The sequence below is a fragment of the Xenopus laevis genome, chromosome 9_10L (genome assembly GCF_017654675.1).
Source record: "Xenopus laevis strain J_2021 chromosome 9_10L, Xenopus_laevis_v10.1, whole genome shotgun sequence".
Classification (NCBI taxonomy): Eukaryota; Metazoa; Chordata; class Amphibia; order Anura; family Pipidae; genus Xenopus; species Xenopus laevis.
Window position 1 is genome coordinate 34,562,352 of NC_054387.1, and position 72,089 is coordinate 34,634,440.

The window sequence follows — 72,089 nt, forward strand, 5'->3', positions numbered from 1 at the left end:
AATATTTATGTAAATATATATTCCAGTTTGGTAAGATTCTTTAATATGTCATTCAATTTGATATAAACTATCTGTTGCTTAAGTGTTCATTTTGGGGGTATAGTTTTCCTTTAAGGTAACTTTTAGTGTGTTATAGAATGGCCAGTTCTAAGCAACTTTTCCATTGGTCTTCATTATGTAATTTTTTTTAATAATTTATAGTTATTTGCCTTTTTCTTCTGACTCTTTGCAGCTTTCAAAAGGGCGTTGCTGACCCCCTCTAAAAAAATAAATGCTCTGTTAACGCTACAAATGTATAGTTATTGCTACTTTTTATTCCTCCTCTTTCTATTCAGGCCTCTCCTATTCATATTCCAGTCTCTTATTCACATCAATGCATGGTTGCTAGGGTTATTAGGTCCCTAGCTACCAGAATGCTTAAAATGCAAATTGATGAACTGCTCAATAAAAAGCTAAATAACTCAAAAACCTTAAATAATAAAAAATGAAAACTAAATTGTCTCAGAATATCACTCTCTACACCAGGGATCCTCAACCTTTACAACGTGAGCAATATTCAGAAGTAAAAGGAGTTGGGGAGCAACACTAGCATGAAAAATGTTCCTGGGGTGCCAAATAAGGGCTGTGATTAGCCATTTAGTAGTCCCTATGTGGATTGTCAACCTACATTAAGGCTCTGTTTGGCAGTACACTTGGTTTTAATGCAATAAAACTTGCCTCCAATCTGGAATTCAAAAATAAGCACCTGCTTTGAGGCCACTGGGAACAACATCCAAGGGGTTGGAGAGCAACATATTGCTCGCGAGATATTGGTTGGGGAACACTGCTCTACACCATACTAAAAGTTATCTCAAGGTGAACAACCCCTTTAACTTTTAGTATGTTATAGAATTACTAATTCTAGGCAACTTTTTAATTGGCCTTCATTTTATAGTTTTGGAGTTTTCTTATGCTGTCTTTACAGCTTTCAAATGACCACAAATCTGCTCTGTAAGGCTGCAAATATATTGTTTTTGCTACTTTGTATTGCTCCTCTTTCTATTCAGGCCCTCTCCTATTCATATTCCAATGTCTCATTCAAATCTGTGCATAGTTGCTAGGGTATTTGAACCAGATGGCTGAAATTGCAAACTGGAGAGTTGCTGAATAAAAAGCATAATAACTCACAAACTAAAAAAATGAAATTTTTCTCAGAAAAGCACTCTCTACGTCATGCTGAAAATTAAATGTAAACGCAGAACAACCCCTTTAATGCTTGAAGTGTTGATGTTAAAAGTGCTTGTTGTTGTTGAGGAGATATCTGGACTGGTTCATGAATATAGGTGTTAAATTGGAAAGTAGCAACTAACCAGAAAACTGGGTTTGAGTTGTACTACAAGATGGAAAAATAAATCAAAGATCTGACTGCGCCATTACAGCTGCCCAGAGTAACCAATTCAGCACTTTTTTTCAAAAATAAGCCAAAATTACATTTTTTATTTTTTTTTCTCTGCTTCAGTTATTTTTATTAATGTAGAATGGAAGGAATTGGGGATGTGGTTGAAACATTTTTGTGTAGCACTTTCTTTAGTAACGCAGACGTCAGTGTTGATTCACTGGATCGCCTTAAATCCCTTTTATTTTTAAGCCAACCTTGTCTAATACTGGAACAAGCCTTTCCCCTGTGGCAGGCTTTAAAAACATATTACTGGGTGACGGCCATTGGCATGTTTTGGCTGCTTCATCTCATGGCCAGTAGTTAATCAAAAAAAAACAGTATAATTTTAGGGTTAAAAGGGAATTGTCACTGATCTAACAATTTACCCTTGCTGCTCAAAGCTGAAGTCAGCAATTTGCAAGACCCCATTCACAATCAGCCTGTAAGAAATGGCAGGGCTTGATGCCCTTCATCCCAGATGCCATGATCATTCTCCTTAAACCCCTTTACTAATGGAAATATTTCTCTGAACGGTGTCGGTGGAGAAACGATGACATGTTCAGTTAGAACAATTTTGTTTATCATTACAGGTACCAAAGTATTTGTGATGCCAAATGGGATGCTGAAGAGCAATGCTCAGCTAGTGGAGATCATTGAAAAAGTAAAGCCTGAGATAAGAATGCTGATTGAGAAATGCAACACGGTGTGTATTCTTTTTACATGTTTTCTTTTTGGGGGGTAGCTGGAGGGAAATTTCAATCCAGACTGAAATTCTTCTGTGTTTAACAAGGATAACCCAGGGCACAGAAAGTGCATATGTGAAGAGAGTCCCTTCATCAGCATCTGTGGGAACTATCAAAAACTATAAAGGAAATGATTTTCCCTATACTGAACACTTAGCAATTAAATCCTGTCAAGAAATAACACCTTTCCATTTAAACCAGTAAGCTTAGAGCTAGATTTATAAAGATGCATTAATGCAGGTATGTTCACCTTGCTTTTGAATACAGAGTAAAATTGTTGTTTAAAAAAAAAAAAGCAGCTCAGATAGTAGTTATGTATGTAAGTTCTAATGCAGTTTTAATAACTAACATGTCTTCATTTTAATAACTAGTCTTTTTCCAGGTGGGCACAAAGCCATAGTACTCCATTACACACAAACTGCATGGCAGTAGCTCCCGTTTCTGGGTAAAAACAGATCAGTTATCCGTAAACCCATTATCCAGAAAGCTCCGAATTATGGAATGGCCATCTCCCATAGACTCCATTTTATCTAAATAATCCAAATTTTTAAAAAAAAATGATTTCCTTTTTCTCTGTAATAATAAAACAGGGCCTTGTACTTGATCCCAACTAAGATATAATTAATCCTTATTGGAAGCAAAACCAGCTTTTTGGGTTTATTAATGTGGATTTTCTAGTAGACTTCAAGGGGGTTTTTCAACTTCAAACAACTAGTTGTTTTCAGATAGATCACCAGATATTTTCTATGTGTCACAGTTTTTCTAATATTGAAGTGTAAAGTGTAATTTTCCACCTTCTAAAGCAGCTCTGGGAGGGGGGGTCGCCGATCCTATAAACTGTTCTAAATTGATACATTTAGTCGATACATTTCATATCTTTGTCCCTGCTGAGCAGAATCTCTGGGTTTCATTATAGGCAGCTGTTAGAATTGAAACAATAGTTGCTACTACTCCAGAGAAGTTGCTGAGAAATGTATCAACTAAATGTAAAATTGTAACAGTTTAGAATCTGCACCTGAATTACTGAGCTGCCTGACTCAAACACCACAGACAGGAACGTTCAACTTTAAACTTAGATTTTGGAAAAACAGTAAAAAAATAAGTTCTAATACAGTTTTAAAGGGCAACTAAAGTCTAAAATAGAATAATTTTAGAAATGCTATATTGTGTATACTAAATATAAACATGAACTCACTGCACCAGAAGCCTAATTATGGCGCTGGGGGCCATCATCTTGTAACTTTGTTAAACATCTTTGCAATACCAAGACAACGCACATGCTGAGTGTGGTCTGAACTTCAGTGTGGAGGTTAAGCTTAGGGATTGTCATATATGATCCAAAACAGCACAGGTCAAATTATATCTGCAAGAAGCTGATACAGCAAGACTGATTAATAATCAGAATATACAGACTGCACTGGGTCTGTGGATACAAATCTACACAGTTGTTAAAGGGAAACAAACAAAGCGGGTCGAGTTCTGGGAAGTAAGGTGGGGGCTCCCCCCTGTCGTTTGAAAGTATGAATGTTTCCCTGCACAGCAGTTAGGGACCGTCTGAATTCCTAATTGCAGCAGTCAGAGCAAGTAAAACGAAGGGTGAATTTCACTGCATACAGTTAGGTTTCTTATAAAAACGGTACACGTTTTTTAATTAAAGTATATTGGAGATAAAATGGGATTTTATTTTTTTGCCTTTACATCCGCTTTAATAACTAACTAACTAACATGGTCTTCATCTTAATAACTAGTCTTTTTCTAGGTGGGCACAAAGCCATACTACTCCATTACACACACACCACATGGCAGTTGCTCCCGTGTCTGGGTAAAAACAGAACAGTTATCCGTAAACCAGTTATCCAGAAAGCTCCGAATTTTGGAATGGCCATCTCCCATAGACTCCATTTTATCCAAAGAATCCAATTTTTTAAAAATGATTTCCTTTTTCTATGTAATAATAAAACAGTGCCTTGTATTTGATCCAAACTAAGATATCATTAACCCTTAATTGGAAGCAAAACCAACCTATTGGGTTTATTAATGTGAATTTTCTAGTAGACTTAACGTATGAAGAAAGACCCCGATCCAGAGCATTCAGGATAACCATACCTCTACTGTAGCTGTAAACAATCTTTATTTAACCACTCTAGATGTGTTTCAGATTTTCAATATTGCCTGTGTTTTAGAGTTGCCAAATTCAACCCAAGGTTTCCCATTGTCTTCAGTTTAACCTATAAATATATAATGTATCCTGCTATTGCTTCCTTGTGCGTATCATAGATTCTACCATTGATATACCACATCTGAACTACATAGGCTTCGCAAGACAGGTACACATAGGGGATTATTCAGGAAGCTGCAATTCACTAATTGAACATTGGGCATTTGTCTGTGAAGATCACGTTTTTAGCGCTGAACATTTGTTTAACTGCTATTCGCAAGAAAGGTAGACTACTGTTAACTCTACGATAAGAGTAGGGGCACTTGACTTGCTCTTGTCTCACCCCATTTAAGACGGTTGATTTATATCATTCTTTTGTATATCATTGTCTCTGTAGTCACACTAAGAAAATTCCATAAATCTTCATCGGCCCACTATAGCTTTATTTTCCTTCTTGTACCCTTTATAAGAAATAAAAAGTAAATCCAGAATCATTTCCTTCTTGCTTGACTACTTCAATGAAAGTCTTTCTGACCCACCTTGTTTACCACTCATCGTCTGTCTGCATTGCCTAACTCTAGTGTCCTAAGCTCCTTCAAAGAAGCCAGAAGGTCCAGGAGCTAACTATCAACAGTTTTTCACATTGGGAAATCACCAGCCAAAGACAGACAGCAATGTAATCATCATACATGCTGTTGCCTCATGAGCCACCTCTAATTTCAACACCTCTTCATATAAGTTTGTTCACACTAAATGCAATCACAGGCAGGAGAGAGCAGTCAGTCTGTGGAGTGTCTTAACTTATAAATACAAAAGAAATACTTTTTAAGCACCAGTTCTGGTATGAGTTTACCAGAATTCTATGTGAGAATCACATATAATAAGCACTTAAAACTAGGGATGCACCGAATCCACTATTTTGGATTCAGACGTATACCGAACCCAATCCAAATCCTAATTTGCATATGCAAATTAGGGGTGGGAAGGGGAAAACATTTTTTACTTCCTTGTTTTGTTACAAAAAGTCACGCGATTTCCCTCCTCGTCCCTAATTTGTAGATGCTAATTAGGGTTTGGATTTGGTTCGGCCTGGCATAAAGATACGGCTGAATCCCGAACCGAATCCTGAATTTGGTGCATCCCTACTTAAAACAGCAAGAGACTTTCAAGACCTCTAGGAAATCTGAGCCTCTAATGTTACAAAAAAAAAAAGTTTTAAGTTTTTGTTAACAAAAATGGTATAGAGTATAAAAGGGTGCAATTATGTGTTGACAATATGTAAGATTGTCCAGCTTCAGGGGCGTAACTACAGAGGAAGCAGACCCTGCGGCTGCAGGGGGCCCAGGAGGTATAGGGGGCCTATGAGGCCCTAATTAATGAGAAATGTCAATAAATATTGGTAAAACAGGACAACCTCTGGAAATGTTGGGGGCCCTAAAATTAATTTGCTGTGGGGCCCAGTAGCATCTAGTTACTCCACTGTCCAGCTTCTTGTACAGCTGTAGGCACTGTAAGAGCTTAAATATTGGGAAATGGCAGACCGTTTTATGTGCCAGAATGAGTAATACCTTTTTAGAGAGTTTTGGTTTTTTTGTGTCTTTTAACTGTTAACAAATATCATCATTGCTGTTTCAGGTAAAAATGTGGGTTCAGCTTTTGATTCCAAGAATAGAAGATGGAAATAACTTTGGAGTGTCAATTCAGGTACTGCATTGCAATCTGTGAAGTAACAAAAAATTATAAGCAGGAATGGCATCTGTTACCCAGAAAGCTCTGAATTACAGAAAAGCCGTCTCCCATAGACTCAATTTTATCCAAATAATCCAAATTTGTAAAAAATCCAAACTAAAGGTACTCATTAATCCTTATTGGAAGCAAAACCAGCCTGTTGGATTTATTTAATGTTTGAAGGTTTTTTTATTAGCCTTAAGGTATGAAGATCCAAATTACGCAAAGATCCGTTATCCATAAAACCCTAGCATTCTGGATGAAAGGTCTCATACCTGTACTATTTAAAGCTAATGTAATCCAGGGTTGTTTGTGGATCCCCATGTATAAAATGTGAAAATAAAGAAGTAAATGGCTAATTAACCCTGAAGTTTATATTTATAACAGATCAGTTATCCGTAAACCAGTTATCCAGAAAACTCCGAATTTTGGAATGGCCATCTCCCATAGACTCCATTTTATCCAAAGAATCCAATTTTTTAAAAATGATTTCCTTTTTCTATGTAATAATAAAACAGTGCCTTGTATTTGATCCAAACTAAGATATCATTAACCCTTAATGGAAGCAAAACCAACCTATTGGGTTTATTAATGTGAATTTTTTCAAAATGCATCAGTTAATAGTGCTGCTCCAGCAGAATTCTGCGCTTAAATCCATTTCTCAAAAGAGCAAACCGATTGTTAAATTCAGTTTTGAAATCTGACATGGGAATAGACGTATTGTCAGTTTCCCAGCTGCCCCCAGTCATGGGACTTGTGCTCTGATAAACTTCAGTCACTCTTTACTGCTGTACTGCAAGCTGGAGTGAGATTACCCCCCTCTCTTCCCCTCTCCCAGCAGCCTAACAACAAAACAATGGTAAGGTAACAAGATAGCAGCTCCCTAACACAAGATAACAGCTCCCTGGAAGATCTAAGAACAGCGCTTAATAGTAAAAGCCAAGTCCCACTGAGACTGATTCAGTTACATAAAGTAGGAGAAATAACAGCCTGCTAGAAAGTAGTTCCATCCTAAAGTGCAGGCACAAGTCACATGACTGGGGCAGCTGGGAAACTGACAATCTGTCTAGCCCCATGTCAGATTGTTGGTTGGAGTGGTATAGAGGTCACTGCCACTGGAATCATAAATTGCATTTCATTTACCGGTAGTCTTACAGAAAAGTGTAGCAGACGGCATGAGAAAACTACCTGCCTGAATGCATAATGTTAATAGTAAAGTTTGGTGGATGAGGAATAATGGTCTGAGGATGTTTTCCTGAGTACTTCCCCATGGACAAAGGGAGTGGGTTTGCTGAGATGGACGTTGCCTGCAAAGAGCCCTGACATAATGTTCCAAAATGTAGTGGAAAGCCTTCCCAGATGTTTAGAAGATAAAGGCTGGTGTAGCAGCAAAGGGAGGGAACAATTTCATACTAATGAAGAATGCCTTTTGAATTCTTTGTATTCTGGAGTCTCTTTTTTTTTTTTCCTGACTTTTTTTGCTTGTTGTTTAGGAAGAAACTGTAGCAGAGTTGAGAACAGTAGAGAGTGAAGCAGCCTCATACCTTGACCAGATATCCAGGTAAAACTCCTGAAAATGCATCAAAATCGCAATTGGAATGAATGTTTTATAAATTAACTAAAAAAAAAAATGATTAGTGTATTTTGTTTTTATTTATTTTTTTGGCTGAAAAAAGTTTCACAATTAAAGGCTATAATAAGCATTGGTTAACACTTACTGCATTGTTAAAGTAACCTTTAGCAATACAGGGGAGACTTCTTCACGATTTTAGAATTTGAAAAGTTGCTAATATCATGAACTCTTTAATAATAAATACTCAATGGAAAAAGTGCTCTTTTGGGTGGGTATATGTCCGCTTTAAGCAAATAAATATGTTTCCATGTAAGCTGCATCCTGTTAATCATATGCTGCATTTTTTCTATAGGCTTAGAATATAGAGATATGGAGTATATAGACGTTTTAGCAACATTATCCAGCATTTCTCACATAGATAACTTAAAAGCAGTATTTGAGAGTTGTTCTGTTGCACCTGGGGTGCCAGTGATTGGCTGTTACATTTTTTTTCTCCAAAGTTTTAGTTTTTACTCAGTTTTTCAAGTAAGCGTGTGTTAGCATGTGTGCTAGATCCTTTACATTTTGTATTCTTGACCCAGTTTTATATGTGGTAATATTGCACTGAAAATAAATGTCCCCTAACGGCACCCATTTTATTTCTCAGATACTACATCACTAGAGCAAAACTGGTTTCCAAAATAGCTAAATACCCTCATGTGGTAAGTACTGAGCCCTTCCGGTGGCTGATCGCGATTGATTCACTCATGTTACTAATAAAGCATAATATATGGAGAGTTTATCACCATCATTTTTTTCTTGCAGGAAGATTACCGACGTACAGTGACTGAAATAGATGAAAAAGAGTATATCAGCTTACGGCTAATTATTTCAGAATTAAGAAATCAATATGTAAGTATAAATATGAAAACCTTTTCTGTAGTGGTTTGCGATTTCCATATATGTAATTGACTTAAAGGGGAAGTCTGCCTTTCAAAATATATTTGGTATATTCTAGATCAGTGATCGCCAACTAGTAGCTTGTGAGTAACATGTTGCTCACCAACCCCTTGGATGTTGCTCTCGGTGTCCTCAAAGCAGGTGCTAATTTTTGAATTCCTGGCTTGGAGGCAAGTTTTAATTGCATAAAAACTAAGTATAGTGCCAAGTAGAGTCTCCTGTAGGCTGCCAGTCCACACCGGGACTACCAAATAGCCAATCGCAGCCATTATTTGGCACCCAAGGGACTTTTTCATGCTTGTGTTACTCCCCAACTCTTTTTACATTTGAATGTGGCTCACGGGTAAAAAAGGTTGGGGACCCCTGTTCTAGATCAACCTATTCTTTTCATTTAGGGGGTTATTTATCAAAGGTCAAATGTTTTGTTTTTTTTTTGTTTTTTTTTTTTATACCTTGAATGAACTTGCAACTCGAATGGTTTCTTATGTAAGAAAATGCTTAAAATTGAAAAAACCCCATTCTGCGAGTTCGAGTTTCGAAACAGGAAAACTTGAATTGATCAAGTTTTCAGTGGACAAAAAACTGGAATTGGTTGAGTTTTCGGGCAAAACCCTCCGAAAAAACTCGAACATGTTGAAGGCTATTAACATCTTCAAACTGTTCAAGGATCCTCTGCCATTGACTTTTATATGATCTCAACAGGTTCTAGATAGTGTATTTTCGGATTCGAGAACCCCAGGGTAGGGGTTTAAAGGGGTTGTTCACATTTGAGATAACTTTTAGTATGATATAGAGCAGGAGTCCCCAACCTTTTTTACTCGTGAGCCACATTTAAATGTAAAAAAGAGTTGGAGAGCAACAAAAGCATGAAAAAGCCCATGGGGATGCCAAATAAGGGCTGTGATTGCTCCTATGTGGACTGGCGACCTACAAGAGGCTCTGTTTGGCAATACACCTGGTTGTTATGCAACCAAGACTTGTCTCCAAGCCTGGAATTCAAAAATAATCACCTGCTTTGAGGCCACTGGGAGCAACATCCAAGGTGTTGGTGAGCAACATGTTGCTCGCGAGCTACTGGTTGGGGACCACTGATATAGAGAGTGATATTCTGAGACAATTTGCAGTTTGTTTTTATTATTAAAGGTTTTTGAGGTATTTGGCTTTTTATTCAGCAGATCATTAATAAGCATCTTAACCAATTTGGTAACTAGGGTCCAAATTAGCCTAGCAACCATGCATTAATTTGAATAACAGAATGGAACATGAATAGGAGAGGGCCTGAATAGAAGGATCAGTAATAAAAAGTAGCAATAACAATATATTTGTAGTCTTACAGAGCATTTGTTTTTTAGAAGGGAGTCAGTGACGTCCCATTTGAAAGCTGCAAAGAGTCAAAAGAAAAAGGCAAATAACTATAAAAAATAAATAATGAAAACCAATTGAAAAGTTGTCTAGAATTGGCCATTCTATAACATAATAAAAGTTACCTTAAAGGTGAACCACCCCTTTAATAAATCTCAAAAAATTCTAGTTTTTTTAACCTGAAAATGTGAGTGACCAAATAAATCACCTCGGAAACTTGAATTTTCACCGAAAACACAACTTGAACCTTAATAAATAACCTTTAGTCTCCCCTTTTTATTTTTAAAACAAGATCTTTCATCAGTTAAGAAGGTTTTAAATCCACAGAAAAGGCTGAGTTTGATGGACGTGTGTCTTTTATTTTTTATTCTAACTAAATATGTTACTGTAAGACTGATTGGATCACAGGTTAAAGCTGGTGCTCTAACAAATGGGTTTCATTTTATGCATTCTTGCCCGTCCGATCAGGGCTCTCTAACAAGTGCTTTTATATCCAAATTGACAGGTAACATTACATGACATGATCCTGAAAAATATTGAAAAGATCAAGAGGCCCAGAAACAGCAATGCCGAAACGCTGTATTAAAACAGTGCGTCGTCGTGGAGCCCTCCTTTTTCTCCGTGTTTGGATTTTTCTTTTTCTTTTTTGAACTGAAGAGAAATGCAGACCGTCATTGCCTTGTTTGAACTCGTGACATTCTCTCCACCATTAATGGAAAAATGTCTGGATTTTGCAACGTTTGCCAGCTTTAATTCTATATAGAGAGATTTTCTTCATTATATTTTTTTTTTTTCAATACGCCAGATCAGTTATTGGGTTTGCTGAGAATACAAGCAACATCTTGTACTGTGGAGCAAGGTGCTGCAGTCAATAATGGCATTGAACCGCAACTTGCTTTTACCCCCTATTACAAAAGGACGCTGTAACTGAATCTCTTGCGCTTGTTAAAGTTTATCATATAGTCCATAGAATAGCCATTTAGCCTCTAATTCAACGGCTACGGGCAGCTGTAAAACCCCTAGCAAAGAAGCTGTTTACCTCCAGATGACCAGTGATTGGTTGCTGTGTGTCAGATTTTATGACTTTGGGTTGAGGTTGCCACTTGTCTTTTTTTCGAACTTTCAAGAGCCTGAACTTTTCATTGTTTTCCCTGAAACCATTATAGACATGTATGGTGAATATACCTTTCATGGATGCTAAGGCATTTTAAGCCCTCATCACCAGTTACAACTTTTCTTGAATGTATTACCATCTCTCGTGTGTTTTTTTTTAAAAAAGTTATCCTTGATGATTGAGTTCTTCTGTAACTCCGAGTTCTTAAAGATGTTCCTCCATATCCACCTCATCTGTTCTGCAAACTAGTTTTACAGAATCGCGAATATACTACAGGAATAATGAATCTTTCCTATGATGCTGCCAGCCTCAGACTATTAGTATGTACCCCACCTTTCCCCAAATCATGTCATCAGTACATTCTTCAAGCATTTTCTATGGGAGATTACCTCCAGTAGCCCTGGGCAAAGTGTTTGTGGGTGTTTGCCATATACCTCGCTTCAATACAAATCAAATGTTGACTCGCATGTGCACTCAGCTGCTTTTTTGGTTGCATGTAACTGCGCCTCTAAATTTCATAGTAGGGGTGCCATGTCTTACAATATATGGCCTACATTATGTAAGATTTTTAAGAATAAGGAGAAGGCCGTTTTTTGTGTCATAAAGATACTGATACACCCAAAAATTTGTTTTCCACTGAATAAGTTGGACTCTCCTTTGTCTCAGAAGCTTACTTTATATTGGAGGATAGCACCCAGACTTGGTGGAAGCTAACAACATAGCCCTCTGCCTCTTAATTGTGTCAGAAGCACTTCGTTTTGCAACAAGAAAACATTTGCAGTGTGTAAAGTTATTTCTTTTCCAAAACACATCATGTTTAGCGTGGCACAGGCAATCTCTGTCCTTGGTTGCTTACATATCACACATTGTAATGGTTAAATGGCTTCTTTACTCCATGTTTGAAATTGATTGGATTGGATGTCTTGCAGGTATACTCTGTTACTACGCATTTTCTTAACACTTCCAGCAGGCTGGATTAGGAACATTGCTGCCTGGAGACTAGTCTCTGAAGACGTTGTTTAACGAGACAATTTAGTATAGCATTTAACAATAGGGCTGGGGCAAAAACCCAACAGACTGGAGATGGTCTTTACACATTTTTAGGTCATTTCTGTGTCCCCTGGTCCAGCTTGATTGCTTCAGTCAAGAGAAAGAGGCACCAACTCATGGTAGGTACAGGTGAGCAAGACTAAGTTTTTTTTGGGTGTGTCTGTACACAAAACAAACTTCTGTGTAAATTGAGCATAATGGTACTTCATCAAATCCCTGCTCTGCAACCCATGGCATCTTAATCTTTTGGTTGGCAGTCCCAAGATTTTATACCTTCTATGGATTGTGTCCATTTGCTACTTACCAGTCTTTGGTTAGCCTTCTTGATCCTTGAGCAACCTGTAGACAGAATCTGTATGTCGCCAGAGGGTTTAAAGAGATTATCGGAGGCGGAAGAACCTTATTTGCAAAATTGATGGGCACAATTTGCATCATGGGGCCTAACATTTGGGACAGTGGTCTTCTCCTTAGTGGTCCTATGTTTGATCAGGGCCCACATTTTTCATAGCAAGGTTACAAGTATCTACATTCTTTGTTGTATCAATTTCCCTATAAATCCCCAGAGTTGGCAGTTACTCATGTTTGTGACCCTTCCATCGCAAAAAAATTACTTGCATTGTGGAAGTAAGTCAAATTGTAACCAATATCCATTACGTAATTTTAAATTACTATTACTATTGAAAGCGTAATCTGTCCCTTTATGTTCTCTGACTCTTGAAAACATTTCTAAGAAGGAATTGCATGGAACTGGACTCTTTGCTGGTGGAAAGGTGGATTCTGCTTTAATTAGTTTTTTGAGTCAGAACAAGGAGCACAGAGAGCAGGAACTGTCCAAAAATGCTTTCAGTAGCAAGTACATTTAGAAAAGTTTAAAATGTTTATTGGAAAGTTGCTTAGAATTATATTTTCTTTCATAATAAAACATTTAGTTAGGGTGAAGTATAAAATGTGTTGAGGAATTATACCTTGCTTGAAAATAACTACTAGATTCATCAATTTAGAAGCTCTGATTGGTGGGACTGGCAAAACATTAGCGCGAAAGAACATTTTAATCTGTTTTTTCCCTCTGCATTCTGTAATTGCACCATGTGACTATTTTGTAAACCCTACATTTTACTATTGAGAGTTCTGTCGCAGTTACTAGATATAACAATTGTGACCTCATAAACAAGTGCCCTGTATCCCGCCCCCCATATAGTCTGTAGCATTTAATTTTTGCTCAGCTGCTCTAGGACACAATGATTCCAGCCTGCATATCAGTATGTTTCCCTTCCTTATCTGATTGGTTGTATCCCAGCCTTAAATTGTATTTTCTTATTTTTATCACTGTCATTTTGGTTCCTCATTGTAAAACAAATGTTCAGGTTTTTTTTCTTCTGCTGAAACAATGTATGTAAAATTTTAAACTTGTCAAGATATTAAAATGTCAATTGAATGTGTTTCTAAATGGTTCCTGTAGTGTTTTTGGGGTACTATATATATTTTTCAGAAGCAATGGCAGTTATGTTCGCTTGATTCTATTTCAGAAATATATTTTAGAAGTATTGTAATCTACACCAGGGCCGTCCAACCAGATGTGGCCTTTTTTTATGGCCACAACCTAGTCAAGAGCTACATAGACTGAATTTTTATATAATATGACCATAGAATGTGCTGTATGAGACATAATCGGACCATGACATGGGCCTTCAGAAATGGGAAAACTTTTGTAACAAAATAACTTCTGGATGGTCCTTCTCTCTACAATCCCCTGACTTCCCTCAGTAGACTTTCAGGAATGGAACAAATAAATGCATTAAGAGGAACCCGTTGCAGGCTATACACAAGTAGAACCAGAGCGAATATTTTTACCAAGCATATAGACCTTCTACTACTACCCCAACCACCTGGCTTGAATATTGCAGATGGTCTAAATTATAAATGTATATTGGTCTTGTTTTATAGGAAGCTTAACATTCTTGAACTTGCAAAATCATATAGTACCGCATAATGTTTATTGGCATAATCTCTAGAAACCACTGGATGACATCTGTTTTTGCCACCCCTGCATTTTCACCAGCCTGTACCTCAATGGATTAATCTGAAGACCAGTATATTTTTGTCTCTCGCAAATCCCTACAAAAAGTTACAGCGCTTTCCCAGAATTTCCCCCATAACCTGCTATGAGGCACACAAATGTGCAATTACAGGTTTCTTGGTACAATATGGGGCAAGATTTAAGACTGCCAAAAAGAGAACGTGGTTAGACTTTTTTTTTAGCAAAATTAAAGTATTTGCGTGGAAACACAAAAATTCTTGCTCATCGAGTTTACAGAAGATGTGAAGAACTTGATTACTAATCACTGATTACAAATTCCAGGCGGTTCTATAAACATGGGGATAAGTGCAGTAGGCTCTTTGCAAAAGCTCTAAAACACAATCTTGGGATTATATTTCTTTGGCCAAGGCTAAACATAGTACATTTGCACATCTCCCAGAACATATAACCATGGTCAAATCCCTTTTATACAGATTTATTATAGATCAATTGCCTAATATCTGTTGCAAAAGTATTTACAGACCTCACCGCGTTGGACTGGGTTGAAGGGCATCCTCCTGCACCAGCAACACCACATCACCCATGCTGCTGCTGGTCATGCAATGTAAGGTGAATTGGTGACAGCCATGGCTGGTGCTGCAGGTAGCTGGAATGTGAGCTTTTGAGCAAATAAATTGGAATGGTATGTTGACTTGTTGAGAATATATTGGTTGACGTCCTAGAATATTTATATGGATGAAAGCCATAAATATCTGTCTTGTGGCCAGAGTTTGGACTAATAGCCTGCTCTCTGATTAGATGGAAGCTGCCAGAGAGGCCTCCCACTTTATTTTTGCAAGCCCAGATATATTGGGAGTAAGTGTAGCAGGTTGCCAACATAAAATAGCTGTATATGTAGACAATATGCTTTTTGTTTTTATAAGCCAATACATTATATCTATCCCACACATTATATACTTGTTCAAACCATTTCATTAACCCTTTTAACTTCTTTTACTCTATGGTACCTCAGATTTGTGGTCTTTTAGGGAAGTGAGTTTTTTAATCCGATAGGGAAGGTACATCCACAGTCCTGGTGTCCATCCTTCTCAACCTTTGTGGTGTCCCAGGGTTAGATAGAAACAAATTGAGTCTGTAGATATCAGGACAGCTCCACCTCTTTATCTATTTTTCTTTTCCTAACTTTTTTTTATTCCAATGAAAGTTGAGTACTTTAATTGTTTTTTTTCTAAAATTTCATTAATTAGGAAAAAAGATGATCAGCACTGACACTTTAATTATTTTTGGGGTACTCAATTCAAGTATATACACAAACGCATAGGAATTTAAATGAATTAAGTTGATTATATATGGGAATGATTTAATTTCATATATTGATTTGGAACAATTTAAGCACTTTCACTTTATTTCTAACTAATTTTGCTTGGAATAGAAGTCTGGGAATTGTGGGGTATTCTATTTCTTATCTTGTACTGCATAACTCAACAAGTGGATTATACTTGAATTTGCAAGGGAATCACTTTTTTTCGAGTGATGAACCAGTGTATATTTCGGGGGGTGTTTCCTCTGTTCTTGATTCCCTGCAGCACAAACAATGGCCACATGTATTGATTTAACTAATGACATCAAATCAATTCTAAAATATCTAGATCTTATTTTTGAATCGCAAAATTCTGGCATTCAAGAGGTAAATGTAGATTACTCTGAAACATTAGGTACATTTAAGTGGTTAATGACCAAACAATGTAGATCATGGTGGAACCTAAATTTTTTTTTATAAAACCAAAGGTTAATTCCCAGGGGTCTCAGAATACAGATATTTCCTACTTTTGAGGCACCTGTTTTGTAAAGATAAATGGGAGGCGACACTGAGTGAGTGTTCAGTCAAGTTAATGGATTTATAAATAGCAGTGGAGGAATCCAAACTCTCCCAGATAGATTATCAAATCCAACAGATAAAGCCAAAATCGACATGATCAAAAATGAAGGAAAATTTGTTCAAAAATATGTGAAAATAATGAAAGCATTTAATAAATTTGAGGCCTCATTATTAGAATCCAAAAAGAATAAGCTGTCTAGATGGTCTCATAGGAGGGGAAAATTAAATTACTGTTAATAAAAGAAACATTTCCTTGTAGGTTTCCAAGAAGTCACTTATCGGAGGGTATAGAGGTATAATCACTTAACTGATTTATTAAAAAACGAAGGGAAGGATAGTAAACCTGCCTACCATCCAATTCTGATTCACCGGTTCACAAATCAAAGTGCTCTGTGCTAATTACCACTGAATTCAAATTTGCTATAACAATTCATATAGTATGTTCACTTGTATTAGTTAATTCACTATTTCCATTGTATTGATTTCTTTTGCTTAGTAAAATTCTATTCGCCTGTGCTGAATTCATGAAATTTAAACAATTGCAATTGTAGCGTGCCAAATCAATTCTGTGCCAATTATTATATCAAAAATGATTTTTTTTTTTTAAAGGTAAAATTTTATTGTTTTATAACACATAAAACATAAAACAAAGTATATGCCGTAAATGCAGTTGAGTTACCATTACAGAGCTTGAAATAAAACGTGTACTCATCAATTCGTTTAGTAATGTGATTGATACAGTCAAGAACTAAAACACAGTTCAAACAGCCTTACAGTGAGATGTGAATGTTGCCTCCAAGATTCCTATCAACAACATATTGGACAGTGACTAGATGGAATTAAGGATTCCTGCCTTTTACAGTAGAAATAAACGCTACTTTTCATGTGCGAGAGCCCTGACCCCCAAGTCCCGCTTCCCACCATGGTCTCCATATTTTCTCAAATTTTTGCAGTGAGCCTCTGGCTAGTAAGGTGAGTTTAATGAGAGGCAGATTCTGATTCACCAACGTTATCCAGTTTTGTACCGTGCGCGGTTGGGGACCCATCCATGCCATAGCAATTATTTTCTTAGCATAGTACAACAGTGTACGGTATCTAACTCTGGCATGATTAGCGTATATGATGTCATCTATGACTCCTAATATGCACACCTGTGGAGTCAGCAGCCTAGGGAAATCTAATTTATCCGCTAAGATATCCATAACTTCGGTCCAAAACATGGAGACTGGTGGACACGATTAAGCCATGTGTAAAAAGGTGGCCCCTTCAGCCCGGCACCTATGACATTTTGCAGTTGGGTTATTTCCCATGGCTTTTAACCGCACAGGGGTGATATAGAACTGATGAAGCCATTTAAATTGAATCAATTTGTCGCGTACAGAGTAGAGGCAACTATAACCTTTATCTGTTGCTTCCTCCCACTCCTCGTCTTCGAGGTCTGGGATGTCGGCTAGCCATTTTTGATATGCTGCTTTAAACGGGGGGGGGGCATGTTTGTAGCAAGGTCTTATATAAGGTGGATGTAAGTTTTGTCATGGTAGGAGACCATAACGCAGTTTCAAATTGTGGTTGTGAGGTTTGTATTTCAGATCCTCCAAATTGTGCTAGAAATACTTGCCGCAGTTGGAAATACCGAAAGTGAGATAGATTGGGCTCCGCAAGTTTTCCTTTAAAGAACTCATATGAGCCAAACTTGGCACCATCTAGCACATCCTGTAATCACCTAATGCGTATTCGTGACCAGTAAAGAAAATCGGGGAATATATGGAAATGGGGAAGACGGGAGTTAGCCCACAACGGAACATTGGGTGTTAGAATGGGAGAACTCCTTGGATACAGCTTGAGTGCCAAATTCCAGGCCTTCCTTGGGGTTGTTATGACTGCTGGGAGTCCGTCATGATCTGCGATTGCTCTATACGGAAGGTGCCTGAGTCCTTCCCATGACCCCATAGCCAGTGCCTGAAGTGTTGTATTGGGGTTATAGGGATCAGGTTCAAACCACCATTTAACATAGTGTAGTTGACTGGCTAGATAGTAGAGGTATAAGTCTGGCAAGCCCAGTCCCCCATCTTTCGTGGCGGGGGTAAGTTTCCGCCAGGCCAACCTGGGCTTTTTCCCTCCCCATATAAACCTTACCACAATTTGATGGACAGTCTTAAAAAAACTCTTCGGAATATGAGTAGGTGAGTTGTGAAATATGTACAAAAATCGTGGCAGATATACCATCTTAAAAATATTAATCCTTCCCCAAAGTGTCAATGGAAGCTTGGACCACACAGATAGAGTAGTAGTGAGGGAGGACACAACTGGGTCCAGGTTGCGAGGTATAAAGGTAGATAATTCTGGGTTAATGTTGATTCCGAGGTACGTAAATTCCCTCACCACTACTATTGGGATCTCCTGTGGCAAGGCAGGAAGGGGGGTTGGGTCTACTTGTAGTAGGGCAGATTTATCCCAATTGACCCGCAGCCCTGACAATCTCCCAAATTCTGTTATGATGGAGGCTAAAGTAGCTAACGATGGACCCGCATCTGCCAGATAGATAAGCAGATCATCTGCATAAAGCGATATTCTCTCTTCCACTGGTATCAAAAATGATTTTTACATGATTAAGTGTAAACCACATGCCAATGAAATAGGTACATGAATTAAAGTGCTAGTGCAACTTCAAATTGTTTACAATTAAATTAGAATTGAAGAAGGGGAAAACTTCACGCCTGTAGAAATGAAAACCTTACAAGACTTGGTGGAATTACTCCAATAAAAGCTTAGATAAGGTTTTAACAACATTAATTCAACAATATTATCAGAGCAATGGGGAAACAGTTGAGAGTAAAATTACAATGCCCCAAAATTGGGATCTTCTTAAATGTAGTAATCAATGATATCTTAAAACGCCAATAACATATTTACGGAAAAAAAATTGTCTAGAAGGGAATGGAAAGCAATTAAAGATATGCAGAACTGGCATGATGTACAAATTAATCAGATAAGGGTAGAATTTTTATTTGGCCAAATGAAATGTATTTAGAATAAGCTTTTAAACAATTCTCTTCAGCCAGTTATAAAGAAATCTGTGGGTGATCCTACTGATAATTCTAAATTGATATACAATAAACTTCTAAATGAAGCTTTCAGGGTTAATTTAATAACTAAAAGAAAAGCCATTTTAAATGGGAGCCCTAGAGTAGCAACTTTTTATTTGCTTCCCAAGATTCATAAGAATATTGAAAGATCTCAGGTGAGACCGATAATATCAGGAAATGGAAATCTTACTGAGAAAGCTAGTCCGTATTTGGACTTGAGAATTAGACCTATGGTTGAAAGTTTACAGTCTTATGCAAGAGATACACTGGACATGTTGTCTCACATAGAGAACCTAGAGATTACCAAAGAGGCCCTTCTAATTCCTTCTTATTCCTCTATTAAACATGACCTAAAAGCCCTTTGCTACTTTTTGAATCAACATCTGGGAGAAATGCAAGATGTTATTACATTCTTATGAAAACCAATGAGGTTTATTCTGTTATTTTTACATTCAATTGTAAATTCTATTTACAAACACAAGGGACAGCAATGGGGACTTTGTGTGCCCCATCATATGCCAATTTATTTTTAGCATTTTTGGAAGAGACAATGGTAAAAGGGGATGCCTTGGTATCATATCAGGGCAAAATCATCTAATGGCTCAGATATATGGATGATATCCTAGTAATCTGGAATAGCATGAAAGATGAATCGCTTGAGTTATAAATAATAATGAGGAAAAATGTATCACAAAAAACTTTAGGAAGGAAACCGCCACAAATTAATTGTTAACCTATTCTAGCTTCCATCCACATGCAGTTAAAAAATCACTCCCAACAGGGGAATTTTTAAGGTTGAGATGTAACTGTTCCTCGATAGAAATATTTAGAGATCAGGCGAAAAAATTAAAAGAGAGACTCAGACAAAGTGGTTGTGAAAAAGGCAAACCAATAGACACTTTTTATGAGCAGGTCTAAACTATTACAAATAAAATAAAAACCTCACGATAATGACCCAGTGAGATTTGAAACTATGTTTAATACCAATAGCTCGAAGGTGCAAGATATTTTGAATAAACATTGGGCAGTATTATTGGAGGATTATACCTTATGTTTTGTTTTACAAGAAAAGGAGCCCTAATTTAAAGTACGTTATCAAGAAGTCATTTTCAAACTCATCGACAAACAATTAACAATTTCCCTGTATTGAATGCGATATGTGAAGATAGGTTTGGCAAGAAACATTCACTAAATAGTTACATCAATTGCAAAACCTAATTTATTGCCTGGAATGTCCCGGCCCCAAAAGATAAGTGGGCATGACAACACAAATGCTTAAATTGAGAATACAACATTGTAGTTCTTTTAAGGAATGCATGGAATGCAAATACAATTTCCACCGTGGCATAACACTTTAAGAAATACTATAAGATGGACCCCTCTAATAAGACATTTTGAACTGAAACATACTAGGCCCTAATGGTTGGTAGGGCTGAAGATAAAATAGCCTTGTATGCCGATGACATAATTCTGTTTTTGAAAGACGAAGGGAATTCACTTACCCAAGCATTGAATACGGTGTAAACGTTTGGTGAATATAGTGGTCTCAGAATAAACAGGCAAAAAAGAATTTTGTTTTCTTTAAAGGGCCCAAGAGAAGGGGACACCCTACATGGGCTATGCTGGGTATCTCAGTTTAGATATCTTGGTCTAGAGATCACCAGAGATATTTCTAATTTTTGTGACACCAACTTAGACCCTATAGTAACTAAATTTAAAAAAGATGCTATCCATTGGTTTAAACTCCCTCTAATGGTATGGGGCAGAATTAATTTATTCAAAATGATATACCTCCCAAAATGTATGTACCCCCTTCAAAATGCCCCAATTCTAGTGCCAAACCGGTTCTTCGCCAAGCTCAATAGCGAAATTAGAACATTTATATGGGCCAACAAAGCTCCTAGAGTTGGATGGGCCACCCTCACAGCTTCTTACCATATGGGGGGTCTAGCTATGTCTAACATGCAACAGTACTACCTAGCGGGACAGCTAATTTATGTGCACAACTGATTTAATCCAGACCCTGACAATCACCTTACAGTCCTACATGGGAACATTATGGGATCTCTAGAGGCATTGTGTGATGCACCATACCAGGCCATGAAAGATTTGCCTGCTATACCGGAGGTCCTTAGCACCCCAATCAGAGTTTGGGATAAGGCAATGAAACAGAAGCCAGGTACCTCCTCAACTCTCTCCCCACAGATGCCCATTTGGAGAAATTCCAACCTCCATCAATTTTTAGATATTCCTGATTATCACTATTGGCCCCTTATGGGAGTGAAATGGTTGTCTGACTTAATAATGGAGGAGAACTTCCCTCAATTTGAAGCACTCAAAGAAAAAGTAGGAAACCGAAACATCCAATTTTTTAGATACTTGCAGTTACGTCATGCATTTAAGCCTAATTTGGCTCCCTCAAATTGGAGACGTGCAAAGCGGCATGGGAAGCTAGACTATGGGAGCCCACAGCTGATAAATTATTCTCCCAAATATATAAATTACTTGCTCAGGTCACGCCCACCCCCTTTTGCAAAGCTAAAAACAAATGGAATAATCTGGTTAGTACGCTTAATGATGAACAATGGGAGGAAGCAACTGATCATATATATGATTTCTTGATTGCCACCAGAGACCGATTTATACAATTTAAATTTATTCACCATGTGTATATAACACCACAAAAGCTGAAAATGGGGAGACTACCCAATGCAGAGTGTCCAAAGTGCCTGGAATTGAACGCTGGTTTTGAACATATGGTATGGGAATATGTGACCATTAATAGATACTGGTCCGAGGTGATGGGGTACATAGACGAGAATTTGGCCTTGCCTAGGGTTAAGACCCCTGAGATTTGCATCCTTGGGGTGATCGATGATATCATTCCGAGGAGTGGGTCTAGGAAACTAATAAGAGCAGTTTTGTTTTATGCAAAGAAATTGATTGCCATAAAGTGGATGAGCTCTGAGACGCCAAAGCTGGTAGATTGGATAGCACTGTTGAACAAAACTTTACCATTCATAAAACTGACATATGTAGCATGGGGCGCTCCTGCAAAATTTGACACTATTTGGACCCGTTGGGTTGACGCCAATCCAACAGTAGCACTTCCCGATTCAGAATGTCCACATCCACCCCAATAGAAGGGATAAGAGTTGGTACCCCAGAAGGTAAATTGTAATATAGGTTGAACAAGATATTGGTATGGTGTTTGCCCTGTTATGTTATTCTGTACCTTTGTCAAATTGATGTTAAGATGTAATTGGACTGTGAACGTTTTTGTCTTTTTTTTGTTAAAAAATAAAAAGCTTTTAAAAAAAAAAACATACTAGGTCCAGAATGATTTACCAGATTTATTGTTGTCTGGCTGCAGTGGATCCTTTCAAGAAATTGATGGATTAAAATTGACCGTAAAAATAGATGGTCTAGTGGCTCATGAGCAGCATGGTGCTCACCAATCCCTTGGCTGTTGCTCCCAGTGGCCTCAAAGCAGGTTAGTTATTTTTGAAATCCTAGCATGGAGGTGAGTTTTGGTTTCATAAAAATTAGGTGTACTGCCAAACAGATCCTCCTGTAGGCTGTCAGTCCACACAGGGGCTATAAAATAGCCAATCACAGGCTTTATTTGGCATCTCCAGGAACTTTTTTTTATGCTTGTGTTGCTCCTCAAATCTTTTCACATTTGAATGTGTCTCATAGGTAAAAAAGTTTGAGACCCCTGGTCTAGGGGTATTCTTCCACCCCTCATATTCTATATACATATATAGTCTTTATCTCTCTTCCTAAACTATGTTTATTTGATAATGGTGCATCCAGAAGAAGGTGCCAAATTGGTTGTATTTTTACTACTTGCATAAAATATGTTTATGATATATGTCTATATGTTATGAAAGATATATATGTTCTTTATCTTTCTTGGTACATAAGTGGAATTGAAGTAAAATTCAAGCTTAGGTTGTCCTGAAAAATCAGTTTCCTTTGTAAACTAAACAGTGACCCCCAGAATATGTCCATCAATGAGCACAAAATGTTGGAGAAATGTTGGAGAATTGCTTGGCAGATGGTGAGTGCATTTGTGGAATACAAGCTGGCAGTGAAATGGATAATAGAAAAGAATGTCTATATGCATAATGCTAGTTCAGTTTTTTCTATAACCAGATGTATATGAATGCCAAGGATTTAACAATCTACAAACAGCAACAGGCATTCCTTGTTTGGATTAAAAAATCCAGATCCTCACCCCTCCTTTCTGTATAAATGTTCCCATTTCCTTTTAAGATCTAGTATGTTAAATTGACCTTGGGGGATGCAGGGGGAGGTCTTTTTGAGCAACAGCTGGGAATAAAAACATTTGCAATATCGGGAAACAGGAGTGAGAGAACTGTGGAAGCTCAAACATGAATATAAAGTTTGTCATCGCTCTTCTCATTCTTTCTTTTGCTACAATTGTCATCTTGGTATCCGTTTTGCTGTTGGGATCCAAACAAAAACCCTGTGGTCATGGAAATCCAGCATCTCCTCAATTGAAACATAATGACCAGAGCTTAGTCTTTGCAGATTTGACGCCTGAGGAGCTCACTGAAGTCACCGAGTACCTCAAGAAAAAATTCACTGTGGTGGACATTTCCAAAGCTGAGCCTAATTCCAACTGCATTTATTCACTGGTCCTTCAGCTTCCCCATAAGAAAGATGTGCTGTTATATCTGGACAAGGGAGGACCCAAGCCTGCAAGAGAAGCTCTAGCTGTTGTTTACTTTGGAAACCAGGAGAAACCTGAAGTTAAAGAATATGTGATAGGACCTCTTCCTAATCCTTCATACTGCAATGATATTACACTGAAAAAATACAACAGGCCAATTGCTTATCATCGTAGGCCAGTTATCAGCAATGAGTATGTGCAGGTAAAGAGATATGTCACCACCAAGGAATTCCCTAAAGCTATGAACTTCCTGAAGGAAGTTTTAGGTTATGACGGATCTTCTAGTGACTATCTTGGTATTTTGACCAGTGCACCAAGGGGTTTTAGATCTGGTGACCGGAGTACTTGGTTTGTCACTTTTTTTAACACTCAAGGCAGTGGGTTTTTTATACACCCTACAGGGCTTGAACTTTTGGTGAATCACAAGCAGCTAGATATGAGCAAATGGAGCATTGAAAAGGTCTTCTACAATGGTAAATATTTTGAAAATCTGGATGAGCTAGAGGTGCAGTACAAACAGGGAGTGTTGAGAGTAGTGAAATTGAAAAGGCCTCAACCAAATGAAGACTTTGCCTCTCTGAAACCAGCAAAGAGCACAGTTACAGATATACCAATGCAGTTTGAGCCAAAAGGGCCCCGTTACAGTGTTAAAAACAATCAAGTATTATTCCAGCACTGGAGCATTGCCTTTGGGATTAATGTAAACTCAGGGCCTAGTCTTTACGATGTGAGATTCAAAGGAGAAAGGATTGTTTATGAACTTAGCATTCAAGAAGCAATCTCGGTTTATGGTTCTAATGGCCCAGCTGGAATGGTAACAAGATACATGGATGGATCTTTTGGGATTGCTCGCTTTCTTTTACAGCTGGTTCGTGGGATTGACTGTCCTTATTTTGCTACCTATGTAGACACACATTATCTACTTGATTCAGATACCTATGTGCGTAACAAGGATTCCATCTGCATATTTGAGCTTAATACAGGTCTTCCATTAAGGCGTCACTCGTCTGCATTAGGTTCTTTCTACTATGGTGGTTTGGTTAACACTATCCTGGTGATAAGATCCATTGCTACAGTGGGCAACTACGATTATGTTTTTGATTTCATGTTTTATCAAAACGGAGCAATTGAGACCAAAGTCCATGCCACTGGGTATATAAGTTCATCCTTTTATATGGACAGTGGAAACAATTATGGAAACCGAGTGGGGCCTCACACTCTGGGGACTATTCACACACATTTTATCAATTACAAAGTGGATCTGGATGTTGGAGGTAAGTAGTGTACTATCAAAGTGAGAAAATATGCTTTTGTTTGGTCATATTGTGGTTAGAGAAAGCAGTCACATCTCTAAATTGAGTGATTCTGGGTGGCATCTGAGTGCCCTTTGTTGTCAGGGAAGATATGTTTCAGTATGTGTTTCCTTTCACTTACTATTAATTGAAATTACAACAGATAGTGACAAACAGAAATGCTCTTGGTTCAGGAAGATCAATATTCCTAAAAGCAATACCTTTCAACAATAAGGCATGGTCCTAACGGATTCAATTACTGTATTCCTTAACTGAACTTCTAATTCACCTTTGGACAGAAAATGTACTAGCCAGAACCTTAACATTACAGTTAGTTATACCTTTATCAGACTACACTCTGTTTCACACCAACTTCCATTTTTATCTAAAGCTCTTAGATGAAAAAAACCTTTGGAAGCCATAATAAACTGATGGGGAACATATTCTTTAGACTAAAATGAGGTTGTGAATTCGATATCTGAAAATGAACTTATAGACAGTTGCCTTATCCAGAATTAGATTGGTTACATAAACATAAATAATGAATACAAAAGCTTTTATGGTGGTTGTCAATAAACAGAAGACCACAGCCCTGACAGTAGATAGTGTTCTTCTGTGAGCCATGCCTGCCCACAGCGGTGTCTCTCATAGACTGTTTTCCAGGTGAAACAGGCATTATGTATATTACTGTTCTTCCTGAGATGCCCATGGGCTTAGATAATGTTCCCGAAAGCTCTGTAGGCATTTTTTGGTCCAATGGCAAAGCATGCTAAGATTTTTTATGCAACTGCCACCAGACCATAACTTTTGCACTTGTCAGTTTGCTCAGCTCTTTAGTTTTTTCCTCCCCTTAATGTCTAATGAATGTTTGATATCTGCATATAGCAGCTGGTGCCTTCAAAGAACGCTGCATAGAGCAGATGCCTGCAAGTTAGTTGACATGGACCTAGACTAATGCTAGGTTCATATGGCTGTTTTTGTAGACCATCTTTTTCTAGATGATAATACCGCAGGAAAATATCACGTTGAAAACCCATGTGGTTCATGCAAACATAATTTTCTGGAAAACACTTAGGATCCCCTTCTTAACCCAGTCTTAACACCCTACTCATATGACGTACAGCCAGTCAAGCAATAACTTTACCGAGATAGCAGCATCATCACACTGGTGGAATTTACTGGAGAGGCATATCTGAATATAAGCGAACGTTTCTCTTTCAAGAGGTTAAAGAAAATTTTTACAAAACACAGTTTCAGACTGGGGTGTCTGAGACACACTGGGACAGTCACCTCTGGGCCCCCCCCAGTTGCAAACTCCTCCACGTGCCACCAGCCTACACCTAACCCTCCTCCATCATCTAAAGCTGGCCATAGATGTTGAGATTTTTAATAGATCCGATCCTCATTGTGAGACCACGATTTTCTCGGAACGATCGTACGATCATATGAATTGACCGTCAACTAAAAAGACCAATTTGCCAGGAAAACAAAGGGGAGCTGTCTGCTTGGCCCTGCAAATATAGATAGATTGCACTGGGACCGACAAAGATTTTTTGACCTGGCCGATCAATTTCCTGACAGATGTCGGCCGAAAAATCGTAAGATGTACGATCGTTCGAATCCCACTAACCTCACGATAATTTGAAGGATTGGTCGGACTTCCCTAAAATCGGTCATTCTGCAAGAAGAATCATCGCGTCCATAGGGAGCTTTAGTTGTGGCCACAATTGGGTTGGGAGAGGAGTTCCCAAACTCCCTGGTGGGTCTTGATCAGGACCCACTGTTTTTTTTTCCCACCAGCCCAGTCTGACCCTAATAATACATCAAAACAGGATTTCTGACTTAATGTTGAACAATTAACCATTGCTTTGTAATTTCCCTTAAAGGGGTTGTTCACCTTTAAGTTAACTTTTAGTATGATGTAGAGAGTGATATTCTGAGACAATTTGCAATTGGTTTTCTGGCTGACACCTTCACTTAACCCTCTATTATAACATTGTCTTTCTATGATATTTATAATTCTTCCATAAAATTATTTGCCCCAGTTCTCTTTGTTCCCATTGTATCGTCCTATACACTGAAGATTGAATAATTCACTTTTTTTATGACTTATTTTATTATTTTATTTATGGGAGGTCGGGTTGCGGGCGGGTTTCTGGCTGACACCTTCACTTAACCCTCTATTATAACATTGTCTTTCTATGATATTTATAATTCTTCCATAAAATTATTTGCCCGAGGCTCTGACATTACCGTTTTTGATGCCCTGTGTTTCTCTATGAGGAATCATGTTATGAAGAGTAGTTTTTTTTAGTTTCGGTTAACGTTTATTTTACCCCCGTCTCTCTGCTTATGTAAGTGTTTTCCTCCACAGTGAATATCATTACTCAGTGTAACTCATACTCCTTTCCTGTAAAAAGTATGATCTACCCTTTGAGTGTTTGCTTCAGGCAAGATACATTGAGTCGGAGGAATAACCATTCCAATTCAAGTCTCATGGTGGTGCTACAGTTCCAGGTTTAAAGCAACATGTTCGCAGAGTAAGATGCATTAAGACAGGAGTACCCACTCTTTACTAATGTGAGGTCTACTTTTAGTACTTTTATTGATTTTTGAGAATGTATATTTAACAAACAACCATTTCGTATGTAGCCTTAACGTAATAAATATCTGAATGAAACAGGAGGGTGATTTAGTCAAGCTGTTGCTTGCACCGAATTCAGGATCGTGTTCAGGATTCGACTAGGATTTTTCAGCAGGATTCGGCCGAATCCATGGGCCTGGCGCACCGAATCCTAATTTGTATATGCAAATTAGGGGTGGGAAGGGAAATCGTGTGATTTTTTTTATCATATAACAAGGAAGTAAAAAAAATGTCCCCACTTTTTCCTTTCCTGCCCCTAATTTGCATATTCAGATTCAGTTCGGTATTCCGCCGAATCTGTCATGAAGGATTTGGTGCATCCCTACTTTGTTGACGTTGTCTTGAGATCTACTGACCACCAGTTAAAGGTCTACTGGTAGATCCCGATCTACTTTTTGGGCACCCCTGCATTAAGAACATTGCTGGTTTCCAGGTTCAGCAGAGTTAAACAATTTATCCCTTTTTATAATCTATGTCAATTGCCACTGGTGCAGAACTGCAGTTCTCTTTGTTCCCATTGTATCGTCCTATATACTGAAGATTGAATAATTCATTTTTTTTATTACTTATTTTATTATTATTATTATTATTAACATGTATTTTTAAAGCACCAACATATTGAACTATACTGATTATTTGTATAGTTTAGACCATTGATTTCCAACGAGTAGCTCGTAAGCAACATGCTGCTCTCCAACCCATTGGATGCTGCTCTCAGTGTCCTCAAACAGGGGCTTATTTTTTAGCATAAAAACTAAGTATAGTGCCAAGTAGAGCCTCCTGAAGGCCAACAGTCTACATAGGGCAGGGGTCAGCAATCTTTACTATCCAAAGAGCCATTTTGCCCTCTCTTCCACAAAAGAAAAATAGTCTGGAGCTGCAAAATTGCTAGTGTTCTCATCTGTTTAATGGGGAGATGAGAACACAAGCATGAACAAGTCCCTGGAGATGCCAAATAAGGGTTTGGCTATTTTATAGCCCCTATAGCAGGAGTAGGCAACCCACGGCTTGTCATCCTGTTTGCTGCGGCTCGGTCTTGCGGTTCGGTCTTTGCCTGTCAGGTCGTCTTGCATTAAGAAAAATAGTCTGGAGCTGCAAAATTGCTAGTGTTCTCATCTGTTTAATGTAACTTCTGTTTCTGAAGCTCCATGCTGATCTTCCCTCTCTTGTCTGTGTGACTGTGGTAAGGACCATGATGAATCATCTTGCTGCGGCTCGGTCTTGCCTGTCACTCCTGGGACGTCTATACAGCCCTATCACCTGCTGGCGGCTTCTTGAGTGTGCGACCGCGGTAAGCTAACTGTTACCGCAGTCGCACACTCAAGAAGCTACCAACAGGTGCGAGGGCTGTATAGACGTTCCAGGAGTGACAGGCAAGACCGAGCCGCAGCAAGATGATTCATCATGGTCCTTACCACAGTCACACACTCAAGACAAGAGAGGGAAGATCAGCATGGAGCTTCAGAAACAGAAGTTACATTAAACAGATGAGAACACTAGCAATTTTGCAGCTCCAGACTATTTTTCTTAATGCAAGACGACCTGACAGGCAAAGACCGAACCGCAAGACCGAGCCAAAAAATAATAATAAAAAATCACAATAGTTATTTGCAGTACAGGTTTGGGATCCGTTATCCTATCCAGCATAGGCATGCTGATATTTTGGCTAGCCCAATTCACTGGGCAATACATTAGTTGCAATGTCACTGTTGGGGGGGGGGGGTTAAGGTTGGTACAGGTATGGGATCCCTTATCTAGAAACCTGTTATCAAGAAAGCTTTTAAATTACAGGAAAACCATCTCCCATAGAACCCATTCTGAACAAATAATTCGCATTTTAAAAAATAATTTCTGTTTTCTCTGTAATAATAAAACAGTACCTTGTTTTTGATCCAGCTAAGATATAATTAATCCTTATTATAGGCATATATGAGTTTATTTAATGCTTTTCATAGACAAAGTATGAAGATCCGAGTTTCCTTATACGGAAAAGCCCAGGTCCCAAGCACTCTGGATACCAGGTCCCAAACCTGTACACACTTTCATCAATGGAGGGGAAGGGGGTCACCAGTATCCCTACACTTCTAGAACTATCCTTTACAAAGGCCACAGAAAGTAAAAAGAAATCAGTCTGCAGCCCTTTATTGCCTCCAAGCTGCTCTACTCTGTCTCCAGGTGGTCAGCACCTATACATTTTAATTCCCAGAGGCTGCCCACCCCTTAGGAAGTGGCTGTTCTGGGAGCTCTAGGTAAGCAATTGCAATTTTCTATAGAAAGCAAAGTTTTCCATGCACACGCTTTTGTATGCACACCTGGCAATCACAGTGATTAATATACAATAGTTTAACAACACTTAAAGAATATTCGTAGCTCAGCTGAGACACATGCTTCAAACAAAGTAGGCCTCAGTTTGTTAACCTAAACAATTAATACTATAGCAAAGTCTCTACTTATAACACACACACACACACACACACACACACACACATATATATATATATATATATATTTATATATATATATATATATATATATATATATATATATATATATATATATATATATATATATATATATATATATATATATATGTGGAAGGGCTTGTGGATCAGAAAACCATGCACTACACCGAAGATCCTCATAAAGAGTGAAACTAGTCTGTAGTTGGGCATCTGATGAGCCCTAAAATGCGTAAGGTTCAGCCTATAGGGTGTCCCATGTAACTGGATGTAGATTCCTTCCCAGAATTCCTTCTGTTTTGCATACATATAAGCACATAGTCTCTTCAACCCAAATTTTTGGGGTCGAAACACTTTAAGGTACTGTATGTAAGACGAATTTAAAGGAAAAAAAATATCATGAACACAAATATAGAGAGCCTTTAAAAACTCCCCTCCCAACTGTAAAAGTGGACCAGCATTTAGCTGTCTTTAAGTTTTTGGGGCCAGCTTGAAGTAAAGGTGTGCAAAACCTCATACATTAGTAATGAGTTATAAGTAATCCATGTTACTGCAGAACATACTATTATATTATATATTATAAATTAAAGGTTTCTTAATTTCTTTCTTAGGGTAATCATATTAAGTCTGGGAGTCCAGAAGTACGGGTATGTGACCTGTTATCCAGAATGCTTGGGACCTGGGGATTTCTGGATAACAGATCTTTCCATAATTTGGATCTTCATTCCTTAAAGTTGAGCTAAACCCCCCCAATAAGAAAAGGCCCTGCTTACTACCCTGGATAGCCCCCCTCCCTGCGTCTGCATAGTCACCTAATACAGTACGCACATCGTAAGCACTGCGGAGCTCATGGGCGCCATCTTCCAGCTCTTCGGTGTTCTTCTGTATGCGCATGCACAGTTGGAGCAGTCATCCGGTTCGCAGCAACTGCACATGCGCCAAAAGTATAGGAAATTGATGAAGGGAAGGAAGAGGACCCGAAGAGCTGGAAGTTGGCGCCCATGAAATAACCCCAATAGGCTGGTTTTGCTTCCAATAAGGATTAATTATATCTTAGTTTGGATCTAGTATAAGGTACTATTTTATTATTACAGAGAAAAAAAGTCTTTAAACATTTGGATTATTTGGATAAAATGGAGTCTATGGGAGAAGACCTTTCCGTAATTCGAAGCTTTCTGGATAATGAGTTTCCGGATAATGGATCCCATACCTGTACAAATAAACTTGCACTAGAATTTGAAAAAGATGTAGAAACCACACAGGAATTGCCTGTGTTATTACCAATGTTACGTCCCAAAAGAGGACCTAGAAAAGAATTTTGAAATTCCTAATTTTTAGTCCAGTACAGGAAGTTTCAAGCAATGCAAGATAAGAACACCCCCCCCCCTCAACCTTTTAAAAAAAGGTTCATTATGAACTTTATGTGATCCCCTTTAACAAAGGAACAGGAAACCTTTTTACCTATCAGTCTCCAAATTTGGCTAAAATAGTATAATTTCTTCACCGGGGAGTCACCTCATCAAGTAAATACATATTGTATTTTTTTTGCAGCTGAATATCCAACTTTTTTGTCCTTTGTCCTTTTTTGTCTGCATTTCAACAGCAGCACTTCCAGACATACAATTTGGCCATAAATCTGGAACTAGCAGCCCTGATGCTATCCAAGGGCAGGGTCTGTGTATTTCTGATATATTAATGACAGGAAACTAAGGAAGGGGAGGTGGAAATAAATGAAGAATTGGAACACACAGATTAGCACACTGATGAACTAAGCTTTTTTTTCCTTATGATTGATCATTAACTTAACCCTATGATTTCTGATGTTGCCGTGTGTAATAATATCTGTTTATTTTATCTACCATAAAACTGTTCCTTCAAATTCCTTCTATCACCCAAATGATCACAGCTTTAATAGAAAGGAATGTCTGTGTGCCCGAGGCTATTTCTGCTTTTTTGATGAGCTGCGAATCTGAATGCCAAGGGGTTAACCATCTACAAACAAGAAACAGGCATTCCTTGGTTCCATACAAAATCCAGACCCTCACCCCTCCCCTTTCTACAACATTTCCTATTTCTTTTAAGATCTAGTAAGTTAAATCGACCGGGGACATGCAGGGGAAGGTCTTTCTGCGCAAAGACTGAGGCTTAAACATAAGCAAACCCGGGAAACAGGAGTGAGAGAACTGTGGAAGCTCAAACATGAATATAAAGTTTGTCATCACTCTTCTAATTCTTTCTCTTGCTACAATTGTCATTTTGGTATCCGTTTTGCTGTTGGGATCCAAACAAAAACCCTGTGGTCATGGAAATCCAGCATCTCCTCAATTGAAACACAATGGCCAGAGCTTAGTCTTTGCAGATTTGACGCCTGAGGAGCTCACTGAAGTCAAGGAGTACCTCAAGAAAAAATTCACTGTGGTGGACATTTCCAAAGCTGAGCCTAATTCCAACTGCATTTATTCGGTGGTCCTTCAGCTTCCACATAAGAAAGATGTGCTGTTATATCTGGACAAGGGAGGACCCAAGCCTGCAAGAGAAGCTCTGGCTGTTGTTTACTTTGGAAACCAGGAGAAACCTGGAGTTAAAGAATTTGTGGTAGGACCTCTTCCTAATCCTTCATACTGCAATGATATTACACTGAAAAAATACAACAGGCCAATTGCTTATTATCGTAGGCCAGTTACCAGCAATGAGTATGTGCAGGTAGGCAAGTTTGTAACTAACAAGGAATTCCCTAAAGCTATGAACTTCCTGAAGGAAGTTTTAGGTTATGATGGCTCTGACGGTGACTATTTTGGAATTCTGACCAGTGCACCACGGGGTCTTAAATCTGGTGACCGGAGTACTTGGTTTGGCATTTTCTATAACACTCAAGGCAGCGGTTTTTATATACATCCAACAGGGCTTGAACTCTTAGTGAATCACAAGCAGCTAGATATGAGCAAATGGAGCATTGAAAAGGTGTTCTACAATGGTAAATATTTGGAAAATCTGGATGAGCTAGAGGTGCAGTACAAACAGGGAGTGTTGAAAGTAGTGAAAATGAAAAGGCCTCAGCCCCATGAAGACTTTGGCTCTCTGAAACCAACAAAGAGCACAGTTACAGATATACCAATGCAGTTTGAGCCAAAAGGGCACCGTTACAGTGTTAAAAACAATCAAGTATTATTCCAGCACTGGAGCATTGCCTTTGGGATTAATGTAAACTCAGGGCCTAGTCTTTACGATGTGAGATTCAAAGGAGAAAGGATTGTTTATGAACTTAGCATCCAAGAAGCAATCTCAGTTTATGGTTCTAATGGACCAACTGGAATGGTAACACGATACATGGACGGATACTTTGGAATCGGTCGCTTTCTTTATCAGCTGGTTCGTGGGATTGACTGTCCCTATTTTGCTACCTATGTAGACACACATTATCTACTTGATTCAGATAACTATGTGCGTAACAAGGATTCCATCTGCATATTTGAGCTTAATACAGGTCTTCCTTTAAGGCGTCACTCGTCTGCATTAGGTTCTTTCTACTATGGCGGATTGGCCAACACTGTCCTGGTGGTAAGGTCCATTGCCACACTGGGCAACTACGATTATGTTTTTGATTTCATGTTCTATCAAAACGGAGCAATTGAGACCAAAGTCCATGCCACAGGGTATATAAGTTCATCCTTTTATATGGAAGGGGGAAACAATTACGGAAACCGCGTGGGGCCTCACACTCTGGGGACTATTCATACACACTTTATCAATTACAAAGTGGATCTGGATGTTGGAGGTAAGTAACTAGGTACTTACTAAATTGGAAGATATATACTTTTGTGTGACAGTATTGTAGTTAGAGAAAAATGTGACTTTAAAAGGGAAATGCCAACTGCTTGTTTTTGGTCATAAATATCCCTAGAATAATAGACTTTATCTGTCTGCCTTTTGGCGTCAGGAAGGAATTGGCAAAATTGTGTCCCTTAGGGGCCGATTCACTAACTTCGAGTGAAGGATTCGAAGGTAAAAAACTTCGAATTTCGAAGTTTTTTTTGGGCTACTTCGACCATCGAATGGGCTACTTCGACCTTCGACTACACGCGGCGATCTTTTTTCTATTGTCGCTCGAAATCGCCTAGCGAGGCAATTTCGAGCGACAGTAGAGAAAAGATCGCCGCGTGTGTTTTTACGCTGGCGATTTTTCGCGATTCCCCATAGACGCCAGCGCAAAAGTTTCCCCAGCGATTGCGGCTTAAAAGTCGTGGCGAAAAGTCGCCGCGACTCAAATCGCGGCGCTATCGCCTAGTGTGGCCTTAGCCTAAAGCATCATGGAAGTTGTAGCAACCTCAGTAATGGAAAGTGTTTTCTGAGGTCTTTTAGAGCCAGCAGACTAAATCCCAAGAGGATAGCACCACTTATCTGTTCTTTGTTCATAATGGGACCAGAGAGATTAATTACTGCGACTTACTTATAGCTGGCTAAAAGTTGGTTTCATGTGAGCTTCTAGGGCATAATCTAATAGTTGAACTTTACAACTATTTCTTGCAAGTAAATAGCTTTTATGCATAGAATGAAATGTGAGCATCTCTATGGGAAATCATGGCTTGCTTGTGACTCCTCCGCAAATAGACCTCAACGTACACCAAGGCATGTTTTCCTCTGTACTTTCCACGTAATCAAAGATTAGGGTTAAGTAAGTGTATGGCACTTTACTTGGTGGTATCTTGACCTCTCCACACAAATTCAAGGTTTGCATATGGTCAATATTAGCACAGTTATATTCTAATAACCATTAGAAAAGGAGGCACATTGCTGATAGCTAGAATATTTACTATATTTATGTATGTAAACAATTTAATTTTTTGTCCTCAGGAACAAACAATTCAGTGGTGGCACATGATATGGAGTTTGAGGCCGTGGAAGTCCCTTGGAGTTCTGAAGGGCAAATACAAAGAACAAGGCTTACCAAAAAAGTACTCGAAAATGAGAACCAGACAGCGTTTGAATTACACGGAAGCATGCCTCGATATATCCAGTTTGCAAGTGACAAGAAAAACAAATGGGAGCATGAACGTTCCTATAGGATCCAGATGGTCAGTTTCGCAGGGGATTTCCTGCCAGAGACCAGTCCTGTTCACAATGCAATAAACTGGGCCAAGTAAGTTGAATGGTGCTTAATAATAACTAATATGCTTTGGATTAAAATTTGGACCAGAGTCGAGGAAGAAAATGTATGTGAGCCTGATAGGAGACAGAATGCCAGAATCCAGTAACTTATAGCAAATTATAACATGCTTATTTTCCACATTCTAACTGTACTAGATCAGGAAAAGGTCACTGCTGATTGATAGTAGGGATAACACAAACGGACATTTGCCCTATAGTAGGAACTTTCTCCGATTTTGGGTGACTGCATAAAAAGACATTTAAACGAAAGCTCATTACAGCATCCTGGACATGAGTATCTTTAGTACAAAGAGAACACTGAAGATCACTGTAATTTCTCTGTAATAATAAAACAGTTCATTTTACTTGATCCAAACTAAGATATAATTAATCCTTATTGGAAGAAAAACCAGCCTATTGGGTTTATTTAATGTTTGCATGGTTTTCTAGTAGTCTTAAGGTATGAAGCTCCAAATTACGGAAAGACCCGTTATCCGGAAAGCCCCAGGTCCTGAGCATTCTGGATAATAGGTCCCATACCTGTATGTTACAACTATTCTTTTATAGGTATAAACTGGCTGTTACTAAGCGCAAGGATGAGGAACCTCAAAGCAGCAGCATCTACAACCAAAATGATCCCTGGTCTCCAACGGTCAAGTTTTCCAGCTTTATTAATAACGAAAACATCAAAAATGAGGTTGGTAACTGTAGATCATAATCTTATCAGTGGTTTCCAAATGCAATTAAAGGAACAGTTCAGTGTAAAAATAAAAACTGGGTAAATAGGCTATGCAAATCTAAAAAAAACTGCGTATCCCCAGTGTTTCCGAACCAATGTAGTTGTGGTTGGGCAGCATGCCGCCCCCCTAAAATTCTGTTGCCCTAGGTCCGGGCCTTGGTGGCCTTTTCACAAATCCAGGCCTGGGTACAACTCCAAACTTGTTGATGTTCATCCCTTCTGCACCAAAATGTTCCGACTCTCAAAGATATAGGCAGTAGTGATGTTAAGGTCAGGCTTTTCCCGACCTGCACCCGCCCCTGACTTCCGGTTTCCTTTTATAGACCTGTGCCACTGATGTCACAAAAGGGGCGTGGGCGAGAGGCGTGCGTCTATAAAAGTTCAACCCGGAAGCCGGCATTTGGAAGGCGGGAAAAGGGGGTGCGAACAGCCCGACCCGTGGGTATTGGACTGATTTTGTTTAAAAATTAAAACTTTGACAGTGTATAATTACTAGAATAGCATCTAACCTCGGGTTATCACTTTACTGTCACCTCCTTAAAGAGGAAAATCCAGTATTTTGCCCCATTTCATTTTAGATAACATTCCTATATTATGTGTAAAGCTCCCTTTTTTATATTCCCAGTTGATGCGCTCTTGTCATCTACACCATGCTAAAATGAATGTTAATTTGTGTAGTGAGTAGAAAGTTGGATAGTGATGTTGCAATAAATACTTTATAATCTTATATAGTTATAGTTTATTCTACATACTAAGGTCTATCTGTCCTTGGAATACTTGTATGTTGATAGTGAAATACCTGCAGGATCATTTTATATGTATAGACTCATATATACTATAGAATTTTGTGAATGAGCTCGAGTTGAAGACAATGTACCTATGTATGCAGATGACCCTACGACAACAAAAGCAATATAGTATTTTATTAGCTGTACTGAATCAGTTATCTATATATTAGGGGTGCAAATCCACTATTTTGGGATTCGGCCAAATCCCAAACCAAATCTGAACCCTAATTTGCATATGCAAATTCCTTGTTTGTGTAACAAAAAGTCACGCGATTTTAAGGATTTGGATTTAATACGGCCAGGCACATGAATTTGGCCAAATCCTGCTGAAAAAGGCCGAATCCCATACCAAATTCTGGATTCTGTGCATCACAGCTATATATAATCTGTTAAATATTCCCAGTGGTTCTTGAGATATAAGACTTTCCCCCACACCTTGGTCTTGATTTGTAGTCAAAATAATTGGGACCTACATCATCAGCTTTGTGAGGCATCTTATGCTTAGCATTTTTAGATCTTCCAAATCAACCATCATCCAGGCTCAACTCCAGATTAGAATTTTGGTTGGACTGGCCTGCAGGGGCACCAAGAAGACTCTTTGTGGGCCCACTACAAATGTAGATCTGACGACACATTGTCTTTCCAAAAGTGTTGGTATCATGGAGATAGTCTAGAGAGATTACACAGTGCTACCAAGAAGATCCCATCCAAGAAAAAGGGTCAGGAATTATCATTTGAATAACAACAAATAATTGTTGGTAATTAATAAAATACAATCAGAGTAGCTGATTTCAAGATAGTCCCTTTAAGAGGGGATATGGCCAGATTGCATAAATATAATAAATAATGAGGTTTCAGAAAAGGGTTGGCTGGCTTTTAATACTTAAAAATACTTAATATTGCTCTTGGTATTAATTTGGAACCCAGCTGTAATTGAGTGAGGAAGGACTTCTCCACTTCTGCAGAAAATTGGGCAAGATTCAGACTGTTTTAGTAAATGCTTGAAAAAGAGAGGAATAAAAGTGATATCTATGTAAAGTACTAGAAAAGTGAGTCAATATAACACAAAACTGTATAATCATTGTTTTTTCCTTTTTATTTAATAGGATTTGGTAGCTTGGATCACAGCTGGGTTCTTACACATACCTCACGCTGAAGACATTCCCAACACAGTGACCGCAGGAAACGGGGTCGGCTTCTACCTCCGGCCCTACAATTACTTTAATGAAGACCCATCAGTGCACTCACACGATGCTGTCTACTTCCAACCTCATGAAAGCTACAACTCATGTAGCACCAACCCACTAGCTTGTTTAAGAGACACTGCTTCATGTGCCCCCCAATTTCCCGAGTTTTCCTATAATGGGTTTGATAATACCTTTGTTGCAATATGATTACACTGGCTTTTGATAATCAATAAAGGGAACAGAAAACCATAACAACGTGGCATGTTTTTTATACTTACAATTTGTCATCAGAATCTGATCTAAGAATGCTTAATACATAATTGTTTTAAAAAATACTTTTGTGCACTGGGTTTCCTTATAAGCACCCACAAATGCTTTGCAGAGCAAGGTGTGTATGGGCTTGGGTTGTAAATAATAAGGAACTTGGAGCTGCATCCCTGGGCCCTGAATAATCAACCCAACTAATGTTATATGGGCTCTTGTTCTTTCCAACCCACAAGTCCCTCTTGACCCCAACCACATGTTTCCACCATGAATGAGAAGGGAATGGTTTAAAAAAGTGCTGCTGGGATACTAGCAGGCCCGGACTGGCAATCTGTGGGTTCTGGCAAATGCCAGAGGGGCTGCTGTATGGTTCAATAGAAATCTACCATATAGTGGGCTGGTAGGGGGCTGTTTTGGCTGGTGGGGGGCTGTTTGGGCCTCTGTGTACTTGGAATGGCAGGGCCTATTTTGACTCCCAGTCCAGGCCTGGATACTAGGGTATTAATCATGCTGCTGTAGGGTGACACTTGTAGGGATTTTACTTTGCTGCAATATAAGAGAGTGATAACTTTGGAAACTGAGATAAAAACATCTCAATGTTGTTAAGAATTAAGCAAATGCCTTGTATAGATAAAGGCCACTATGGGCTGGAGAAAAGTCAGCTGAACATGGTGGACAAAGATACAAATTGTGGGAGTCAATCCTAAATATAGATACAAAGGGGAAGCTGTTTTGGGCTAATCCTGCTGCCAAAAGATGATAGGTCATCATTGGTGACTAGAGTATATACTATCACAGAGGATGTTGAGAAACAACTGTAGAAGTGAGTTTGTATGTTTATAGGTGTATATACAAAAGCATGCTGCAAAAAAAACGTATATGCAGTATGTCAAATCACTGTCTTTAAGGCTATTATAGCCAGAAATCTTTATACCACGTATATTATAATTGCACTATTACATGGGTACTATGCTTTATGCCACTGTTGCAGTAAAAAGCTATTAATCATTGCTGACTGCAGTTGTACAATTTATACCCTACCCTGCCACACATTGTAACATATTTAATAGTATCTGTGCATTAGAATTTCATAACAATGATCTAATTCCAATGTGCAACAGGAACAACTAATCCCTTGGTTATCTCTGAACATCGTTTTCTGTAGCACACTGTCCTGATGTCTTAGGGCAATATAGATTCAAGCTTGATAAATGATTTTATTTTGTCTTTAGTAGTTATTGCCCTTATTTACATTGTATAAATTAGATCCACATTTTGCTCTAGCTAGGCCTCAATCAGAATGAATTAACAGGCTTCCCTGCGGTCCAGGAACAAATAACATAATCCAGATACGAAATGTAATATTTCCTGAGACAAACATAAGGGTTCTTAGGAATGGAAGAATGTCAAGGATTTGATTGAACACAGACCTAGAATAGGGAAGAAAAAACAAAGTCTAGCTTTGGGAATGTCACATGTGCGTTCCTGAGCAGATGTGCAGGCACTTCTCTCTGGCCCAATCCAAGGATAAAGAACCCAAAGCTCGTGTAATCTCCCTGAGAATCCAATTTTTTGCATACACTCGAAAGAAATTACCCATTAACTGACTCTTTAGACTCGCAAAGTTCTGCTAGTACAGGTTTACCCACGAGGGCGGACATAGGCCCTAATTCTGCTCAATCAGACAGATACACCACACATTAGTGATGCTGCAAAAATGTAAGACTTAATTACACAAATAAATGACTGAGATGTCAGCTACTATCACCTTGCAGCTTACTCATGAAATACCTGCCACACAGATGAGGGTGAGCACAAGTTGGATGAGGCTTTAATCCATATTAATGAACATGAAACCTCCATACGACACTTTTAGCCCAACAAGAGGATATTATGAAGTGGCCGGAGGACTCTGAAAATAGGTCCTGCCTAAATAACATCAGCGTTAGGGGGTTTACTGAAAATATCAAAGATTTACAGCTTGAAATACCCAAGTCATTCTGCTCCCAGATATAGCTAAAGAACACCTAGGGACAGACTCACTAAAGGACGAAGTGGCTAACGCTAGCGTCAATTCGCCACAAATCCCATCCTCAAGGACATCGCCAATTCACTAACAGGCGTAGAGGACAATTTGCTAGCGAACGAGAAAGTTGCTAGCATTTGTTTGCACTCTATCGTCAGGCGACTTTTCACTCACAACACTTGTTACTCCACAAACTCAGTAAAGTACAAATTTTACTGAACATTTCCAGACCAGGCGAACTGATAAAATAAAGCTACATCGACCTCAATCTTATGTCAGTGACATCATATCCTGTAAGCCGGAAATGCATTAAAGTTGTAAAAAACGCTGGCGACTTTTCTTTTTTTAAAGCAGGATTGCCTTAAAAAGTACAAAATATTAATTATTTATGTGTGAACAATTTTTTAAAACTAATTTGAGGGGCATGCTACATTTGTTTAAGGGTGGGCTCATGTCTAGGCTATAAAAGAATCTCCTCTGTCTTTATTATGGCTCATTGGACATGTGTTTGAAAAAGTGGCCACTTACTATTAAAGCCGTCCATGTGACTTTCAGGTACCCACCCTATTCAAATCAACCTAGCGATGTTTTGCTAAGCAGAAATGAACGGTAGCAAAATTTCGCTGGGAAATGCTCGCCCAGCCAAAGTAATGCTAGCAAAAATTTGCCATTGTTCTGCTGCTGAGATGCAACTTCGCATTTTAGTGAATCAGCATAGTGATAACGAATTTGCGCCTGGCAAAGTGGCGCAGAGTGTGACGAAGCGGTTGCTGGAGAAAATTTGCCCGTTGGTGAATTTGCCCTCTAGAGTTGGATAGAATACACAGAGCCTTGGGAGAAAAATTGAGAGAAAATGACCCACCCCTAAATATTATTCTCAGATTCCATTACTACGCCACTAAAGAGGCGGCCATGTTGGCAGTACAGCAGGCTACAGATTTAAATTACAACTCATACCAATACCAGATTTTCTCCGATTAGGCAAGTATCACTATACAACAAAGGAGAGAGATGCTGTCTGTCACACAGCTTCCCAGACAGCATAAAATCAAATACCGGTGGGGCTTTCCATTTAAGCTTATATTTAACTACAATAACAGACAGCACAAGTCCCCCTCGGTGGATGATAAACTGGCCCTTCTCCGCACTCTACAGATTATCACTGATCGCAGTGTACCCACCAGTCCATGCTCTCAAACCACCCATCTAATGTTTCACCACTGAGCACACTGACAACTTTGTGGGAGAAATCACCGACGACACGACCTTTGTGAGTCTACAGTCTATAGATAAAGAAATGTTCCTCTGCTCTGTCTGATAACAGGAGCTTAATTAGGCTTAGTTTATGTTACACTATGACACAATTTCCTTGGGAAGGGAAGGATGTTCTCCTTCCTGACACCACAACATCGGTGCTAACGCCACCAGGAAGCTTTCCCAGGAGTGTGGAATTTGTGGTTTTCATGGCCATGCTGATGTTATCACCACATTTTGGATATCTAAGTTCTGTTCGTTCAAGCCCAAACCGGGCACACCAGCTCAAATTTTTTTGGTTTTTAACTTTTTGTAGTTTAAGATTATCACTTCCTTTTTGTAATTTTTTATTGTTTGCCTTTTAGTTATTATTATTCATTATTTAATTAATGACGGCTGCACCGAAAGCCTGTGTACTGACTACCAACTGTGCATTTTGATATGGACTAGCCTGCTAAGGACTTCTGAGTGGAACCAGGAAAGTACTTTTTTATATCATCATGTCAACATTTCTTACACATTGGGGTTATTTATTAAAGGTTGAATTTTAGAGTTTTATAAAGCTCAAATGAACTCACAACTTAAATGGTTTCTAATTGAAGAAAAAACTTGAATCAGCGAGCGATCCGAAAACTTAAATTGATTGATTTTTTGGCTAAAAAAAAACTCGATTAACTCGAATTCAGTTTTTGGGGAAAACCCTCCAAAAAAACCTCAAACATCAAAAAGGCTATTACCATCTTTAAATGGGACCTCTGCCATTGACTCCTACATGACCTCAACAGGTTTCATATGGTGTATTTTAGGATTCAAGCTATTTCCAGAGTCAGGGTATTATAAATCTCGTAGAAATTTGAGTTAAAAAAAACAACTTACTTTTTTAACCCAAACATGTGTGTTTTGACCAAAAAAATCTACTCAAAAAGTAAAATTTTCAACTTTCAACACAACTCGAACCTTAATAAATCTGCCCCATAATGTAAAGCAAGAAGCACTTTCACTACTATAAATCTACTACTACAAGTACTTTATTTTACAGGAAATGCACTTTTCCAAAACATTTATACCAAATTATTTTCATAGATTATGTCCGTGTCTTTTTGGCTACTGCTGAGAAAAAACAGAAAGGGATTGGGATTTTTATAAACAAAAATTTGCCTTTCAAATTGTTGAAGTGTGTACATGACCCACAAGGCCATTTTGTAATTATTGTATGTACCATAGGGGAAACGCTCTTTACCTTAGCATCAGTATACAGCCCAAAAGATAACCAACAAGCATTTTACAATAGGTTCTTCACTTCCTTGTCTAAGCATCGCAAGGGTCAAATTACAATAGGTGCAGATCTAAATGGAGCTTTAAATGCCTGCAGGGATCGTTATAATTCTATGAATTTTAACAAAAATGATTCTGAATCTATCTCTACTATAATAAATACAACACTAATAGACATTGGCTTAGTAGATGCATGGAGGGAACTCAACCCCTTTAAGAATGACTATACTTTCTACTCAAACCTGAATGGGACATACTCATTTACACTGAAATTCCAGTCTGTACTTCGTCTGAATACAACCTAATAAAATTCACTCTAAATGATTTGGGCCTCCCTAAACATACCCCCACGTGGAGGTTAAAGGAAAACTATGCTCCCAAAATTAATAATTAAGCAACAGATTTTGTCATCTCTGATATATCTTTGTCTCCAGGAAGCGATTAGGTTAAATATGGTGATCTACAAATGTGAAAATGCTTTTTAGATCGTTGGTCCATATACCTAGATAATCTACAAACTGCTGATAGAAAAAAAGTTCAAAATGTATGTACAATTTTTAATGTATATTTAATTGAACTCTACTTTTCCATGATTATATGGCTATCCATTCAACTTTGCACATATATAATACTTTGATAGTGTTGCCTTGAAGATTTTATAATAGGCCCCCTAAGCAAAATTAAACTTGGCACGAGAGTGGCCACGTACATCAATGTATTGTCACTCTATGTAGGTGGTATCAAGCCACAGAACCTGCTACTTGGCTCCAATGGAAAACCGCAGATCTGTGACTTTGGCTTCTGTGTGTGTGTTCCAGCTTCTAGGAGGACCACTCTGTTTGGAACCCTTGACTATCTACTTCCTGAGATGATCAAAGGCCAAAGTTATGATGAAAAGAAGGGGACTTGTGCAGTCTGAAAGAACTTTCCACAATTTATAATATTCTGATATGTTGTTTTTGTTACAAGCAGAGAGATATAAGTTATTAATTACACCACTATGGTTACAATGGTTGGAATTTGTATTTGTATTGATTCTCTTGTCAATGATATTGATATGATGCAATATGTCTGAATGTCTATGTTCAATAAAAACAACTGAAAAAGAAAGAAAGAGGGAAACCTCCATTTGTGGCAGACCAACCCAGAAACCTACAGGCGAATATCAAAGGTTGAATTCCAGTATCCTCCATGTGTATCAGAAGGGGGCAAGAGATCTTATATCAAACCTGTTAAAGCGCAACCCAAACAACAGGCTATGCCTGAAAGGAGTTGAACATCCATGGATACTTACAAAGAAGAAGGCGTTCAACTGAATTCATTAAAGGAGAACTAAACACTAAAACTGAATGTGGCTAAAAATCTCATATTTTACCTACTGAACGTATTGCACCAGCCTAAAGATTTAGCTTGTCAATAGCAGCAATGATTCAGGACTTCAATCTTGTCACAGGGGGTCACCATCTTGGAAAGTGTCTCACATGCTCAGTGGGCTCTGAGCAGCTGTTGAGAAGCTAAGCTTAGGGGTTGTCGCAAATTATTAAGCAGAAAATGAGGTTATTCTGTAATATAAGCTGATGCTACAGGGCTAATATTAAATTCTGATGCTAATTGCACTGGTTTCTGTGCTGCCATGTAGTAATTATCTGTATTAATTACTAATCAGCCTTATATTGTGACATTTCTATTCTATGTGTACTGTATATTGTGAGTGGGTCCCTAAGCTCAGTAAGTGACAGCAGCACAGAGCATGTGCAGTGAATCAGCAGAAAAGAATATGGGGAGCTACTGGGGCATCTTTGGAGTCACAGATCATTACTGCTAAAGGGCTGTGGTTGCCTTGGGCTGGTACAGAAGCACAAAACATAATGTACAACATTTCTAGCTACTTCTTTAGTTAGGCTTTAGTTCTCCTTTAAACTGAGCCCATGCTGAGCAACAAACCTGATACCTGAAACCTAATCAGGGAAAGGAACCTGGAAGCAAGGCAACAGAAAGTGCAGAAAAGATTCCATTTCAACACTAGCCTAAAAAATAAACAGGCATCTCCAGGCTGCAGTGCATTATATATAAATGAGCCTTTCAGGTAAAGGTGGACGTGGCCCTACCTGCTACTGTACCTTTAGACTAATATCAAAATTACCTGCTATAAAGGAAGATAAGGCTGCTGTATATTTGTCAGATATGGAGAGAGTCACATGTGATTTTTGTTCAAATGTGTAGCTTTAGAGCTTTAATTGGTTAAAGGATAAAATTGATTATATATGGGATTATATTGAAAGCACCTGCCATAAAGGAAGATAAGGCTGTTGTATATTTGCCAGATAAGCAAACATGAGTACTGTATGTGATTTTTGTTCAAAGGTTTAGTTTTAGAGCTTTGATTGGTTTAATGATAAGCTGGCTGTGTGAGTATTCAAGGACTCGCTATGCAGGTTATGATCAGGTTTCTGGTCAGAGAGACCTTTGTACAGGGCACTAATGCCAGGCTGCAGTAAAAAAGTAATACACAAAAGTTCTGATTGGAGATGCTGTTTTTATTTTTGGTTTTGTTACATAGTTTCATTACAAGAACAATAAAACATTTACTGCTTCCAAAAAAAAAAAAAATTTTTTGTTTTCGTTACTTTCTAAAATATTGCAGAAGAAGGAAAGCCCAAGTGGTAGAAGGAAAGAGAAATTGACCTGGAGGGAAGTTGCCCTATTCAGAAGCATTTGTGTCCTGTATCATGTTGATAATCATGTGCCATAGTTATTACATAGTCCCTTAGGGGGACTATAAAGAAGCTTCATAATTGGAAGGTTACTATGTAAATAACCTTCAAAATATTTTGAAACATTTAAGGGGGTTTTATGTGTTGATGTGACGGTTGCATTATTGAAATTTCCCAACTGCAGTTTGTAACCAAGCTAAATAATGTATAAAAAATAAGAACTGTGCAGATTCTGCACTCATGGTGGCTTGAGAAGATCTCAGAATTAGCAGTGATCTTCAAGGAAGAGTGGCCAATAATCCCTACAAAAAGAATAGAAAGACTCTTAGTCGATATATGATGAAAGGGGCACATGCACCAGGTATGTGACTAATCCAGAGCAGATTTCTACATGAGCATGGTAATTAAGGCAGAATGAGAAGAGTTGACTTTGGTAAAACAAGCTTGTAAGCTGAATTATATGACTATATACAGTTGAAAGCAAAAGCTTGTGCATACTTTCCCAATTCTCTTAATGAGTTTATTTCGCAAGTTAAAAGTAGCAAACAACTACTGTAGGAACATTTTATTTTTCACCAACTTTTAAACACTGTTAATTGAGGCATGTGCAAAAGTTTGGGCACTCAGTCTTTATTAATACCCACCTTTTTGGCACAGCTTTTGTATTCAGCTGTGATGGAGTGAATTTGTTAATTAATTTTGCTAACCAGTAATCTATGTAAATAACTATGTGTGTATTCTATGTAAATTATTTGTATGTGTTTAAATTGGAAACTTTGAAACAGTATTAGTTTTGGTTACAGTGTCAGGGGGGAACAGGTCTGGGCCACCTAAGCCCACTAGGTTTTTTCCCAGTCTCCTGTCAGCCCAACCTGTTTGGTTAACAGTCTGAGGCAAACTTTGTTTGAAGCATTTTGGATACTAACAAATTTGGCTTAATAAGAAGAAGAAGGAGTTCAACTGAATTCATTACACTGAGCCCATGCTGAGCAACAAACCTGATACCTGAAACCTAATCAGGGAAAGGAACCCGGGAAGCAAGGAAACAGAGAAGGCAGAAAAGATAAGATAAGACTACTGTATATTTGCCAGATAGGAAGTAGAGAATCACATAAGTACAGAATGTGATTTTTGGTTAGGTTTAGTTTCAGAGGTTTGTTTTGTTAAAGAATTAGCTGGTTGTATGAGTATTCTGCACTGTATAACAGTGGTGGGACAATGGACTCACTATGCAGGTTCTGATCATGTTTCTAATCAGAGAGACCTCTATATGGGACACTAATGCCAGGCTGCAAGAGCTGGCAAAAAAGTAATAAGCACAAGTTCAACATTTGTTATTTTTGGTTTTGTTACACAAGAGTAATAAAACATTTTATGAAATTTAAAATTCTTAAATATAGCAGTTAAGAAAACAAGAGTCACAAGAAGGAAAGCCCAAGTGGTAGAAGGAAAGTTTAAGAAGTCGACCTGGAGGGTCTCCTGTTTTCTAAAATTGTAGCCTGGGTTACAGGCATTAAAACGTATTAGACTAATGTCACATGTACTGTATGGTTTGAGCATTTCTGAACAAAAGTCCAGCGGTCACAGCAACATATGGGTGTTCTTCAGAAAATGCATCTCCCATAGATTTTCATGTTAAAGTAATTTTAAAAAATAATGTGTGCTCCTTGGGAAAAGCAAAAAAAGGGGTGGAAGAAATCAGTTAAATGATAAAATAACAGAACTACAAAATAACCCATTGATTAATCATCAATGCCCAGGAGCGATGACCATTTTCCATCCCTGAAAAGACTTCTGCCACATCTGGCATGGTGTAAGGATGAATATATATATTTTCAGAATTCAGAATTTGATCAATATAGTAATTAAGAATGTTTAGTTGTATTTTGGAAAAGGGTGTATATCTTCTGAAATAAAATAGAAGTCACGGGATGAAGGTCATTTGGGAAGTGATAGCCCTGATGGAAAGAGCAATGGAATTCTGTTATCACCCAATATGAGTTGATCAGCATATACAAAGTCATGCGAATTGTTTTAGCCATTGTGTCTGGCCATGCTTACAACAGATGCAGGCAATGCTTTTTCTTAACAAACCACTCCCTCTACCTTAGAGAAAGAACACCCACAGGTCAATTATAGTAATCATTTCTTCATTTGGCATGCATACGTGGAGGGGCAAATTTTATCAGTTGGGTGCAAACAAATAGAGCCGATTTGGGTGCTGAAATGTGCGAGTAAGTGTGCAGTGCTCATAATATATTTTAATTAAGGATGCGCCTAAGTTTCAGATCTGGTTCAGGCTTCAGCTGAAATTTTCAGCAACATTTGGATTTTGGCCAAATCCAAGGGTCTGGCTGAATTTAATGTGAATCCTTCAAATCACATGACTTTAGGTCATAGGATTAAGCTAAACAGATTTCTGATTACTGATTGACATCTGCAAATTTGGGTTTGGATTCAGTTCAGGATTTAGACATTTAGGGAGTTATATAATAAAAGACACTACGTTTGCCCAGGAACAGTAACCCACAGTAACCAATCAGCAGGTAGAATTTACCAGTCACCTATTTAAAAGCAAGCATCTTATTGGTTGCTTTGAGTTACTGCCCCAGGGCAAACTTAGGGGCGGATTTATCAAAGGATCTAATTTGAATAATAAATTTGAATATACTCACACCTCGAATGGGAAGTTATTTAAGAAAAAACTTGAACGAATATTCCCTAAAACTCAAATCGAATTTGTATCGAATTCGACTAAACTCGAATTGAGTTTATTCTCTGAAAATGTCAGGAATGCTATTATCATCTTCAAATGGGTCACTGGACCTCTGTCATTGACTTCTACATTAACTCGGCAGGTTTTAGGTGGCGAATAGTCAGGTCAGAGTTCAAGTATGATAAATCTTGAATTCGAATTTGGATTGTTCCCAATTCGAATTTGTGAGTTTTGACCAAATATCCAACTTGAAAATTCGACTTTGAATTTACAATTTGACCCTTAAATATCTTGAATATCTGCCCCTTGGTGTCTTTTATTACATATGGACTTATCTTGACGTCCTGTAATAATTCTTCTTGTGTTCATTCATTTGTTCCTTTATAACCTTTCAGGTAGAAAAATAGTTTCTATATTGGTATAATACTTATGCAGTATTTCATAATTTTTATTTAGTTTTTGTTGAATGCCTTTGGATAAAGCAATATCTGTTTTCCTTTTTTTGGCAGACATTTTGCATTTTAAGCACAATTTGCAAAGCTTTGGGGAAAGCCATTGACCTTCCTCTAAGATAGCTTCCAACAAATTTCTGAGTTAAAAACAACTCACAGCTTTTTCTTAGTGGTTCATGAGGCTGGCTTTAAGAAAACTTAGAGGAAGAATAGTGCGAGGTAATTGCCCCTTTTGACGAACTATTTCATTTGTTTCTTAGAATCTTCTAGAAGCAATGCTCTGTTTTTAGCTTTGCAAAAATGAAGGTGAATATTGTGCTTATACTTCTAGCTCTGGCATTAGCTACTATACTGACATTGGTTTGTGTAATGCTCTTTGGGGCAGAGAAGACAAACCAGACCTGTGGCTCTTATTCACAGCATGAAAATATGCGACACCACAGAGGGGGTAAGAAAAATGGAAGAGAAGACAGCTCTGTGTTTTCAGATTTGGACCCAGACGAGTTCTCTCAAGTTGTTGCGTTCCTGCAAAATAACCTCAATGTGGAACTGGTTGATCCAGCCAAAGCAAACCCATCTGACAATTGCATCTACTATATTGATGTGAATTATCCAGAAAAACAAGCGGTACTGAATTATTTAGAAAATGGTGGTACCAAGCCAAAAAGGGAGGCACTTGCTGTAGTTTTATTTGGAAACCAAGAAGACCCTAATATTACAGAATTTGTGGTGGGACCTCTACCAAACCCACAATATCACAAAGATATTACACTAGAGAAGTACAAAGGCAAGCTGCCATACTATAGAAGGCCTGTAATTGGGAAAGAATATATTGATGCTTACAACTTGGTTTATAAGGAAGAATTTGCTAATGCACCTACTTTCCTTAGGGATGTTATCGGCTATGATGGGACAAACATTGTTGCTCTTACAACTGCCCCAAGAGGTTTCAAGTCGGGAGACAGAAGTACTTGGTTTGTATTATTTCAAAATAAAAGTGGTAGTTGTTTTTCTGTATATCCAGTTGGATTGGAGATACTTGTTGACCATAAGAGCATGGATTCTACAAAGTGGAAGGTAACTAAAGTATTTTATTATGGACAGTACTATGCTAACATGGCTGATCTAGAGCAGCAATACATTAAGGGTAAAGTAACAGTTATTAAGTTGAATAGTCAACAACAAGATGATGACATTGGTTCTATGAAGACCAAAGAGCATGTTTTGCCAGGAGCACCTTTACAGTATCAGCCTCAAGGTGCACGATTTACCATTAACAAAAACCACGTCACTTTTCTGGACTGGAGCTTTGCTTTTGGGATGAATGTAAATACTGGCTTGCGGCTTTTCGACATTAGGTTTTCCAATGAACGTATTGTCTATGAACTGAGTACTCAAGAAGCGATTGCATTGTATGGCTCTAATTCTCCTGGTGGTATGATCACTAGATACATCGATGGAAGCTTTGGAATTGGAAGATTCTCATTTGAGCTGGTAAGGGGTGTTGACTGCCCCTACCAAGCCACTTATGTAGATGTTCACTATCTGATGGAATCTCAGACTCCTGAGACTACCAAAAATGCCATATGTATTTTTGAGCAAAACACTGGAATACCCGTTAGACGTCACTATTCTAATATTCACCACATGTATTATGGAGGACTTACCAGTACTGTCCTTGTGATCAGAACTATATCTACTATCATTAACTACGATTATGTATGGGATTTTGTCTTTTACCAAAATGGGGTCATTAAAGTCATGATGCATGCCACTGGATACATTAGCTCTTCATTCTTCTTTGGTGATGGACTAGACTATGGCTCAAAGGTTGGAAAGCACACGCTCGGAACACTTCACACTCACTTTGTCAATTACAAAGTGGATATGGATGTAGGAGGTAAGACTGTGTTGCATTTCTTTGGTCTTCTCTAAAACGTTTTAACTGTCTGAGGATTAGAGGTCAGAAAATGAAAAAGCTGAGTTTAATAGAAATATTTCACTAGAAACTATGAGAGAAAAGGAACTGTTAGCATTCAATTTGTAATTACTTTTAGCCTGCCTTCTTTTTGATCAATACACACACTGGAGGTCCCAAGAGATCTCAAGCAGGTAATCTTCAAAACAGGGAAGAAATAGGGAAAAGGGAACATATTTTCTGCCATTTATAGTGATGTTCTATTTTATTAGCCAAAAGCCAACCATCCAGCGAGACAGGAGTCAAACCTTCTGATTCTACGTTTTGTTTTTTATTGAAATACTATCTATACTGTCATTTACTGTAAATAATACAGATATCTGCAAAGTGACTTAAATACATTACAATGAAAAAACACAAAATAACTTATTGCATTGGTATACACTCATTTTAAAGGGGACCTGTTACCCTAAGAAATAATCCCAAATCCTATTTTATGATGTCAGTCAATCAAAATAAACCTTCACTTACATAATTTATTTCTATCTTTTTTCTTTTAGTTTTGGAATTCACAATCACATCAAGTAGGCAGGTGCCATTTTGTGGACACTGTTATTAAAGAGGAACTATTGCGAAAATTAAAATGTAATATAAGCTTCGGCATACTGAAATAAGAAACTTTCTAAATACAATCAATTAAATATTCTGTACTGTGTCTGTTTCTCCTCATTCTGTTTTCATCCAGGAGTTGGGTGTCAGATGAAACCCAACTTATAGGGGGCTCCTTTTTGTGTAGAACATATATTAGAGCTAACTTTATTAAAATCACCAGAAATCCTGTCTCTCTACATGCAGAATTTGTGCAAAAGGCAGTTTTTTTGTTAAATTTTGTTTGTAGTGGAATCAGTTATTTAAGTGAGCTCTAATTCATCTGCTTGGAAAGGAAGTCCCCCCATATAAGATATATTGGATCATTCATCTGACACCCAACTGCAGCATGAAGACAGAATGAAAAGAAACAGATGCTGAGAGAGGAATCGTGAATATGCTCTGGCTACACAATTAGATGGTGAGGAGGGGAATTTGAGGATGAATTTCAGATCCCCTTTGATATGCCATGCCTAAATCCTCACTTACCACCTGATATTAGAATGAATGTATTTTATGCTTAATGAATTGCAATGGACATAGGGTCAGGTGTACTCAGAGCAGACATAATACTTTTTGCACAATTTTCTTGTATTTTGTGGTTAACTGACCTGGAAGGGCTGTCCAAATCTTTGTCAAACACTCATTTTACCACCTGATGTTAGACTACAAGCTCCATATGCTGGTCTGGACCATCTGGGTCTTTAAAGGGATTTTCCCTGTAGACCAGTTTGACCCTGCAAATCCTATAATGTGTTACGCCTGGATGAAACTTTGAGGTATGCTGGAAGTTACGGTCCAGCAACATTTGGATAGAGCAAAACTTCTATATAAGGTTAATATTCTCTTTATTATTCATTGTCTTCATGTTCCCTGTTTTCCTTCCAGGAATCACAAATTACTTTATGACTCAAGATATGAAGTTTAATCCTGTAAATGTGCCATGGCAGAGAGATGCCAAGATAATGAGGCCAAAAGTGGTGCGTGAAGTGATCACAAATGAAAACCAGGCTGCCTTTGAGCAGAATGCAAGGATGCCCCGTTATGTTCACTTCTCCAGCAACACCACCAACAAGTGGGGACACCAACGCACTTACAGGATACAGATATTTAGTTTTCCTGGTGAATTTTTGCCAGAAGAAAGTCCGGTTGATGAGGCTATGGGATGGGCCAGGTAAGAGGAAAATATTGTATTTGATGTGTTGGAAAAATGCTGCATTGTAGGTAAAAAAAAAACATGGAGAACTGAAACATTTTGCACATGTGTAAGTAGACGGCCGTTATTAATTTTTCCTTATTATCAGATATAAGCTGGCAGTGACCAAACGCAAAGAAGAGGAACAGCAGAGCAGCTCTATTTATAACCAGAATGATCCATGGACTCCTACTGTGAATTTCTTAGACTTTATTAATGGAGAGAATATCAAAGATGAGGTGAGGAAAATCATTACAAAAGTTATAGGAAAGGGAAAGGTTCAATTACTGGGAGATGGCAAATTCTAGGTGCCCCCCCACCCGTGATAATAATCACTTTGGAGGGGGGGGGCACTTTTTGATATCCCGGGCTGAAGCTCCTTTTAGCAGGAGCTGGGGTACTCGGGGGTACTTCTCAGAGAGCATTGAAGAAAGAAGCGGCAGTAGAGAATCGCTCAGTGGTGAAAGAGAGAGAGGGGCACAGAATGGGATGAGTAAAAATAGCAGGTAGAGACATCAGAGCCACAGACAACTCTCCCTGGTATCATTTAATATATCTCTTTACCCACAAAGCTAAGTGATGTTCCATAGGAACTGTGCTTTACTCATAAATGTAACAGTGAACTCTTTCACTCCCTTCTACAGACATCTTTATGAACTGTTTGACCTTACTGAATTGACCAAATGCTTTGCGCTCTTCAAGAGACTGCTCTGCATTATACACAACATCAGTCTTTTTTTTTTTGTTAGTGGATATATATCTATAAATGTAAAGCTTGTAAATTAAGTTTTGTAACCCTTTACAAAGAGTTCTCAATATATATGGAATTAGTCTAGTGACATCTATAGTATATAGAAATGTTTGAGTTATAAGAACACTATCACTGTTGTACACGCAGCATACATATGGCGTAATCACTCAGCACTCAGTTTCTAATGTACATTATTATCCTTTTGTAGGACCTTGTGGCTTGGATCACAGCTGGTTTTCTTCACATTCCACACTCTGAAGATCTTCCTAACACTGCTACTCCAGGCAATGGCGTTGGCTTCTTTCTCAGACCCTACAACTACTTTGATCTGGACCCGTCAGTTTATTCCCCAGATGCGGTGTATTTCCAAAGTGATCAGGAATATAGTTCATGTGACGTTAACTCGCTTGCTTGCTTGCCCAAGACAGCCTCTTGCACTCCAGAGTTTTCACCTTTCACTTATGCAGGATTCCGTAATTATATAAATTTATAAATAACAAAGATTAGGTATCTGTGACCCTTTTAAAGGCATCAAGAATATCGTCCATCACAATACCACCACATATATATTACATTTTTGGCTTAGTATTCTAAATGGGGTTTCTAGTACAGGTATGGGATCCCTTATCCAGAAACCCATTATCCAGAAAGCTCAGAATTATGGAATGGCCATCTCTCATAGACTCCATTTATCTAAATAATCCAAATTTTTAACAATTATTTCCTTTTTCTCTGTAATAATAAAAGAGCACCTTGTACTTTATCCAAACTAAGATAAATTGGCTATTGGGATTATTTAATGTTTAAAGGATTTTCTAGTAGAATTAAGGTATGAAGATACAAATTACGGAAAGATGCTTTATCCAGAAGCTCCAGGTCCCGAGCATTCTGGATAACCGGTCCCATACCTGTACTGTTTGTGTGTAAATATTGTTAACACACACCTTATGCCATAATATATGTGTATTTCATTAACATAAATTCTTCAGGGCAGATTTACTATCTGAGAGAATTTATGAGAGATGATTTAACATTTAACTATTTTCATCAAATAAATCAAATTCCAAATAAGTATCATTAGTATGATATAGTCAGATGTTCATCAAGAATTTGATACTGTTCCTCTGTGCTGCACATGGTAGTTGGGTATAGATTTGTTATAAGTAGATAAGTAGAAGTTTGCATCTGTACATCATTACATATTTAACTAAAATTGTACTTTCTCCACTACAAATGTTATGTGCCGAAATGTTGCTAGATCAAATTCTATACAATTGTACTGGACAAAATGTCTGAGAAATTCTGCCATAAACAAATTCATAAGGTATATTAGCATGGAGGAGATGACATTGATGTAAATATGGCTGCTCTGTCTTTAGAATAGTAGTTCACTCACCTGAACCTGATGAATATCCTCTTGGTGAAAATGATTTCTTGCGTGTATGATAAGTTGGTGAATCTGTGAAGTTTTGCACTGGAGAAAACATGTGAAAGTTTGGGAAAAGATGTAAAAGTGCACCACAGCTATTACCACACTTGTATACAGAACTTATAGCGAGAGAAGTAGAGTAGGGGATGATAATCAAGAAACCAAGATTGGAGTGAAAAACAGCTGTAGGTCAGGAAGGCTTGTTGGTTGGCCACATACATGAGCCAATAAGGACCATGTCGGCAGCTTTTATCCACCCTTGTACGGTCACCTTTAGAAACGGGAAAGAGTGCAGAGAAAGTATGGACCTGTGGTCAAATACATAAAACAAAAGATGGCTAACTGGACAGTTGACCGTGAAGACATAAAAGAAGAAGACAGCTTTGCCTTGGATTAGTTATTAGTCACTCTGTAGAATCAAAAGAAAAGATAAAATATCATCAGATGTTCTGACCTATTTTTAAAGACAAACCTCAAATCCAGGCTATGATATTTTCTTTGACTCTTTATGAGTAGGAAGAGCATGGATTCCACTGAAATATGGTTTTTGCAAATACTTTTGAGAACAGTGTGGATGACAAGGAAAAGAAACAAACAAATCTTGACTAAATCCAACCTTCCACTTGAAGAGCAAATAACCAGGTCAAATAATTTGAAAAGACCAAATTCATTGGACAAGACAGTTACCCTTAGAAGAGTTGAAGGGAGAAGAGAAATAGATTGACCACCAGCAGAAAGATGGATGTAATCACAACAGTTATGTATGCAACCAAGAAACCTGAGGACCAAACAGAACATGGGAATTTCTGCAGAAAGACAATCTTTATGGGTGCCAGTAGTCCAAAAGAACTTGATGACATAATAATAATATTATTAATAATAATAATAATAATAATAATTACATTTTATTAGGTTTGCCTCTGTATTCTTACATTTATTAAATTAGAAATGGAGATTGGGAAGCTGAAGTGCCGAAATAACCATTTTAATCTTCTCCTCAGACTGCAGGGGGTTTAGCTATCTGAGAGGAACTAAGAAAGTCCAATGAAATATGAGTCTGCCTTGCTGGGGGATGGTGAGGTAGTTAGCTACATGTATGAATAAGAAGAAAGATATAAATAAAGGATAATCATAACACACATTAAAAGAAGTGTAGGCCATGTATAACAGATATCCAGCTCCTAATATAACTGTTTATTCCAAATGACAAACAGATGTTTCAAACCATTAGAGAGTGAAAACACTGAAAGTGGATTCAAAGTTAATGTGGATCAAATGTTGAAAGCTGAAACATTCCAGGAGACGTAATGACATGCTTCCAGTAGGCTTCCTTCTCACGCACACTGCTGAGAATTCGTTTTCCATTCGAATACTCTGGGGTGTAGTGGGGACCCCTGTTGTCTATCAAGAATAGGCTTAAAGTTTTCACAATACCCCATAGCTCATAAAACTATCTTCATAGCTTTTAAGTAGGTAGAATATTCAAATGATATCTAGTATATGCATAGTTGTGCCAGGTTTAATAACTGACATATTTCCCAGAAATTGTGGGTCAATTACAGCTTTGGGGTTCTTGTCCTGGACAGCTGGTGATACTGTATGTCCTACAGTATGTCCTACATAGCCTGTTGCTCTTGGTTGTCCTGTTCTTTGGTTGGCTGGCTTATCTGCCATACACAGACTACACCCCTATAGTGTCAACGTATGAAAAGCAGGCCAATCCAGTTATTGAAGGGGATATGTCTTTAAATCATCCAGCCCCAGAGGGCAGTTCTTCCACAGCAGGAAACTGGTAGCCATTTGCCTATTACATTTCTACATTAGTTCTCTTGTATTGCTTGCTTCAGTAAGATACTTGAAGGATAGCACAGACAGTGTGCACTAAATAGGCCAAAAATTCCTGCCCCTGTGCTGTTTTTTTTAAAAATTCGGGTAGTTTAGTGAGTAAATAAAAGCAAGCAAATTACAAAGGATAATCAAAAAATTAAAACAATGGATCACATGTTACAAGTCTAGTTTTAAGAGACAATAATAAGCATAGCATTTACAATCATTCAGTCATAAATACAAGATTTTATGCCCTTATTGGGGTCTCCCACCGATGAGGGGTTATGTCATAGTTAGATTTGTGGAGTTTTCTCCTTTACCCTTTTCTGTACTCACTTGACTTAAACTACTATAGGTTGCCTTGGGTGTTGGGGGTAAATGTCGGTCCAGGGACCCCACATTTTATGGAATGTGGTGGGGGACTACCCTTTTTAAGAACATTAAATGCTCAGTAATTTAGACGTCCTGCATTATCAATTTCCAGGTAGCGAAGGTAGGAGGAGTCACTGTTCTCCAGTTCTAAGTGATTAATCTCTTCGCTAGTAATAACGCCTCAAGGAGAAAAAGTGACTGGTATTGATTTAACTTAAGGTCTTGTATTATGGCCAACACACGTTTTAGGTGTTCTGGGGATTATCACCTATAACACCTCCTCTAAAGTATCTAGTATTTCTATCCAATATGGAGTGAGTTTAGTGCAGCTCCAGAGCATATGTATCAAGGTTCCCCTATCCAAAGCAAACCTAGTGCAGTGGTCCGGGGTGTTGGCGTTAATGTAGTGGAGTCTGACAGGGGTGTAGTAAGCCCTGTGGAGAATATATAATTGAATTATACATAGCCTGTGGTTGGGGGGATATTAACTGAAGAGATTCCTGTACTTCTTGCCACTCCTCATCTAGGATTGTGCCCACTTCCGCCTCCCATTTATTTCGTAGCCCTAAATGGGTTGTCTCCATGCACTTCTTGTAGTAACTTGGCATATAACATTGTGACCAGACCTTTTATGTGTCCCCTCTTAATGTATATCAAGAGGGGGTGAGTGGACACTGATGTATCATGGTGCGTGTGTGGCCCTGAGAACACGGCTGAATTCGTGAAAGATCAGCCATTGATTATGTGGAATCTGGAATTGGTCCTTCAGTTGTGTAAAGGAAATTAGTTTGCCATCTTGCCACACATCACCTATAGTACACCATGTCCTGACCATAAACGCCACTCAGGCCTGTGACGTATATAGACATGCAAACATTTCAATTCTACCCGTTCAATTTTTAACCTTGATAACTGGTTAATGCCCTTCTCCTGCACATAAGTGTGGGTAATCCCTCCCTTTCTGCCTAACCTCAACCGTGGCAGAATTTGTTCCCTGAACCACACAACAAAACACATTTTTAGAAGAACATGGTTAAACTGCTCAAATGCTGTACCTAACAGCCCAGAAGGCTCCGATTACTGATTAATTATCCTGGGCCCGTCGGCCAACAGCCAGGATGAGTAGTACGTGGCATGGTTAGAGAAATAGAGTACAATGTTAGATATGACATGTTAGATTGAGTCTAGTCTAGGAAAAGTCATATGTGACCCAAACGTGTCTAGAATTTGACACTGTGGCTCAGTTCAGGTAAGCTGTACAATAACCTGTATTTAAAGGTAAACAACGTTAGTATTATGCAAACCACATTCTCATGTGCGTAATATTCACCCGGGAGGAGATGCGAGGTTGCCCATGACCAAATTCTGAACCAAGCAAATTTTGTAATACAATTTGGGGTCTGCGGGGACTTTAAGGAGATAAGCTTTATAGTGCCATGTTATCCAGCTATGTAGAGACTTCTTGCGGGGAGGAAAAAAATTGGGTGTTGCCATTTGCCTGGATTCGAAGTTTAGCGGGATACAACATGGCAAACATTTCTTAACCTCCTGGAACCGTGATCTTTGTCGTTGCACCTCCAGTCAAAAGTCAGGATATATCGATATCCTGGTATTCTGCAGCTTGTTCCTTGCCATCCTGAGTAGGGCTTCCCTGTCTTTGGCGTTTAGTAGCCTTGCAATTAGAGCCCCAGTTGGTGCACCTGGGATGGGAGGGCGCATTGGGATCCTGTGGGCCCTCTCTACTGTGAAGGCAGAAGAGAGCAAGGGCGTTTCAAAGGTTTCACTTATCCAGGATTCTAGGAACTTTTCTGGTACTGTTCCCTCCACCCTTTCAGGGAAGCCCACAAACCTTATATTATTACAGTGTAGACGGTTCTCAAGATCATCCGATTTTTCTTGACATGCTGAGAGTGCTGTTTAATGGACAGATGAATGTTTGGGTTGGTTTACTAAGTCCTACCTAGTGCATTAGGTTCTGCTCTCCCATTTACACTGTGTAAATTCTTCCTGAAATATTCACCAAGTCAACCCTATAATAAGCCTTATCTCCTAATTATCTATGACAATAAATTTGACTCCTAAACCAACTCTTCCCTATCTTTCTCATGTAGTTGTGATTTGACTTCCCTTAATATCAAATATTTATTTTTGAAGACACAAAGCTTGATATCCACAAAGGTTATAGCATGCTCTAACGGGGAATGTAATTAAAGTTGCAAAGAGCAAAACAATTTGCACCAATAAGAATTAAAATACACATCTCACAATGTAATATTGTTCCTTAAACTGTTATTGAATTGCGAATTGTAATGTCGCACTCTAAAGAAGTGCTTGAAGGTGTCATAATCTTTTGGAGCAAACGTAACGACTTTTTGAGTAAGAAATTTTATTACATTTACTGCGCATTGGCGCTAACTATACAAGTCACAAACGGTCTTCCACTGTCGAAAGTGGACACTAAACAGTTTCTGTGTTCGTAAAAGCTATATTAAATTCGCGAACAGCAAAATTTGTTTGCGCAAAGGCATAACTTTCTGCATTGCGAATAGTTTTTCCTTTACCAACTTTTATTACATTCCCCCGTTAGAGTCTTACACTTTATCATGTTGGAAAAAAAACAGGAATAATGCTGGGAATAAATGAAAACATGTAAAGTAAAACCTGGGAAACATAGTTAACAGCTAATGCTCTTTAATCCAGAAAGAGGGAATGGCACACCCAGACAAGGCTCACTGTGGATTTTACCTGGTCAACCTTGGTTTTGGGCAGATTAGAGGCATAACTAGGCATAAAGGGGTGGCAGGGTGGATTTAGGGTGTAGCCTGAGGCAGTAGGATGCTTAGGAACTTCCCTTACAGAGACTTTGTGAAATTGCTTTGTAACATAGTTGGGAAGACCATAATGGTGGTTAGCCTCCTCTGCAGTATGAAGGATATAAATAAAGGATAATAATATGGATTTAAAAGGTGACTGAAATGTGGTGATGACAGATGTAGAACAGGTGTTTAGCTGACATGTTGTATTGGGTGTATTTGGTTTGCTATCATGCTAGTAGAACTGTTTTTAAGCAGGAGTTCATTATGCCGGAGGTTATGTGTACTGTCTACCTTGCATCAATTTCCCTTATTGCCACAGATTTTTCATAATGAAAAAGAACAGGCAAAAAACAAGGTTTCTTTTCATCCTCATTTACTAGGCACCAACCTCTTGCTGGATGGCTTCTGAAGTGTCCAGAAATGTTTCTTGCACCTTATTAAGTGTCTCAATCCTTAAAAATTGTTGTTTCTTATCAAATAAAGAAATACCAGGAATTCCAAAGCTGTAACTGCTAAAGTTATAAATTGTTATATTGCCAGCACAACACAAATCACAGGGATAGAAACATTCCTTGGCCATCTTTTTATAAACACTCCATGTGTTACAAAAGAACATGCAACAGAAGCCTTGGTCTCTTTCCAAGAGTAGGTTCTCTCTAAGCTGCATACATGATACGTACCAGTCCTGATGTCAGGATCTAGTAGTGTTGCCTGTCAGTGCAGGCAGTATTACCAGCAAGCTAACGGTCAGTACCAGAATGAAGAACAATGGTTTGGAGGTAATTTCCAATTCGTCTGAGCAGAAGCAAGAGCACTAAGAGGCACAAAAGCATTAACAGACACCCTCTTTGACTTCTGGTCTCCTTGTCACTGGGACAGTGTGGATCATTGACATTGGGAGCACCAAGGCAGCACTATCTTGTGCAGCTTCACTCCTGAGAAGTAGTATTGTTCTTTTCAGCTCTTCATAGGTTCTCTCACTCACTGCAGTCACCAAAGCTAGTCATATATATATGTGCATGCTAGTCTCACTCCTACTCATTCATGAGGCTCACTGGTGGTATATGCCTGGGGTCCTATCCCCTGCTAACTCCATGCCAGAATCTCAAAAACCTACTTATTCTTTACACCCCTAGGGTAAGCTATCATTTATTTATTTACTTATCTATTTAGCACTTCTCAGCAGAAATTATAGCATACTTAATGTGAAACATCTGAGGGACATATTTATCAAAGAGTGATAGTCCACAGTCCACTAGATTGAATCCCATATTCATTTCTATGGGATTTTTAAGGGCGTATTTATCAATGGGTGAAAGTGAAAGTTCACTCTTTGATAAATACGCCCTTAAAAATCCCATAGAAATGAATGGAGAGTGGTGGGATTTCACTCTAGTGGACTGTGGTGATCTCAAACTTCGCTCTTTGATAAATATACCCCTATGGGAATCATCTAAAGGTGACCATACAGATATTATCGTAAGAAACTAATTTTAGGCAGGATACAAGCCGCCCAATATCGTCAGAAGGCTCAGATATCGGTCGGCTTGTCAATTAGCCCAGGCGGAAAATTTTGATCCAGTGCCGTTGAAGGCACAGTCAGTGCTGAATTGTTTCTACCTGTATATCTGACAATTCAGTTCTATACGTGTGTATTAAAATGAACGATCTTTGTTGAAATATCTCTTCCAGGAAAGATCGTAATTGTTAAATCTATGGCCAGCTTTAGGAGACACCCCTGAACCTTCCCTGTGCCACCAACTTAATGAGATAAGTGTTTGGATCATTACAGTGTATTAGGATTCCTTCCAGAACTGGTAGAGGTTAATTCCTTTGTTAGCCCTACCCAACCATTGAGAGGGTTTATAAGGACCCTGCCCCTTTCAGTCTGGTTGCCTGAGCAAACAAGTTCTGTCACTTTCTAGTGAGAATCAATGGTTTCCTAGCTAGTAACTGTCAATTGGATCTTGCCTGGATTTTCTGTGTATGACTTGGTTTCCCTAAGACTAAATGTATTCGTTATCCCTGTGAACGTTACCTTGGTGGTTTTCTGTGTATGATCCGACTTTCCTTGACTTTGCTAATTGATTGTAATTAATTTCAGTAACAGACCTGGCCTCACCTAGGTTTTTTCTAAACCTTCTGGTATTTCACCTGCTTCATTATTGTAGCAGCTACTAATTTGCAGCTCTTTCCTGCTTTGTACACATTCTTCAGGAGTACTAGGGCTAGGGTAGTTAATAGGAGAGCGAATAGTCCAGACTCCAGGGTTTGGGAATTGTTATATTATCACACTTGAGCATAATCATACTAAGCCCAGCCACGGGGGTCCTCCTCTGAATACCTTACACAGTGGCACTTCATTTCTATGACCTTTATAAAATTAGATGCAAGTTGCAGGTATGTTGTGTTGCACCAAATGTGAGGCGTGTAGGAAACTCTGCTCCAGCATAAGCTATTGGAACACACACTCGGATCAAGCACATCTCATTTGCACTGTCTTAAGTGGGAACAAGAAATAAGTGATTCAGGCCATAAAATAAAGATATATTCCACTATATATATTCCACAATAACGACTACTTATTCAGAAACTAAGCTTCCAATTCAGGGTATCACTATGTAATTATGTAACCCCCAATATCATGTATCATTGTGTCTATGTGAAGTAAATTGGGGAAATTGCACGTGCTCTTTGTACATGTCTGTTTTGTTCGACAAACTGTTTGTCCGGCTTTCCTAGTAGCTAGTTTTATATAAAGTCATGTTTCAGTGTACAGACCTTGAGAGAAAGCAAACTGTTAAACCACAAACACAGCTGACAGACAGGAGCCAATGGAACAGGTGAAATGTCCTACTAAACAGTACGATGGAACAAATCCATTAGAACATTTAGTGCTCTGTGTATTGTAAATATAGACAACTCCAGGTAATCACAGCAACTCAGACTGTATAAACAGCCAAAAATAGGGAACCTTTGCATTTATTCCAACAATAATATTTAGTGATTGTTATCTGAAGAACAAGATCCACAATGAGGACCTTAAATACTTTTTTTTTAACTGGATTGCAGTCCTGCTCTCTGGTCACATGTTAAATCTGATGCGTGTGCTGGCAGGAACACTAAGCACTCACATACATAACTATACAGATATAAAATCTATTATCTGGAATGCTTGGGACCTGGGAGTTTCTGGATCATGTTTGCTCAAAATAATTTAAACGATGGATAAACCCAATAGAATCAGCTTAGTTACCATTGAGTACAAGCTACTGTTTTATTACAAAGAAAATTATTTGCTTAATTATTTGCTTAATTATTTGCTTAAAATGGTCTTTATGGGAGATGGGCTGTAATTCAGAGCTTTCTGGATAATGCATTTCTGGATAAGGGGTCCCATACTCCTACATTAGCACAGTATCTGAAATACATTCACACTTGCTGCCAAACTGCTAATAACCATAGTGGGCCAATTGATGCATTCAATTGAGAACACCAGATGGTATTTGTGAGAAGTGTTAATGCTAAAATATATAATGATTTGTATAAATGTCCTGTTGTATTTCTGGGGTTAACGCCAATGATTAGAAAAGTAGGAGCCACACACACAATCTCTCGTTGACTTTTTATGATTAAAATGTAGTGAATCCCCCCTTTCTAACAAAGAAAGGCTTTTCCCTCCTGAAACACTGATTAATTACACTATAATATTGAATAATATGTATGATACTATCACATAAGAGGGCACATGTACAGTACGCCTGCAAGTGAAGTCAGAAAAGTGTGATTTTGACCACAATCACCTTGTTTTTCCCCCACAATGCAGTGTTGTTTCTCAAATATCCCGACATCATTGCAGTTGCAAAGGAGTGATGCACTTGACATGATTGTGCAGCTCCTAACACAATTAATGCAATTGCACATGTGCTTTATCGCATTTTGAGCCCACCACATAAAGGTCAATGCTAACATAGCTGAATGATTTGCTGGATCTGAAGTGTCTCATAATCCTTCATAGGGGTTCTCAGCCTCAAAACTATAGGCCAGTTAGTCTGACGGCAGTGGTAGGAAAGCTTTTTGAAGGGTTAATAAAGGATAAGATACTGGACTTCATAGCAAATAATAATACTATGAGTGTGTGCCAGCATGGTTTTATGTTTAATAGAGCTTGCCAGACTAACTTATTTCTTTTTATGAGACTTTGCTAAAGCATTTGATACAGTGCCGCACAAAAGGTTACTGGTTAAATCAAGGAATGTTGGCCTGGAACATAGTATTTGTACCTGGATAGAGAACTGGCTAAAAGATAGACTACAAAGAGTGGTGGTGAATGGAACATTTTCTAATTGGACCAGTGTTGTTAGTGGAGTACCGCAGGGCTCTGTACTAGGTCCCTTGCTTTTCAACTTGTTTATTAATGACCTGGAGGTGGGCATTGAAAGTACTGTTTCTATTTTTGCAGATGATACTAAATTGTGCAGAACTATAGGTTCCATGCAGGATGCTGCCACTTTGCAGAGTGATTTGTCTAAGTTGGGAAACTGGGCAGCAAACTGGAAAATGAGGTTCAATGTTGATAAATGCAAGGTTGTGCACTTTGGCAAAAATAATATAAATGCAAGTTATACACTAAATGGCAGTGTGTTTGGAGTTTCTTTTTCAACATTTTTATTGAGTTTTCCAAAAACAAGCAAGATTTACTTATCACAGCGCAAATTGAGTGTGATTAAGCTATTTAACTGCATGCATACATCATGCTGTTTACAACACAAAGGCATAATAAAATTGTGAAAACATAAAAATAATTGTTGGGAGTTTCCTTAAATGAGAAGGATCTTGGGGTCTTTGTAGATAACACGTTGTCTAATTCTGGGCAGTGTCATTCTGTGGCTACTAAAACAAATAAAGTTCTGTCTTGCATAAAAAAGGGCATTAACTCAAGGGATGAAAACATAATTATGCCTCTTTATAGGTCCCTGGTAAGGCCTCATCTGGAGTATGCAGTGCAGTTTTGGACTCCAGTCCTTAAGAGGGATATAAATGAGCTGGAGAGAGTGCAGAGACTAAGTGCAACTAAATTGGTTAGAGGATGGAAGACTTAAATTATTAGGGTAGACTGTCAAGGTTGGGGTTGTTTTCTCTGGAAAAAAAAAGGCTCTTGTGAGGGGACATGATTACACTTTACAAGTACATTAGAGGACATTATAGACAAATGGCAGGGGACCTTTTTACCCATAAAGTGGATCACCGCACCAGAGGCCACCTCTAGACTAGAAGAAAAGAACTTTCTTTTGAAGCAACGTAGGGGGTTCTTCACAGTCAGGTCAGTGAGGTTGTGGAATGCACTGCCGGGTGATGTTGTGATGGCTGATTCAGTTAATTGCTTTAAGAATGGCTTGGATGATTTTTTGGACAGACATAATATCAAAGGCTATTGTGATACTAAGCTCTATAGTTAGTATAGGTATGGGTATATAAAATTTATATGGGAATATTTAATGTATGTGAAAGTATGGAGGGGTATATGTATGGATGCTGGGTTTTCATTTGGAGGAGTTGAACTTGATGGACTTTGTCTTTTTTCAACCCGATTTAACTATGTAACTATGTAACTATGAGTGGGTGCAATTTTGTATCCATTAGTATTCCTATATTTTTCCCCACACATTCTTTTCTGTTATTAAATGCACTACTACAAGTGGCAGAGCACTCAGAGATGCAAAATCATTCCCCTTGTGCTCATTTACATAACATTTGTATAGAAGTATTTGAATGCCCCTTATAGCTGCCATTTTGGCCAATTTGATGGTGGAATAAGGTTGTTGCACTTTCAGCCTAAAATTGTAAAACACACCTATGTGTTTAGCAAAGCACAGGCACAGGGGAGCCCTGTTTTTGGAACCTACCCATGTGAAACCTATTTAGTTGCAGCTGCTATTCTACTTGTATCTGACAATTCAGCACTAACAATGGCCAATGTTTGGGTGCCTTCAAAGACGCCTGATCAAAATTTTCCGGCCAGCCTGATCGACAAGCTGACCCTCGTCTCCCACCATACATGCACTGAATATTTTACAAACATTTGTTATGTACGATATTATCAGTGTGTCTATGGCCACCTTTAGTAATACAGACACTCCCTTGCAGAGTGACATGTCTCATGCAGATAAGCACGCACTCCCTGGTGATCTCTCCCTCCTCACACACAGGAAAATTCCTATACAGCATCACTGGAATTCTCTCACATGCATCCGAAGACACTATCTCTTCCAGAAATTCCTCCAGACCCTTTTACGCACCTCTGGGTTTACAGTATATTAGCTCAGCATTTCCATAGCTGCCTTAACCCTATTGAAAAATAAATCAAAGTGATGGAAACTTTCCAAAATGCAAAAACAATTACAGCTTTCCCACAAATGGTATTTATTCAGTCCTAGTCCTGTCACCTTTTCATGCTCCTATGTCGTTACTCCAGAGATAGATATCTCTCAGGGGGATCTTGAGAAAAGATCTTTAGACGCAGTTTATTTTTTTGGACGTAGCTAAGGGGCCCTCTCCCCTCCTCGCTGACTATGGAGTGAAATAACAAAGCAGCCAGCAGGCTCCCAGTCCCCCCTACTTGGCTCTTTGCACAAAAATATAATCTAGTTCTGTGCGGCCAAGGCAGCCTTTGTGGATAAGAGATTTATAAAATAATAAATACAAAGTATTTTGCAAGCCTGAACTTAACCTCTGCTCCACCCAAAACGTGCTGGCTTTTGGAGGGCCCCTTCTTAGTGACATAATTAAATTTGGAGCCTTCTGTAATGACTGCAGTGATGGAACCTCTAGGAAAAAATTCAGGTCCAGCCCAAGATTGTTGTTTTTTGTGGGGAAGGTGCAGTTGGATCCTCTATGGTTCTTGTAAGAATAGAAACCAATTACATTAAGGACATATGCTATCTATGGTAAGTACTATACACAGTTTCAAGCGCACTTAGCAAAATAATCAAATTGTTTTTGATTATCGTGTACCAATAGGCAGCAGTTGAGTCATTAGTTACCAGGTGGAAGTCATGCCATCGGCAGATACCATCGGCACCATCTTTTTTACTGAGTGCAAAATGTTTGCAGAAGGAAATGGTTCTTCCCCAGATTTTCTACTACTCATAGCTGACATTAAGGGCTATTTTAAGATTGATGTTAGCCATAGCATTTCCATTGTAGTTTCAGAAACAAATTCACCTATCCATCCATGGAATAATCAACAGACTCCTAAATGTGAGATTAAAAACCTTTCCCTATTATGGGGCAGAAATGGTGCCCTGTTATTATCTCCAACATTAGAAAATAGACACTGGTTTTCTAATTGACTCCTAAGGAAACTCATTACATATGCGTGTGTATAGTAGAGAAATGAGATTGTGTGCTGCAATTTATTTGATGAATTAAACCATTTTAATAAATATGTCAGAGCTATATAAATAAAGGATAACAGTTCTAGCCCACTGGCAGCAGGGTATGGGGCAGAAGAGATGGGTTCTGCCTTCCCCCAGTTCCCACACTTCATTATGGCAGGGGCTGATGGGAGCAAATACATATTCTCTGCTCATTATGTCAGCACTGTATAAATAAAGAAGTCCACTGCACAGGTGTGTTTGGATAAGTCATGGTAAATACAGCTCTGACCAGTTTCACTAGCAAAAAATTTGTGTCTACCAGAAGATGATCATCTCCAGCTTTCAGGCCATCTCATTGCATAGTTCTCTTACTGCAAGCTGCAGACGGATCCAATTATAATGCCTGATATTCCCTAGTCGCCTTATTCTTCTTTTCTTCAGCGATTAAAGGACCAGTAACACCAAGAAACAAATAGGCTTTGTATGCATTTAAAATGCAATTTAGAGCAGCTCTTATATAAATGAAGATATACTCCTTTTATGGGCAGAAAGGACAGTGCAGCCATTTGGATGTGGATTGTATATGTAAGTGTAATAAGAGAAACTGAACACTAGGTGGCAACATTTTCACATGTATATGTAGGGGGAAAACCTGTTAGTGTGTAAGCACCTGAGGGAGGTGGAATTGTAACACTGACACTGTACACTGGGCACTGCCCTTGCTGCAGAAACTGACAGTTGCCCTGGCTTTGGTTCAACATAGCATAGAAGGAATGGTGGAGATAGTCATGGTAATATTATAATGTTAGTAATGCTCTACAAAGTCCTTTAACTGTTTTGCTGTGCCCCAGTGTCTTAAGCACACTGCCTTGCAATGCCCATAATTCACTTATGTAAATTGTACCAATCTGGCAAACACCAATGATGATCACTGTTCCAATTATTTATAACACAGTCGCCTGACCCCCAATGAGTGGTGGGGCTTTGACTATAGTATATTGAGCAATGTAGATAATGTGTCTCTGTCCAGTAACGTAGTCCACCAAAATTCCTTAATTTGGGTTGTAGATAACCCGGGTCTGCCCTCTAACATGCTTCACCAGAATTCCTTAACTAATGATAAACATGTTTGATCTGTACCTTACACTTAGCAGATGAAATGCAGTCCTGTTTAAGAATTAGGGACCAAATTGTGAACAACAGAATATAATCGGACGGCAGAGTTATAATCAAGGTCACAGGGAGGCTGGAGCAGGTTGGAAAGAATGGAAAGTAGACAATAAGAATTGGGGCAGGGTACTGCAGTAGGATACTGTAACGAGAGTCAGTTACGAAGAGAGGAGTCATAACACAATAATGAAACTCACCTAGAAAATAGAAATACAAGGCTTGTTTGCCCCTTAGGGGTTTTTCACCTTTCTCTGAATCAGCTAGAGGATAAGCAAGTTTCACTTGAGCAAAGGGTTGAACTTGATGGCCATTTATCTTTTTTTTAACTTCATCTGCTATGCTATTACCCTGGAACCTTTTGTAATCCTGGAAGTCCATCTCTAAATTCTCCCCCAGCCTCCAGTAGTGCACAAACCTCTAATGATTCAGTCCAAAAGCATGTATTTCTGACCTTTCTGAAATTTCTTTTACTGAAATTCTAGAAGCTTGCTCTGTTTTTGAGTGTGCTGTTTTTTGAATTCAAGTATTGACCTTGTTTGTTTTTTGATTAAGTACCTGACACCATTGAACTGTGCTGGCCTAGTTCTGACATTGATACTGAATTCTAAATTTGACTTCATAGCTGCATTGTGGAAGTTGAAATCTATGGCTTCCTAAATTAAGATCTCTAAGCTCTTGGTGGTGTTGAAGGTCTCAATCCATCTGATCTTTGAAGCCTCTTGGCCATACTTTACTAATGCGAGGTCTACTTTTCCCATTATGTCCCATTATGATGCCACATCCATAAAAGCATTGTCAGAATTCTGTTCCATGGAACATATTACTTAAATAACATTGCGCGCATGTACACACATGTGGCGCAGCGCATCTGTGCTCTGGCTCAGCAAGGGAGGCCGGAGGGGGGCCCTGGGACGGCATGCCCTGGGTCCCCCAGTCCGCCCCTCAGACACGAGGAGAACAAATAAACTCCTTGTCCAGAGAACCTAGGTTGATATCAACTTCAGGACCACAGCACTGTAGGCAATATTACTAACCAGTAAATCTCTTTCAATTTATAGATATTCTATTTACCTTATATCCAGTGGATATTTCCTTTGAATCAGATTGGCACTGACTCTGTCATCTCTTCTAATTAGAGACTAATGCTATAGTCAGACATTTTCTTGCAAATCCAATATAGTGGTGTCTGTAACCATCAAGGTGCCAGGCAGCAGATCAGTCCTAAGGGTTTTAGTTAACTTTAGGGTCCTTTTAGCTTCCTCCTCAAGATGGCTGTTCAAGCTCTTTATAAGAGACAGAGTCCACCCCTCTCTGTGGCTGCCAAGTGGGTCCCTCTTTTCTCTCAATGCTCCCTACATCCATGTTAGACATTTGTAATTTCTAATCATTCTTCAGATCTACCACATTCTGGTCTATTTAAAAAATAAAAGAACACTGTTAAATCTTTATAACTATTGCATATATTTCTAATTAACACAAAAATATAAATTTCTACCATCTATCTCATTATGGAACACTCATAGTCAAATACAAGAGTCCTCTGCACTCAACCCATTATCAATATATTTAAGACAGCGACATTTTGTGCATACTGCTACTAAAAAATGCCTTACCCTTTAAACAAAACAGGGATTGTTTGTCCATATATTGCAATATATTTAAGCTGGCCAACTACGTCAAAGTCATCCCATATCTGGCCAGTCCTATGCTCAATTTTATCTGATTCATTAAGAATTCTGTTGCTTCATTATACATTTTACAAAGGGACTTGGTTTTACCTGCAACTTGACTTGCTGCTTTCAAAGTAAACCTCCATACTTGGCTGCCCTTTTATTAGACACCAGTGGGATCACCTGACTATAGCTGGGAAGGGTGGGAGCTAAAATTGAGCATAGGCCTGGCCAGATATGGGATGACTTTGACGTAGTTGGCCAGCTTAAATATATTGCAATATATGGACAAACAATCCCTGTTTTGTTTAAAGGGTAAGGCATTTTTTAGTAGCAGTATGCACAAAATGTCGCTGTCTTAAATATATTGATAATGGGTTGAGTGCAGAGGACTCTTGTATTTGACTATATGTATTTTGTGGTCACACCCTCATTGCACCCCCGCCTAATGGTTTTAAAAAATAGTGGTGAGCACAACTTTCCCTTGTTTATTATGGAACACTCAGTAATGTCATCTTATTTACCGCGTACCCTTGAAATCGTGTTCTGAATAACAATGCCCTTTCCATGAATGATCTCGTTGCACACTGTTTTGCTCTCTATGAAGAAGCAAATAGAATAACAAGCTCGGATGTTACCTGTTAAAGTATAACTAAGAATGTTCTGAGTACTGCTGTCATTCTTCTGCGGCCTTGGAATTTTAATGAAAACATACGCTGGGTCAAACCCCTTGACTGTGCTTTTATCAGCTGGAAAAACAGTTCTGAGTGTGCACACTGCAAACCCTGTAGAATGTGTTTGTGTGCTTGTGAGTATATAGGTTTTCTCATTCCTTCTAACTTTGTATTTGACAGAGACAAGGTCCTCTGGTAACACACGGCTGTTATTCTTTAAACTTTGAGTGTTAAGTAGCCCAAAAAACATGGTATTAAAGAACCCAAACAACCTCCCAATACTCCTGAAATCTCCTGGCAAACACTCCTACCAGCCCTTGTCAGAACATCGCTGTTTTGCCTCCTTATACTTTTTCAGACAAACTGCTAGCATTTTTGGTCAATGGGGGGACGACAACGACTGTTTTGGGTGCTTTAATAGTGTGTCTTTTTGGCTTTGTAAAAATGCTGTTTTTAAAGGGGTAGCATGTTGTAGAATTACTAATTTTAAGCAACTTTTTAATTGCCCTTCATTTTTTATTATAGTTTTTAAATTATTTGCCTTCTTCTGACTCTTTCCAGCTTTCAAAGGGGGTCACTGAACCCATCTAAAACCAAATGCACTGTAAGGCTACAAATGAATTGTTATTGCCAGTTTTTATTAGTCAACATTCTGCTCAGGTCCTCTGCTATTCATATTCCAGTGTCAAATCAAAATCAGTGCATAGTTGCAAGGGTAATTTTGACCCTAGCAACCAGATTGCTGAAATTGCAAACTGGAGAGCTGCTGAATAAAAAAGCTAAATAACTCAAAAACCACAAATAATAAAAAATGAAGACCAGAATATCACTCTCCACATCATACTAAAAGCTAATTTAAAGGTGAACAACCCCTTTAAAGCTGCTGCCTGATTTACTTCACAAAAATGATTCATTAATATTTAAACTCTTTCTTGTTGGAAAGAAAGCCTACCTATCCCTGGCAATGCATGCAGTTCATGGCCTTTAGTATAACATTAATCAGTACTTCCTTTCTTAGACACATCAGTAGCACTTCTGTAATGGATACAGGCCTAGTAACTGAAAGTTCCCTAAGGCCAATGACAGACAAGGAGATTAGTTGCCCAAGATAAATCTCCTCTTCTGCAATTACTCTGCTCCAAATGCTTTCCCATCAGCCATAATGGAAATCAGTGGTGGGAAAATGTATTCGTTGCTTCGACTTTCCGAAGTCGCCCGAAGTTAACTTAGATTTATTGCAGCAGACTAATCTCCTCCTCTGACGTTGCCTTAAAAGCATTTTCAGATAACATTAACTTGGTCATAAATGTTGCTAGTGGCTCTATCTCTGGAAAACATTGTATTACTTTCATAGAAAATGACAGTTTTGTGGTTGGGCTTTTGTGGGCAGGCCGTGGGCGTGTATTATCTAAGACATTGAGCATAACACACTGGGTGGGGTTTTGTTTGGACTAAAGATAAAAGATGGCTGAGCATGGCAGAACTGATAACAAACATGC

General features: G+C 38.5%; 3 protein-coding genes across 9 annotated transcripts in view; all 3 read left to right on the top strand.

The window, feature by feature from the left end:
* The window catches only part of psme3.L (proteasome activator subunit 3 L homeolog), an 18,007-nt gene extending 4,484 nt beyond the window's left edge, over window positions 1-13,523 (top strand). For all 6 annotated transcript variants that reach the window (XM_041575570.1, XM_018234228.2, NM_001091180.1 and 3 more), the window contains 6 exon segments: window positions 2,008-2,120; window positions 5,954-6,022; window positions 7,540-7,607; window positions 8,266-8,320; window positions 8,424-8,510; window positions 10,426-13,523. In XM_041575570.1, coding sequence (XP_041431504.1) covers window positions 2,008-2,120; window positions 5,954-6,022; window positions 7,540-7,607; window positions 8,266-8,320; window positions 8,424-8,510; window positions 10,426-10,506 — 473 coding nt within the window. In that variant the 3' untranslated portion in view covers window positions 10,507-13,523.
* A 9,922-nt stretch (window positions 13,524-23,445) lies between these two features.
* aoc3.L (amine oxidase, copper containing 3 L homeolog) lies at window positions 23,446-38,292 on the top strand. Of its 2 annotated transcripts, none has more exons than XM_041575668.1 (4): window positions 23,446-25,060; window positions 35,033-35,318; window positions 35,894-36,023; window positions 37,960-38,292. In XM_041575668.1, exons 1-4 carry the CDS (start codon window positions 23,485-23,487, stop codon window positions 38,245-38,247), a joined length of 2,280 nt encoding a protein of 759 aa, XP_041431602.1. In that variant the 5' UTR covers window positions 23,446-23,484; the 3' UTR covers window positions 38,248-38,292.
* Window positions 38,293-48,906: 10,614 nt separating this feature from the next.
* Window positions 48,907-53,889, top strand: LOC108702003 (membrane primary amine oxidase). Its single transcript, XM_018237007.2, has 4 exons — window positions 48,907-50,641; window positions 52,196-52,481; window positions 52,612-52,741; window positions 53,462-53,889. The coding sequence occupies exons 1-4, from the start codon at window positions 49,042-49,044 to the stop codon at window positions 53,744-53,746; spliced, it is 2,301 nt and encodes a 766-aa protein (XP_018092496.1). The 5' UTR covers window positions 48,907-49,041; the 3' UTR covers window positions 53,747-53,889.
* Window positions 53,890-72,089: the final 18,200 nt, after the last annotated feature.

Bases quoted from the DNA above. Each gene is read 5' to 3' on its own strand.
- LOC108702003 (XM_018237007.2), top strand. From the start codon at position 49,042: ATGAAGGTGAATATTGTGCTTATACTTCTAGCTCTGGCATTAGCTACT. The intron at 50,642-52,195 runs GTAAGACTGTGT...TTTTCCTTCCAG, and splicing joins AGTGGATATGGATGTAGGAG to GAATCACAAATTACTTTATG. The intron at 52,482-52,611 runs GTAAGAGGAAAA...CCTTATTATCAG, and splicing joins GAGGCTATGGGATGGGCCAG to ATATAAGCTGGCAGTGACCA.
- aoc3.L (XM_041575668.1), top strand. From the start codon at position 23,485: ATGAATATAAAGTTTGTCATCGCTCTTCTCATTCTTTCTTTTGCTACA. The intron at 25,061-35,032 runs GTAAGTAGTGTA...TTTTGTCCTCAG, and splicing joins AGTGGATCTGGATGTTGGAG to GAACAAACAATTCAGTGGTG. The intron at 36,024-37,959 runs GTTGGTAACTGT...TTTATTTAATAG, and splicing joins ACGAAAACATCAAAAATGAG to GATTTGGTAGCTTGGATCAC.